This window comes from Haliotis asinina, chromosome 9 (genome assembly GCF_037392515.1).
Source record: "Haliotis asinina isolate JCU_RB_2024 chromosome 9, JCU_Hal_asi_v2, whole genome shotgun sequence".
Lineage (NCBI taxonomy): Eukaryota > Metazoa > Mollusca > Gastropoda > Lepetellida > Haliotidae > Haliotis > Haliotis asinina.
Genome location: NC_090288.1, coordinates 65170925 through 65243013, shown reverse-complemented (window position 1 = coordinate 65243013; position 72089 = coordinate 65170925). Strand labels below are relative to the sequence as shown.

General features: G+C 43.8%; 1 protein-coding gene across 1 annotated transcript; it reads right to left on the bottom strand.

Annotated features, from left to right (window-relative positions):
* Positions 1 to 37893: 37893 nt before the first annotated feature.
* LOC137297047 (dual specificity protein phosphatase 7-like) lies at positions 37894 to 43793 on the bottom strand. Its single transcript, XM_067829000.1, has 3 exons — positions 42491 to 43793; positions 41652 to 42035; positions 37894 to 38787 (listed from the first exon to the last, which is right to left on the bottom strand). Exons 1-3 carry the CDS (start codon positions 42879 to 42881, stop codon positions 38459 to 38461), a joined length of 1104 nt encoding a protein of 367 aa, XP_067685101.1. The 5' UTR covers positions 42882 to 43793; the 3' UTR covers positions 37894 to 38458.
* Between the last annotated feature and the right edge of the window lie 28296 nt (positions 43794 to 72089).

The following is a 72089-nucleotide window of genomic DNA, read 5'->3' as shown; positions in this document are numbered from 1 at the left end:
TGATTCCCCTCAAATGCCTTCTCGGGTACATCATTATTTTGAATGCAGATCGTACAGCCCATGTCTGGTGTTCCCCGCCATGATGTTGCTGGTGTCCCCCGCCATGATGGTGCTGGTGTCCCCCGCCATGATGTTGCTGGTGTCCCCAGCCATGACGTTGCTGGTGTCCCCCGCCATGATGTTGCTGGACGATTGGTAAAAGCGGCGTAAAACTAAACTCAGTCAGGCGAGTGCTCAGATAGTTTGACCCGAAGACTGTAAGTACGACAGCTCATATGTAATACCTCAATCATTTCTCACTTGGTGCCACTGATCGAGCATTTGCCTATATGAAACCTTTGTGGTGTTTCCGAGGCCAGCATGCTCATCTTCCCTCCCACCAGGTACAGCGGGGGCATGGATGTGCGTCACTCGCCCCCCTGAAATTGGCAAATTAAATCTCTCGCTGATGTTTTCATGCCAATCAATACCAATGTTTGTCACGTTATTAGATATTTGCTACAGAGAGCAGCATCGCTGTAATTCTGAGTGAGGGCGAGTGGACGTCAGTGGAATATGAGAGATATGTTTGGGGTTTCAGTTGTATAAGGGTCTATAGTTCATCCCGGTAGTGTGTGAGGGGTGTCAGCGTATGAGGGTCTGCAGTTCATGCTAGTGGTGTGAGGGGATTCAGTGTATATGGGTCTATAGTTCATCCCGGTAGTGTGTGAGGGGTGTCAGCGTATGAGGGTCTGCAGTTCATGCTATTGAAGTGAGGGGATTCATCTGTATAAGGGTCTTCAGCCGATGCTTGTGGTGCGTGGGACATATCATCTGCATAAGGGACTTCATTTAATGCTAATGGTGTGAGGGGTTACAGGTAGGTATTCAAGGTCTTCAACTAACACTGGTGCTGTGTGATGGGTTACAGGTATCCAAAGGTCTTCAGTTGAATACAGTCAAACACCCTTCTCGCACACAGTCAAACACGCTTCTCCTTAAATTGTCACATATTCTTCTCCACAAACAGTCATACACTGTACTCCACAAACAGGCGCACAACGGTCTCCACACACAGACACACATTCTTCTCCACAAACAGACACACACTCGGCTCCACAACCAGTCACGCATGCTTCTCACACAGCGTTCTCCATACACTCACACATCTTTTCCCACAAACAGTCACGTGTACATGCTTCTCACACGGTCACACACCGTTCTCCATGGCAACCCACAGTCACACATCCTTCTCACACACAGTCAGATGATCAGTATGTATACATACTTCGTGAGCCAGGCCCGTGTAGTTTGCAGTCCCGTTACTACTGATTGATTCATGTACTTCGAAACCGATCTGACAGACGTGAACATATGATTAAAATCGTCGGATGCATGTGATGTATCTGAAAACATCTTCACTGATTTCCTATGACCTTGGCCTATGTCAGACTACACTCTGGCGGGCATTGACTCGTGTATAATCGAAGTCCGATAATTGACGTGGTGACGTGTGTGCTCCATCAAGCAGATTGTGTAAACATGGATCACACACACACACAGACACACACACAGACACACACACACACACACACACACACAGACACACACACACACACACACACATTATTCTGAAATGTGTTGAGACAAGCATGCTTTAGGCAGCGCCGTGATATAACTTACTTGGCCAGGTGGTTAAGCGAATGGCTTCCATTAGTCAACATTATAGGGTATGTAAAGTTTGAATAGTTCAACACGCAGTACATGCACGTCGGTAAGTTTTCATGAACGCGATATCAGCATGAACCGAGGGAAGTTTTCATGAGGCTTCAACTGCCACGTATTTCTTGTATTGAATAGTTTTGTATTTAATACTGAAGGACTAGAGTTTCACGAATGGAAGGTGAATACGTAATTCGCCATTCCTTAGACGAATATGTTTGTCAGGAAACACGTCAGTATCAACACGTCAGTATCAGTTGTCTCTGACCTGCAGGGTGTCACGATATGCGAGTGTCACGTACACCACTCACTCACTGATCTGTACAGGTCCGGGTACATACAGGCCAATGCATCCTACTTCCTCGTGACAGGATGAAGCTCTGATACTGTGTGGCAGCAGGCTGACGGGTACTTCCTCGTGACAGGATGAAGCTCTGATACTGTGTGGCAGCAGGCTGACGGGTACTTCCTCGTGACAGGATGAAGATCTGATACTGTGGCAGCAGGCTGACGGGTACTTCCTCGTGACAGGATGAAGCTCTGATACTGTGTGGCAGCAGGCTGACGGGTACTTCCTCGTGACAGGATGAAGCTCTGATACTGTGTGGCAGCAGGCTGACGGGTACTTCCTCGTGACAGGATGAAGCTCTGATACTGTGTGGCAGCAGGCTGACGGGTACTTCCTCGTGACAGGATGAAGCTCTGACACTGTGTGGCAGCAGGCTGACGGGTACTTCCTCGTGACAGGATGAAGCTCTGACACTGTGTGGCAGTAGGCTGACGGGTACTTCCTCGTGACAGGATGAAGCTCTGACACTGTGTGGCAGCAGGCTGACGGGTACTTCCTCGTGACAGGATGAAGCTCTGATACTGTGTGGCAGCAGGCTGACGGGTACTTCCTCGTGACAGGATGAAGCTCTGATACTGTGTGGCAGCAGGCTGACGGGTACTTCCTCGTGACAGGATGAAGCTCTGATACTGTGTGGCAGCAGGCTGACGGGTACTTCCTCGTGACAGGATGAAGCTCTGACACTGTGTGGCAGCAGGCTGACGGGTACTTCCTCGTGACAGGATGAAGCTCTGATACTGTGTGGCAGCAGGCTGACGGGTACTTCCTCGTGACAGGATGAAGCTCTGATACTGTGTGGCAGCAGGCTGGCGGGTACTTCCTCGTGACAGGATGAAGCTCTGATACTGTGTGGCAGTAGGCTGACGGGTGGATTTGTTCGTATCCTTCCTGGAAAACTGGAGTGTGAATTACCGCCTCTGAAATATGATGAAAGATCGCTTTGAGGCAATCAGCTCTGAAATAAGCAACAATGCAGTCATTTGGACGAGTAACCTCCAAAACCTCCACGTGATTCCAACGTATTATGGCTTAACGTGTCTGGATGGTGAAAGAGTGACCATCTGATCGTCACATGTGCATGCAACATGTACAAGGCAGACCCGTGACCACGACTTTCAGAACGCCAACATCTTGCGACCAATAGTTTACTGGAAACAGTTCACCAACTGTCAGCAAATCAAACCTGAGGACACACATATCCTGCACTTGCACGACAATTCTTAACCAAACACGCTGATAACCGGTAACAACTGCAATCATTCTGGTAATAATTCCTATCACACAAATCTTCTACAGAGCAAAAAAATATCCAAACTACTTCCAGGAAGGAATCCATCAATGGCAAGATCCCAGTTTGCTCCTTGGCCTGGATCAGCAGCAGCCGATGCAGGTGTCTACCATGTCGTACGGCAACAACAATCAGTCTCAGCTACCATTCTGATGACGTCAGCACTTTATGTGCTGCCTACTAGAGTAACAGTCGGCAAAGCAACGACTTATTGGATTTATGTCTCCAAATGCATCTCCAGTCACTCGACAACTGACTTAATCAACAGTAGCGGTGACAGCGACTGAATTTTACAATTCTGATTTATCTAACCGCTTCATGTTCAACAGCTAGTTGACATAAAAATATGTACGAAAATACTTCCTGTTGTTGTATATGTTTGGAAAATGACAATCCACGGAATTGCAATGGTAACTATTACGTATTTCAATCTGGCTAAAGAGAAAACAAAACTGAAATTGAAATTTGGTAAGTATTTACTTGCAAAATGACTGGAATTCACACTAACTTGAACCTGACCAACGTGGGAAGTATGGCCCGCCATGACCACGCCACCAAGCTGATTAGTACATCCTTCTCAAAATAATGACCGTTATTAGACTAGTGGTTTCTGACTCGTCAGAGACATGAACCCCAACCAGAGGTATAACAAGCCACAACCTATATTTATATCATGTTACATATCTACCCTTTAGGAAAAGTAAGGTTGTGGTCGCATAAAATAGGTAAGGCCCATGGTAACCAACATGTTGCCATAGCAACACATGAAATTTTCAACAAACACACATTTTCACTATATGTGCCATAACTTCTGAAATATTACATATATTTCAACACAACTGATGGCAAATTAAAGGGCATAGGTTGGCCCTTCTTTCATCATAGATATGTGTTTTGAAAACATTTGTAAAAGTTATATTTTGTTCAGCAAAAACGAAATTTTAGTGAAAATTTCTAATTCCTGACTTTTCAAAACTCACTGAAAGAAGAAAGTGACAAAAAACAAGAGTAAGCTTGTTTTGATTAAACTGCTTAAACCTTTAGCTTCACAAAAATATTACCAAAACTGAGAATTGGTGTAATACACTTGTTAATTTATCTGTTTTGATTGGCACGTTACAGAATAAAGAAACCAAAAAAATTACGGCCACTTCAATTTGGGGTAGGTAGCCAATGCTTCTGTTGCCTGATTACCGCCATATATTTTTGGGCAAGTTATACTATGATGTGTCAAGAGGAGAGTCGCATTTGTATGACAACAGCATTGGGATCTATGTTAACATAACCTAATAGTTTAGGGGCTGTCATCCGTCGAGCACCTGCTTTCATGATGCACTAAGCATGAGGTAAATGTATGCTGATGTTAATATCACATTGTCACTTTCATTAAGATATCTTATAGTTTGTACAAAGTATGTAACTACAGATTTATCTGTTTCTTCACATAGCCATTGAAAGACTTAATCACATCTGAACCTACACTGCAGATGATCCAGACATCACGTTTGCCAACAACAGTCATGTTTGAAACGTCATCATCCGTGATCAATGTTACTCAAATTCTTTATCTACATCACTGTCACAGAATGTAGAAGAAAAGGTGTTCTGACAATCCTGTCCTCCACATTTACAAAATTCTGTGCATTTGAGGCCTGAATGGAGACACTGACACTTCTTCCCAACACGACAGTCCTTGTCTGTGCAATACAAGTGTGTAAGATGTCTCAGTTCAGTTGGAGCTATCTCCTTTGTGAACATCACTGGTTCAAGAGAACCATCCATGTCAACTGCCCACCCATGATCTGTGGCCTCACCAAGGACTGGCATGGGTACGTGGCTTTGGCACCAAATGGCTACTTGGTACCTGGCTCTCCTCACATGCTGGGAGAAGGCATCCTCAGTTGGAGGTAGATCAGCAGCAGACTTGTCAGTCGTTGACGCCATCACATATCGCAGACGATCCAGAGTTGCACAGGGCTGGACTTTTCTCTTGAATATGGACAAAATAAATCTCCTTGCTATTGTAACATCATCCTCAAAATTGCCGAACATACCGAAATGTCCCAAAGATGCATATTCTTCCTTGACATGTTGCAAGAGTTTACTGTAAACAGTGGATTTTCCAACTTTGTAAAAGCTACTAGTTGTGTCACAGCCAGTTAGTGCATGAGCTGCAGGCAAACTCTGACAGACATCATTTCCCACTGTTGCAGCTATGGTGCTGATGGGAATGTACCTCCATCTGTTGGTGGACTGTGTATTGTGTCCAGCTTCCATATATACAGATGATCTAGGCATGGCATTTGTTGTGTAGTACAGGAGAAGTACCATGACATCTGTGTCGTCACTTCGAATAATGATGCGGTCATATCGTTCTGAAAAATGAATTGCATGCAGCACCATCCTTGTATCAGCTTCCTCATGGGAACTGAATAGGTCTGTGACATCAGACACACTGGTTCCACTGATGCATTTTGTCATACAGCCATCAACAAATCCACCAGCAATGATGAGTTCCTGTCCACTGAGTAGAAATTCTTTTCTTAACAGAATATATTCTGAAACAAAAACTGCTAAACCTGCCTTGTTAGTATAATTTTTCAGAAATTTCTTATAGTTTGGAACTGTACGGCTGCCTCTTACATCAAACTTGGCTCCTGACTCCTCTCCACGCCTTTGTCGCTCCAACTGTTTGATGGAATTTGGACTGTCATATCTATCAAACACAATGGCAATGGCCCCAACACCAAGGTTGCCATCAAGAATTACCTTCAATCGTCGAAGAACGCAATGTCCTAAGTCATCAAAGGTTGTGAACTGTGTGTCTTTCAAGCTTTGCAAGAGTGCCATGCCATCAACTACATAAGCTGTACTGGGACCTGTCGTCAAGCTGTGAACTTCACCACATGTAGCTTCAAGTTTTTTTGCTAGATCAGATTTGGTGCATTTCCTCATTGTGCCATCATCGTGGAAAAGGGAAGGAGGGACAGCTGCAAGTTCATGTTTAAGGACAGATTCCAAACTGACATTTCTCTGCTTCGACACAACCAGCAGTCGACGAAAAAGCACCTCAGAATCAACCATAAACCTTTCAGTTTTCATTGTTGGCAAACCTTTGCGCATCTCTGAGAAGGTCAGTACTTTCATACGAGGTTCCGGATCCCAGAAACTCTTGTTCTTAGTTTCTTTAACACGGCGCTTTGCCAGGAAATCCTCATGTTTCTTCTTGCCTTTATCCAAAAAGCCATTCAAACTTTTACTTACCTCAGCTGAGGCAACCTGTCCAGTAGCAATGTTAATCAATTCTGAAGGTACAGTCAGTAGGTCAAATGGATTTTGATATTGAGAAGCAGCTTCCATGATCCGGGTAACGTCCTGTTCATCCCTTACAAGCCTTGCATTTCCAAGTTCCTCATGTGGCTTATCACCCCTGCTTCGATCATTACACAGAGACGTAAAAGATTCAGCATATTCTGCAGTGATATGCCTTGTCTTTAACCACCGGGTAAGAGCACCCTTGCGTAATGTCAGACCAATAACTCCTCCTTTGCTTTTGCCATCCCTGTTTATGGTCTGTTCAAGGGCTTGATCTGTTGCCACACTATTGAAGGTGTGCCTTGAAGATCTTCGTATGACAAACCCACCTCTATCCAAGTGTCTGTAGGCTGGCAGATCCTTGTCTTTCAAGTTGTTCATGTCCGCTACGTACGTTGGAACAAACCTGGCATATGAGTGTCTACCTGCGTCCACAAACGAAAGAATTGCTTCACAAACAGTATTGAGATGAAGACTGAAGTTTGCTTCACGCTCTGCTCTAAGTAAGCGCAGAAGTATATCTCCTCCATCCAAGAAAGTGTCCCAGTAGGAAAATGTTAGAGACATGGTTCGTCCAACCTGTCTGAACTCATCAATAGTTTCTATGAGTGCATCGAGATGATGATACTGAAGTTCATTTGATATCTTGATTGCTGAGTCGCGATCTTTCGTAGCAAATGCATCTTGCAGTTCATTCAACTTTTTGCCAAGAATGGAAGTCTCTAAAGTGCGCCCTTGTTGTTGAAGCCATGACTCCATTGCGACAAACAACATACGGAATAGAGCTTCATGTACCAACTTCAAGCCTCGAAGTCCTCTTGCATATTCCTTCCCCTGTAGCATCTTACGGGCTGTGTTGACTGGAGATGCCTGAATAAAGGGAAGATATCTCACGGATGCAACAGGTGAACTTTCTTCTGATATGAAAGAATTGAACCCAGTCCAGGATGGAATATGCTGAGATTGTCCTCCTTTTCGCAAACGAACTAGCTTCCATAGTATGTCCTTGTTGTGGGCACTTGCACAGACTGGAGAAGTCGAATGGGCCTCAGTAACAGAACCATCAGCCACTGGATTGGGTTCAGGGCGTTGTGCTGGTTTAGTATACCTGAGACAAAGTAAGAAAAGTGATTCAAATTAGATAATGCTAGACATGTATCTTCATCAGTGCAGCAGTCAACTCCTGGGCTCATCTTTGGTTCTACTTAGAACTGAATCCAAACTCCCATGAACCAGTATAGTCAGTTGACAATACTATTCCACACAATGTTTTTTGTTGTTCACATCACATTGTATACATGAAATTGATAGTACATGTAACAGATAGTTATTCCATCAGATTGTGGTAGGTATCATGTACTCTTTTCAATGTATATAACTAAATTTATTCATTTATTTTGGCTTCTATTCGCAAATAATTCATAACATACCTTGCCAAAAGAAGTTCATTGTCATCAAACTGGATGGACTTTTGAGTGACACGTGGAATTGGAGATTCCTCTGATGTTCCCGTTTTCCCCCTCTGAAACACGACTGCAGCCATGGCATGGGTGGTTGACTTTCCATCAAGGGTCTCTTCATTTTGATCAAAGTTATCAATTGCTGCATCGATCTGAAAGTTCTGATCACTTGACAACTGGAGACCTCTAGGCATGTACATAGTTTGATCTTGTTGATCAAGGGCCGCCGAGGTAAGGAATCGTTGAACTTCATCATAGGATACACAGTGACCCAGTGAATGGAGAATATCTATGAGCAACTTCCTCCCAAATTCATGATGTACGTACACACCAATACCCAAGGTCATGGGTGTTCTTACATGCCTAGATTTAGAGATAATGTCATGACAAATTGCAAGTGTTGCAAGATCATTCTTTGAAACATTTGCATCACCACAATGTGATATGTGTTTGTATGATTTTTCATTGGTAACCCACATTACAAAATCATACAGTAAACTGGGAACAAATTTCGCACATGACAGCATATTTAGTTGCGTAGATGGTTCATAATACAAATTTGAGTCACAGATACTTGACATATGGTATCTCAATATCTTTGCTGCAGAATGAAGGATCTGTCTTTCATCAATCTCAGATAGTCCAGATGCTGGCGCAAGATCACAAAGATCTTCAGCATCATCATTGAAATACTGTTCTTGCAATTCAGATGCTTTTCGTAGAGCATCACCCACAGAGACTGTACTTGAGACCAATAAGTCTGAACGTCCACGGCGTTCAATGAAAACAAGTTTTTCACCAAAATATTGACTTAATTTCTCTTTCAGTTTCCATGAATACACCTGAACTTGCATTCCCAAATTTGACAAATTCTTTTCATATTCTACCTTTACTTGAGACAGAGTTTGTACGGATTTACTCCTGGAAAATATTGTTTCTTGAATGTTAGACACAAGTTGTTTGAAGGCCATGTCATACTCTGAGTCTCCCTTGTAATGATCCAACTTTCTCCTTGCTGCTGTAATGTTGCGTTCTGAGATGTATGCAGCGTAACAAGAACGATGGTACTTTGCATCAAAGGCAAACAAGTCAGAATAGGATGTCATACGTAAAACAACTTTTTCGTCATTTCTAGCATTAGCTGCAGCCAACACCCTTTCTTGTGTACCCTGCCCTGTTCCAGTGGCAATCTGTGTTAGTTTCTCACCCTTTTTCCACCCTTTGCTACAAATGAAGCAATGTTGCCGGATATTAAATGATGACGTGTCATTTCTGCTTAAGCGGTTGTTGTATAGGGATTCTTCAGACTTTGTGTTATCAGATAGCTGACTGTTGTCATGTACATGCTTCAAATTGGATTTGCTGGTATAGGATGCTCTGCAAGACTTGTGAAAAGCAACTTTAATAGTCCCTGTCAAAATATCATCTTTGAATGGCAAAAGATCATGATACACTTCATCTAGACGTACTTCAGATGCTGTCCATCTACTGTAGGTTTCCTCACGATATTTGATGCCTCTTTCCCTTTTTCATCAAGCTGTCTATGACAAAGAATGCAGTGTTCTAAATCTGGTGGGACTGGGCAGATTCTTTTGGCTGGTGGTGCCAAATCCATCCTTATTTTGCTTACACAATAATGAGCATCACAATCCAACTTACATGGATCACAGAACCTTCACTGAGTCCAATATTTATGTTGCATCATACAGATCAGCCATTACCCTCCATATTAGATAGCACAAGGGGAAATCACTCTCAACAAACATTTCCAAATTTGATAAAAATGAAGCGCCCATAAAATCTTTGGTGAAACTTGATGAATGCACTGTGTTTTAGAAAATAGTTGTTTGACCTTGTGACAGTTTGTAATGATAATATACCTTCAGATATATTATTGCCCTTTACATGTGCTATCACATGAGACTAAATAGAGCTTTCTGTCTTGTTCTGACAAGTAGTTATGATGAATGAAATCTATCAAAATGTTTTTTTTCATTAACCGATACAATAAATAACTCATTATGTCCATCTGTAGCTTCAGAAGAGTTAATAATTAGTACTTATGGAAATGATGAACATTAGAGATCATTTTAAAAAAAAATGAGAGTTGTACCCCATCCAAAAATGTTTTAGTGGATGGTTAAGTGAATGACCCGTCAAAATCATATTTTGCTCATGTTACCATGGAAACAGAGCTTTATATATATTGCATACCTATTTCATATGACCACAACCATATTTTTCATGAAGATTAGTCATATATCTACAAGAAAAAATAGGTTGTGTCTTGTTATACCTTCGGTTGGGGTTGCTCCTGTTTTTGTAGGCCTTCTGAAGAATGGCCACTGGACTATATGAATGCATGAACCAGCCATGTGTGTCGGACGACAGGCAAGGGACGGTTATCAAAATGTGACACGGCGGAGAGATATCCAGTACGTGTCACTTTTGTCACTCAGCTCAACACGCACCCTACACTGTCAATGGGCGCCAACAAGGACAATCTCCTGGAGCCTCTTTAAGACGCCTTCAGATGCAACAACGACCGCCTCTAGCGTGTAATAGATTGCCTCAGACTATCGTATCAAACTGATGTATTTTACGCCATATCCTGAAGTTGCGGTTTCTCGGAGCCAGCACCAGGCCAGATGAGACACTCCTGCCTTCTGTTCAGGAAGGGACGCATACCCAGACCAGCAATCCGTGGCTTCCTTCTCTCATGGTGGGAGATATTAGACATAGGTTATAGGACTGCGTCTTGCAACCGAATGACCATTGAGGATTCCTCGACCACCACGGCAGTTTTCTTCAGAAGCAATTCCAGTCTTAGCCCACCTTTTAATTTATCGGTCGCCATGGGCTTCCTCACAAGTGGACAGATAGCTGTGTGAGAATGAAGATTTTATGGATATCAACTTCTTTATTATGAGAACACAACGTTTCGGAGTTAATGCTTACTCCTTCATCAGGTGATTGAGAATGGGGTACAGAGCTACCCCAAATATTTATAGGTACAGGTAAAACAATAACAAAGTAACAAGTGGAATGAATTAACAAAAGCTGGGAGCCAGTATAAACAATGTTTGATAGGAGGCCGACAGTTATGATAACAAAGATGGAAGCCAATGGTATTACAGATGATAGGATATGTTTACATAACACAGATAGGGGATAAGGACGATGTACATGATTGGGGATAAAATATGGAAGCCAGTGGTGATACATTACGCATGACTGAATGATGTTTACATAACACATGATTGGAGATTAAGGATGATGTACATGATTTACATGAGGGTTGATGAGCATGTTTACATGAGGGTTGATGATGTACAAACACAAGTTGATAAGGATTTACGCGGGTAGATTGATTGGCTATACATTAATTACATAGAATGTACACAGATAGATGAGATTAATTTATCAATAAGTCCCAGGCACTTGGAAGGTACACGCCTTGGTCACGGTTGATAGCTGGTTTCTGTCTCCGGATGTCGATGGCCTCTTGCAGTTTCTTTTGGCGCCAGTTGTTGTTGTTGGTAGATAGTATCCTAGTGTCCTCCCATCGAATTGAATGTCCAGGGTTCTTGAGAATGTGTTCAGAGATGGCCGATTTCTGGTCGAGTTTGTTGACGGAGGTCTGGTGTTCCTTCATTCTGGTGTTGATTGGTCTCAGCGTTTCTCCAGTGTATAGGTCGCCACAGTTGCAAGGGATCTGGGTCCTTTACCATTGGCTCTTAGGTAGGTCTTGGTGGTCTTACCACTGGAGAAGGTAACATCGATGCCTTTTGGCTTTGGTCTTGATGAGGCGTGATATCTGATGACTGATGGGGCTAAAGTAGGGTATTGTTACTCTGATGGGTGATGGAGAAGGTTTGAGGCGGGGTTCTCGGTCCTTGAGGGTCTTGTTGATAGTGGCTGTGACGAGTTGGGGAGGGTAACCGTTGAGTGTAGTGAATGTCTTTCTGAGGTGGTCCAGTTCATTGTTTAGGGCATCAGGATGGCAGAGGGCTTTGGCACGTCTGTTAAGGGTGGCGATGATAGCTTGCTTGATCTGAGGATGGTGGCAGGAGTTGTAGTGGATGTACTGGTCGGTGTGCGTCGGCTTGCGGTATATTGAGGTTCTAAGTCCATCGTCTGTGGTGTGGAGGGATACATTAAGGAAACGCAGGTGTTGGTTGGTCTCAGTCTCCATGGTGAACTTGATTCTTGGATGTTGGTCGTTGAGGTGGTTGAGGAGCTTTGCCGGGGTCGTTGTCATTGGCGATGGTGAAGGTGTCGTCGACTTTGTGGTACCAACAGAGGAGCTGGGACGGAGCTGTGGAGAGGGCTGCTTCCTCGAAGGAGGTCATGAAGATTTCTGTAATGAGAGGAGAAAGAGGTGAGCCCATGAGGAGACCGTGGATCTGCTTGTATATCTTACCATTAAATGTGAAGTAGGAGGTGTCAAAGCAGCTGCGGGCGAGGTTGATGATGCTGTCTATGGTGAGGTGGGTGTCCAAATCATCTATCCTGTTGGCTAGCTTGCTGCGAAAGATGTCCAGGACTTCTTCTAGTGGGATGTTGGTAAAGAGGTCCACGACGTCGTAGCCATGGTGCCTGTGAGGTTGGATTCTTTCAGCTGGTTGACAAAGGATGAAGAGTCGCTGATGTAGGACTTGCCATCTTTGCCAAGTGGAGCGAGGAGACGTGAGAGGAACTGGGCGGTGTTGTAGAAAACTGAACCTGTTGAGCAGACTAGGACATCCTTCTAGCTCACATGCCAATAACCTTCCATCGTGTATTTCTTGACACAACGAACACCTGGCACAGCATATACCTGTCTCGACGCATACATCACACGGCGTACACCTGGCATAACGTGCACCTGTCACAGCGTACACCTGACACAATGTATACCTGATACAACATATACCTGACTCGCCGCATACCTGACTCGACATACACCTGGCACAACATACACATGACTTGACGCATACCTGACTCGACTTATACCTGACACGGCGTACACCTGACATAGCGTACATCGGACACAATGTATACCCGACTCGACATACACCTGACTCGAAGTACACCTGACACAATGTCCACCTGACTCGACGAAAACATGATTCGACGTACACCTGATACAATGTACATGTAACTCAACGTATACCTGACACAACGTACACCTGTCACAACGTACACCTGTCACAACGTACACCTGTCACAACGTACACCTGTCACAACGTATACCTGTCACAACGTACACCTGACACAACGTACACCTGACACAACGTACACCTGTCACAACGTACACCTGTCACAACGTACACTTGACACAACGTACACCTGTCACAACGTACACCTGTCACAACGTACACTTGACACAACGTACACCTGTCACAACGTACACCTGTCACAACGTACACTTGACACAACGTACACCTGTCACAACGTACACCTGTCACAACGTACACTTGACACAACGTACACCTGTCACAACGTACACCTGACACAACGTACACCTGTCATAACGTATCCCTTACACGACGACACGACTTGACAGGACGATACCTCCCGCTGTAATCAGAGGAACACGAAGCTTGAAACACGATATATCCCATTCATCAGTCGGTAATTCCATACTCGGCTCTCCGGCCCTCAGTTACTGATGCGCTCCCCGACTTTGACCCACTATCTCTGATACAGGTAAAGCTCCCCGACTAAGGCCAGGTGCAGGTGACACTCCATGACATAGACACACAATATTGTTAAATGTTTGCTTAAGCATGATGTTGTACAAGCTGTTCCAAATATTCCATTCTTCAGCCAACAATCCCCAGCCCCTTGTACCCAGTCCCCAAGTCCCAGTAAGTCTAGGACCCCGTTCCTAGCCGCCAGTCCTGGGACTCATCGTCAAGTCTCACCATACGCCAGTTGGCTGCCCATGTGCAGCTGCACTTGTCCCTGTATAACAGAAACAACGTTCAGTAACTATCTCGGTATTTTCACGTCGAGGCCACGGTTTCTGTTGCAATCTAGAAACCTTACGTTGATACTCCGCGGAGAACTATCTTAGTGGTTCTCCAGGGCACACGTCATTATGTCGTAAATACCCCGTGTTGGGCTTATCGAACAAGCATATCTCTCAGTCACGTGGCCACTATATCATTGGGACTAGTCACGCTAATGTTTACAGTACCTACGCATGTCCGTGACCTCTGACCCGGCCAGGATTTATGTCTTTGTCTTCATATCCACTTGTTTGGCAAGTCTCCAACTGTTGGGGTCGAGAGTAACGCGAGATAAAAGAAGACATTAACCCCCAATCTCAGAACGTGTTTGTTTCTGACTTCCCAGAAATATGAATTGCGTCTTTCTGTATACGTATCGGGGTACACGAATTTTTATAAATCGGCTTTGTACCTGTCCCCATGAACATGATGACGTCACAATGCTATGAATTTTAACATCGCTGCACTGCACGTCTGAAGGCAGTACCATGTCCAGAGATGTACATATTTCATTGAAAGCTAATGAAGATTGACATTATGATGAATATATTCTCACTTTCGTGCGTAAAACTTTAACTTTATCAACTCGTACTGATATGTTTGATATCAAAAGACGGTGAGATTCTCCATGTTACTGACTTTGTTACTGTAATCATGTGTGTCCATTACTGTTGCACTACCCTACAGGTTGGTACTATGTTGTGAGCTGGAGACACTGTGCAGTATTTAGTATCGATCTGAAAACGTACTGAATGTCGTTGTTTTGTTGTACAGCATGGTTTTCTTGTTCCTCTCCTTCACAACAAAATATTTTGCGAACGATTTTTGGAATAACTACTTGATTAAACTGGAAACACGTTATGTAGCAATGCCAATAAGACCGACTGGGACAGCAGCAGAAAGAGTCGGACGCTTTAGCAGAACATGCACGCTCCTCCACAATGTGACACCGCAGGATCAGAGGATTCTGGTGGCAAAAATTGTCATTTCCGAAACTACAGTTGCTGTCAGACTGCAAAGAGCTCTTCTGTCAGCAGGGTCTGCATATAATATATGTATTGTTGTGAATAGCATACGGGGAGGTTCCCGCAATTTGACACGCAGAGTTGCGTCCTCATGGCACTGATTCTGTTCGCCGTTGTGAGTGTCACCAGTAAACGCCTGAGACCCGCATTGCTTGGTGTCTTCTCTACACGTTTACCTGACATCGTGTCATATAATGTGAATGTTGTTGAAAGCGGTCTAAACCCAACTCACTCACCAGTTGATACAGACTCCCGTTTCAACATCAGTTTCTCAGAACAGAACAAACCCGTCGCTGTTCTATATCCTGTCTTGTGTGAGGAAGGCAGTATAGGTCTCGTTATACAGACCTCAGAGGCCGCGGCTAGGAACCCAGGCAAAGTACGGCGAGGATTAAGTTTTTATTGCAACCATACAGTTAATACTGGTAACCGGGTCGCCTTACTCATTAGTCTGGGGCTTCCATATGATACAGAATGTCATGGGACATCATATAGTCCATAGACCTTCCTTAAGGAAGGGCTGAACCCAAACGAAATATCAGCACAGTTAACCATCGTAGACATGCCAGTTGTATCAGTTCCATCATGTGAGGACAGTTTATCATGGCGTCATGTACAGTACAGTTATATCATGACGCCATGTAAGTACAGTTGTCTCATGGCGTCATATGTAAGTACAGTTATATGACGGCGTCATGTAAGTACACTTGCATCACTTGTAAGTACTGCAGTATCACGGCATCATGTAAGTACAGTTATGCCATGGCACCGTGTAAGTACAGATGTGTCAATGTGTCACATAAGTACAGTTGTATCACGGCGTCAGGTAAGTACAGTTGTATACTGGCATCTTGTAAGTACAGATGTATCATATTGTATCATGTAAGTTCAGTTATGCCTTATGACATACTTGTACAACTTTGTGACGTTTGACTGTCTCCAGCACTGTCGTCCAATCGATGCAGCCCAGTCTTCCCAAATGATCTCTCCTGGATGAGCAAGCAGACAGTATAATTGCTTATCGAGTATGAAACCCCATCCTCAACACTGGGTTGGAGTCAACAGCCACGTAAAGTCACAACCCATCAACATGTTTACATTCAGGGAAAGAAGGTTCCCGATTCTGACATGAAGGGAACAATAAGAGGCGTTTTTTTTCACTCCATTGGTCTTCACTGTGCAACTGTGAGGGCCGTAACGTCACACTGTGTCGCTACATTCGATATGCTGCCCTCCTTGTGCCGTGTCATTAATTCTCGATGAAGGTCCTGACAGGTTGAGAGTGTGTGAGTTGGAACATAAACCCACAGTTACTATTATGAAACACACCCACTACCTGCAACACAGCACACTCCTCTTGTGGTGTTTATCATGAAACACACACTATCAGCAACATAGCACATTCCTCTTGTAGTGTTTATCATGAAACACAAACATACACACACAGCAACAGAACAGACTCCTCTTGTAGTGTTTATCATGAAACACAAACACACACAAACAGCACCAGAGCAGACTCCTCTTGTAGTGTTCATCATGAAACACACACCCACAAACAGCAACAGAGCAGACTCCTCTTGCAGTGTTTATCATGAAACACATACTCACTACCAGCAACATAGCAGACACCGCTTGTAGTATTTATCATGAAACACACACACAACAAGCAACAGCGCAGACTAATCTTGTAGTGTCTATCATGAAACACACACTATCAGCAACATAGCACATTCCTCTTGTAGTGTTTATCATGAAACACACACCCACAAACAGCAACAGAGCAGACTCCTCTTGTAGTGTTTATCATGAAACACACACAGTACCAGCAGCATAGCAGACACCTCTTGTAGTGTTTATCATGAAACACACACATACAGCAACAGGGCAGACTCCTCTTGTAGTGTTTATCATGAAACAGACACAGTACCAGCAGCATAGGAGACACCTCTTGTAGTGTTTATCATGAAACACTCACACTACCAGGAACATAGCAGACACCTCTTGTAGTGTTTATCATGAAACACACACAGTACCAGCAGCATAGCAGACTCCTCTTGCAGTGTTTATCATGAAACACACACTATCAGCAACATAGCACATTCCTCTTGTAGTGTTTATCATGAAACACACACCCACAAACAGCAACAGAGCAGACTCCTCTTGTAGTGTTTATCATGAAACACACACAGTACCAGCAGCATAGCAGACACCTCTTGCAGTGTTTATCATGAAACACACACAGTACCAGCAGCATAGCAGACACCTCTTGTAGTGTTTATCATGAAACACACACCCACAAACAGCAACAGAGCACATTCCTCTTGTAGTGTTTATCATGAAACACACACAGTACCAGCAGCATAGCAGACACCTCTTGTAGTGTTTATCATGAAACACACGCAGTACCAGCAGCATAGCAGACACCTCTTGTAGTGTTTATCATGAAATACACACAGTACCAGCAACAGAGCAGACTCCTCTTGTAGTGTTTATCATGAAACACACACAGTACCAGCAGCATAGCAGACACCTCTTGTAGTGTTTATCATGACACACACACTATCAGCAACAGGGCAGACTCCTCTTGTAGTGTTTATCATGAAACACACACACCACAAGCAACAGAGCAGACTCCTCTTGTAGTGTTTATCATGAAACACACACCCACCACTAGCAACAGAACAGACTCCTCTTGTAGTGTTTATCATGAAACACACACACACACAAACAGCAACAGAGCAGACTCCTCTTGTAGTGGTTATCATGAAACACTCACACTACCAGGAACATAGCAGACACCTCTTTTAGTGTTTATCATGAAACACACACATACAGCAACAGGGCAGACCCCTCTTGTAGTGTTTATCATAAAACACTCACACTACCAGGAACATAGCAGACACCTCTTGTAGTGTTTATCATGAAACACACACATACAGCAACAGGGCAGACACCTCTTGTAGTGTTTATGATGAAACACAAAAAGACACAATCAGCAACAGAACAGACACCTCTTTTAGTGTTTATGATGAAACACACACACACAAACAGCAACAGAGCAGACTCCTCTTGTAGTGTTTATCATGAAACACTCACTCACAAACAGCAACAGAGCACACTCCTCTTGTAGTGTTTATCATGAAACACATACACACTACCAGCAACAGAGCAGACACCTCTTGTAGTGTTTATCATGAAACACACACACCACTAGCAACAGCGCAGACTCCTCTTGTAGGGTTTGTCATGAAACACACACAAACACTACCAGCAACATAGCCCAGTTGTAGAGAATAGGAACTCGTATACAGTATGCGGCATCCTGTTTGTCGTATGGAGATTCTGCTACAGTAGTTACACATAATAAACTGTTTTACATACAAACATCAATATACTATACATGAAACATGCCTGTTCAACTTGGCTTTTCATCTTTCCTCTTTAAACGTATGTCTGGAATGTGTGGTGCTTCATTCGTTGGGATCGGATATCAGAGTTGGGGAACATTTGGTCAAATTACACCTGATGGTACTAGGGGGCGAAACGCTGGACCATGAGGCAGTTACGAATTTTTTTAAAAAATTTTTGCACCAAACATTTCTTTCTTGCAATGAAGACGTAAACATTAAACCAGTATGCACTACCTATCTTTCAACGATGACGCCAACCTTCAACCAGTAGGTACGATCTTTCTAGAAAAGACTTACACGACAACAATCAAACAATTTTTAACGAGGATGCAATCAATCAACCAGTATAACCTGTGTTCTATATTGTATTATGTGAATAGTACGGATTATTTTCAAATATTTCAATGTTCAATCATATTCAATGAAAACTTCAACCAGTCCTTGTAGGTTTTTCCTTGACTGAGTATATTTGTGTATGTCCTTGTAGGCGTTTCTTTGACTGAGTATATTTGTGTATGTCCTTGTAGGCTTTTCCTTGACTGAGTATATTTGTGTATGTCCTTGTAGGCATTTCCTTGACTGAGTATATTTGTGTATGTCCTTGTAGGCGTTCCCTTGACAGAGTATATGCTGCTATCTGCCAGGTCAATGTCGGCTTGAATGTCACTTTCGCCACACTGCTTGATCTGTTCTGGTTGTTCCGTGCAGGACAATGAAAACTGATCGTCCCTGGATGTGTTGAAGGCGACATTGTAGCTCCAGACGACGTCTACTTTTGTCAGTCCGCCATACACACTGAGCAGATAATGATTGTCTGGTTTCGTCTCACATAACCATAACATGATATATCCAATATCACTTTGTCACACGATGGGGGAAGTCCCAAGGGTCGGTGTTACCGTAGTGATACTAAAAGATTTACCATCACATATACAAGGCGACTGCAACTATAATGATTATTTGAGACGCACCATCAGAGAAGAACCGACACAATGCTCGTTACCGTATTGACTGTGTGTTGTGCTCCGTAGTTTACTGTCACTGTTATCGTAGTGATTTTATGTTATGCATCGAGTACATCACCATCGACTACAGGATGCATCATCATTCCCTGCAGGGTACATCACCATCGACTACAGGGTACATCGTCATCACCTACAGGGTACATCGTCATCACGTACATGGTACATCGTCATCACGTACGTGGTATATCGTCATCACCTACAGGCTACATCGTCATCACCTACAGGCTACATCGTCATCACCTGCAAGTTACATAACCACTGGAGTCTTCACGACAACGCTGTAGACTGAAAGAAGCCCAATGATAAAAATATTTCGAGTTGTTTTGCCGTAGAACTACGGTAATCTCCCCTCGTCCTTCTTACAAGCCGGATGACCTTGGCAGCAGAGGTTGAATTCCTCACTGTATGAGTTAGCAACTTCTTATTATTGATAGCTATAGTACAGTTGCTGACAAGGTATACACCTTTCTGAACTGTCGCTCACTGAATCGGAACACAGCATAACTTGTCCATGAATGTGGGCTGTTTGTTCTGGGAGGTGAACTGGAACAACACAAGTCTTTTGTCCAGAGCTACTGGAGCGATCACTTTATGCTGAAGTAATGTGTCCTGGCAAGCTGCCAAAACACTGTAAAAATAAATTGCTTAGTTTCAAAGGCAGTGTTTTTTCCGTTTGGCAAAATGCCTGCTGAGCGATGAATGGACTCAGACTTTTAACATGGTCCATTTTGTTCAAGTATTTTTTCATTCAAGCGAGTTTCGCGTCCATGAATCGACATACGATAATAAACTTCATTGCTGGCAAGGAAAACAACTAGTCACGCTTGGTGACTAACACTGCGATTGCTATCGCCACAGATTATACTGGAGTGGGTATATATGATTAAACGTCAGATTACCCCCATCTACCCCACAACCCACTAAAGACAACTCTACCTCCCCATCCCAACTACCGGACACCGCGTTAAATTCCGCTTTACCTCCCTCCACTCCACTCCTTGCTATACACCGCTCTACCTCCCTACCCCATCCACACAACACCCAGACCACTCTACCTCCCTACCCCAACCACCGGACACCCGGCTATACATCCCTCTACCTCCCTACCCCATCCACACAACACCCCGCTATAGACCACTCTACCTCCCTACCCCATCCACACAACACCCCGCTATAGACCACTCTACCTTCCTACCCCATCCACACAACACCCCGCTATAGACCACTCTACCTTCCTACCCCATCCACACAACACCCCTCTATAGACCACTCTACCTCCCTAGCCCATCAACACAACACCCCGCTATAGACCACCCTATCTTCCTACCCCAACCACCCAACACCCCTCTATAGACCACTCTCTCTTCCTACCCTATCCACACTGATGCACACCGCCCTAACTCTTTACCCGATGTCCTAACACACCCATGCACACACCCCACACAGCTGTGTACTATAGATGACTCTTTTCCATCCTAACCACCAAAACTCCCACCACCTCAAACACACATGCACACCACTCCACACAACTCTAATCCTCCACCCCAACCACCCTATCCTCTATCACTCTATCATACTACTCCACAGAATTCTGTATCCTATACCCTCCCTGCATCCTTTCATGCAAACGCACCATCTAACTACTTGGAAAGATGGTCTTATAATACAACTGTGAGTGAGTGAGACACTATGGGGCGTTTTATTTCCTTTTTCTTGTCTTTTCCTTTTTTCTTTTTTTTTTCTTCTTTTTTTCTGTATTGGGGCACTGACCCGGGACATAGACATTGACGTCGAGGTGCCTGACCCCCAAGTGTCAACATGCCAGGTTGTATAACCGCCAGCTGCAGGTGGGCTGCTGTTTTCTGGGCCAAGGTGAGTAGAAAACGGTGGGAGAGCCTTCAAATGGTCAGTCCTTTCGCATTACGTCTTCGTTTTCCATATCTTCCACACCTGTGTCATTTGTTGTTCCTTTGAGTGGGTGTTTGCTATCACGTGTTCATGATTCCCCATGATTCTCTGTGATTCAGTAATCAATTACCCGTTTTGTATGAAAATGAGATCATTCAGTAAATAATGATATGTCTGTTAACGGGTGTCGGGGTTTATGCATGTTGACAACGAACCCGGTAACATTCATTTCTATACTGTTCACAAACCTACAAAGGTATCCGTACGTGCAACAATAGTTCAAGTTACACAGCGTCAATATTTTCTCAATATTTATAGCTCACTATAATTTTTAAAGAGCTTGGGATTCATATGGCTATGTTCCTGTTTGTGAATGTATGGTTCAAGACTGTCCCTAAGGTATACAAGAATGTTCCTGTTTGTCACTGCATGGTACAAGACTGTCCTTAAGGTATACAGGAATGTTCCTATTTGTGAATGTATGGTACAAGACTGTCCCTAAGGTATACAAGAATGTTCCTGTCGTGTGCAACACTGTCCCTGAAATACACAACACTGTCCCTGTGGTATATAATATTATCCCTGTAATACACAACACTGTCCCTATGGTAAACAATATTATCCCTCTAATACACAACACTGTCTCTGTGGTATACAATATTATCCCTGCAAAATACAACACTGTCCCCGTGGCATACAATATTATCCCTGTAATATACAACACTGTCCCTGTGGCATACAATATTATCCCTGTAATACACAAGACTGTCCCTGTGGTATACAACATTATCCCTGTAATACACAAGACTGTCCCTATGGTATACAAGATTATCCCTGTAATATACAACACTGTCCCCGTGGCATACAATATTATCCCTGTAATACACAACACTGTCTCTGTAGTATACAATATTATCCCTGCAAAATACAACACTGTCCCCGTGGTATACAATGCTATCCCTGTAATATACAACACTGTCCCCGTGGCATACAATATTATCCCTGTAATATACAACACTGTCCCCGTGGCATACAATATTATCCCTGTAATATACAACACTGTCCACGTGGTATACAATATTATCCCTGTAATATACAACACTGTCCCTGTGGTATACAATATTATCCCTGCAAAATACAACACTGTCCCCGTGGCATACAATATTATCCCTGCAATATACAACACTGTCCCCGTGGCATACAATATTATCCCTGTAATATACAACACTGTCCCCGTGGCATACAATATTATCCCTGTAATATACAACACTGTCCACGTGGTATACAATATTATCCCTGTAATATACAACACTGTCCCTGTGGTATACAATATTATCCCTGCAAAATACAACACTGTCCCCGTGGCATACAATATTATCCCTGCAATATACAACACTGTCCCCGTGGCATACAACATTATCCCTGTAATATACAACACTGTCCCTGTGGTATACAATATTATCCCTGTAATATACAACACTGTCTCTGTTGTATACGATATTATCCCTGTAATACACAACACTGTCCCTATGGCATACAATATTATCCCTGTAATACACAAGAGTGTCCCTATGGTATACAACATTATCCCTGTAATATACAACACTGTCTCTGTGGCATACAATATTATCCCTGTAATATACAACACTGTCCCTGTGGTATACAATATTATCCCTGTAATATACAACACTGTCCCCGTGGCATACAATATTATCCCTGTAATACACAACACTGTCTCTGTAGTATACAATATTATCCCTGCAAAATACAACACTGTCCCCGTGGTATACAATGTTATCCCTGTAATATACAACACTGTCCCCGTGGCATACAATATTATCCCTGTAATATACAACACTGTCCCCGTGGCATACAATATTATCCCTGTAATATACAACACTGTCCACGTGGTATACAATATTATCCCTGCAAAATACAACACTGTCCCCGTGGCATACAATATTATCCCTGCAATATACAACACTGTCCCCGTGGCATACAATATTATCCCTGTAATATACAACACTGTCCCCGTGGCATACAATATTATCCCTGTAATATACAACACTGTCCCTGTGGTATACAATATTATCCCTGCAAAATACAACACTGTCCCCGTGGCATACAATATTATCCCTGCAACATACAACACTGTCCCCGTGGCATACAATATTATCCCTGTAATATACAACACTGTCCCCGTGACATACAATATTATCCCTGTAATATACAACACTGTCCCTGTGGTATACAATATTATCCCTGTAATATACAACACTGTCCCTGTGGTATACAATATTATCCCTGTAATATACAACACTGTCCCCGTGGTATACAATATTATCCCTGTAATATACAACACTGTCCCCGTGGCATACAACATTATCCCTGTAATATACAACACTGTCCCTGTGGTATACAATATTATCCCTGTAATACACAACACTGTCTCTATTGTATACGATATTATCCCTGTAATATACAACACTGTCCCCGTGGCATACAATATTATCCCTGTAATACACAACACTGTCCCCGTGGTATACAATATTATCCCTGTAATATACAACACTGTCCCTGTGGTATACAATATTATCCCTGTAATATACAACACTGTCCCTGTGGTATACAATAGTATCCCTGTAATATACAACACTGTCCCTGTGGTATACAATATTATCCCTGTAATATACAACACTGTCCCTGTGGTATACAATATTATCCCTGTAATACACAACACTGTCTCTATTGTATACGATATTATCCCTGTAATATACAACACTGTCCCTATGGCATACAATATTATCCCTGTAATACACAACACTGTCCCTATGGTATACAATATTAACCCTGTAATATACAACACTGTCCCTATGGTATACAATATTAACCCTGTAATATACAACACTGTCCCCGTGGCATACAATATTATCCCTGTAATACACAACACTGTCCCTATGGCATACAATATTATCCCTGTAATATACAACACTGTCCCCGTGGCATACAATATTATCCCTGTAATACACAACACTGTCCCCGTGGCATACAATATTATCCCTGTAATATACAACACTGTCTCTGTGGTATACAATATTATCCCTGTAATATACAACACTGTCTCTGTGGTATACAATATTATCCCTGTAATATACAACACTGTCCCGGTGGCATACAATATTATCCCTGTAATACACAAGACTGTCCCTGTGGTATACAATATTATCCCTGTAATATACAACACTGTCTCTGTGGTATACAATATTATCCCTGTAATATACAACACTTTTTCTGTGGTATACAATATTATCCCTGTAATATACAACACTGTCCCCGTGGCATACAATATTATCCCTGTAATACACAAGACTGTCCCTGTGGTATACAATATTATCCCTGTAATATACAACACTGTCTCTGTGGTATACAATATTATCCCTGTAATATACAACACTTTTTCTGTGGTATACAATATTATCCCTGTAATATACAACACTGTCTCTGTGGTATACAATATTATCCCTGTAATATACAACACTTTTTCTGTGGTATACAATGTTATCCCTGTAATATACAACACTGTCTCTGTGGTATACAATATTATCCCTGTTATATACAACACTGTCCCCGTGGCATGCAATATTATCCCTGTAATACACAAGACTGTCCCTGTGGTATACAATATTATCCCTGTAATATACAACACTGTCTCTGTGGTATACAATATTATCCCTGCAATATACAACACTTTTTCTGTGGTATACAATATTATCCCTGTAATATACAAAACTGTCTCTGTGGTATACAGTATTATGCCTGTAATATACAACACTGTCTCTGTGGTATACAATATTATCGTTGCAATATACAACACTGTCTCTGTGGTATACAACATTACCCTTGTGGTATACAGTGTTGTCGTGATCGCCGCTCGTCATTGCTTGACATCATCATGATATGTACCAGTGTGTGTGACAAGAATGTGCATCGCGTCCCCCAACCCGATGGTTCCATTCTCGTCCAGCACACAGTATGTTACTAAGGTATTAGCAAAATCACGATATTTTGTATCCAGTAAAGTATTTATAGCGTTTGGCCGTTCATAACGAAGAAAAGAGGCACATGAGATCCTATATATTACTGATGACGTCACGCAGTCACAAGTGGCGATCACGATAACTATATATCGCCGCGAAGCAGAGCAGATATACAAGCAAACAATCTTGATGTCAATAACATTGCATTTTGCCAGTGGATATCAACACTGACTGCATGTAAGTTTCTTGTTGATAGCCGCGCTCAGCAGTAGTCCAGCAATAATCAAGTCTGGGTCAGACAAACGAGTGATTAAAGCCTTGAGCACCAGTCTACTGGGATACGATGTCAAACATGGGTTGCTGGACATATATCGGAACAGGGGTTCCACTGCGTTGTTTACAGTGTCACCGTTGACGACACACAGAAATAATGTTCCTGAATTTAATTAGATCCCTAGAATTATGAGCGTCACTAATTCAACTGCACACGTCGCCGAAACATTCCTGCCGGGGTGATAAATAATGGCGTCGTGACATGTTACCCTAATACCGTTCCTTTCCTATGTAACTGTGAATACATCGACGATCCACGACTCAGGAGGACGTTCCTGGCGCAGCTGATGCTGATGAAAGTCGTCAGTCAATGCACACATTCCTGTTGCTCCGAGGCATTTGTAATCCAGTGAACGTAAAGCTGCTTTATGTTGAATACTGTAGTTGTATTGTGGGTCGGCCTACTGTGGACTTGGGTTGACAATAGGCCAATACTGCAAGTCACGGGTGTGCAATACTAGAGGACTGTGTACCGACGTGTCTCAAGACAGGAAACTGATGTGATTCAGAGTTACTGTTAATTCAAACGAATATGAGGGATTACGCTTGCCAGAGAAATCGAGACGGACTGCTAGTTTCAGTGTATACCACACGACGACAAGGACGGTGTAAACTTTATCTATATTTATGACTGGTGTATTATTCAAATTCATATATTCTGAATATGACGCAGTGACACTGAAACTCCGAACGTTTTGATGTGAAACTATTGTTTTGGGCATGCATGAGACAATACAAATTTATCGACAACAAATTCCTTTATTTGTGATTGCGACGTGTCTGTACAGATTCTTGCGCCATTGTCGTGCATAGAATCTGTACTGAAACGCAGCACTCACAAAATATACAAGTTGCGCTTGGTCGATAAATCTGTCAGTATTTTGCTTCCCAAATTCCAATGTGCCACCAAAGTGGTTTTAGAGTGGGCCTATCTGTGTCCACACCGAAACGTGTATGAAACTTGAATTAAATCTAATAAGTTCTTGTTCATCGAATAAGCAAACGTTTTGATTCAGGTTAGCATAAATAAGTTGGATAAGGTGAGTCTGTTTGATGGGTGGGATGAGTCGGTGTGTTGGGTTGAGTGTGTTGGGTGAGTATGATGGATGAGCTGAGTCTGTGCTTTGGGTGGGTGAGTCTGTGTGTTAAATGGGGTATGTGTGTTGGGTGTGTTTGATGGGCGAGTCTTTGTGTTGGGTGATTCTGTTTGGCGGACAGTAAATGTGGGTGGACAGTGAGTGTGTGTGGGCAGTAAATGTTGGTTGACAGTTGGTGTGGGTGGACAGTGAATGTGAGTTGACAGTGAATGTGAGTGGACAGTGATTCTGGGTGGACAGTGACTGTGGGTGGAGAGTGAGAGTGGGTGGACAGTGACTGTGAGTTGACAGTGAATGTGAGTGGACAGTGATTCTGGGTGGACAGTGACTGTGGGTGGAGAGTGAGAGTGGGTGGACAGTGACTGTGGGTTGACAGTGATTGTGGGTGGAGAGTGACTGTGGGTTGACAATGACTCTGGGTTGACAGGTGACTGTCAATGTTGGAATGTTGACCGGAGTTGGATCTATCAAGACGTTAAGATGTGAAATAGGAATGCATTCACGTTTCATAGCAAAATATAGGAATACATTCATATAGTATATGAATACAATGATGTGGTATAGGAATGCATGTACATTCAAGTGGTATAGTAATACATTCGTGTGGTATAGGAATACATTTACGTGTTACAAGAATACATTCATGTGGTATATAATAACATTTACGTGTTTCAAGAATACATTCAAGTGGTATATAATAACATTTACGTGTTTCAAGAATACATTCAAGTGGTATATGATTACATTTACGTGTTACAAGAATACATTCAAGTGGTATGTGATTACATTTACGTGTTACAAGAATGCATTCATGTGGCGTAGGAATACATTCATGTGATATACATTGTGTTGACCCGCACGACCAGGAAATTGGAATGGGTAAATGGACGAGTTTGAATATAATTCATTTCTTCAAACTTTCCAACCGACAAGCTATACTTTGAATCCAACAGCCAGATAATCTAAGCACGAAGTTTCCCAATTCCAGTTATCTGTTCCAAGTTTTCAGACAGAACAAATTTCATTTGTAACTGAGGTCGGTAAATGAATGAAAAATATCGACTGACTTCATTATGTAGGGACTTAAAAATAGACACGACCTGAAGACCTACATTTGTTCAATAAAGATACTCGTAGTCTAGAAAGCATTTACTGTTCAGGAAACAAACTTCCGTGTCCTATGTGCATTCAAAGGAACAGAAGTGTTATTTTAGAGTGTACACAACACTGGACCGCTATCTCGTTTCCTGAACCAAAACCATTCCTGTATATCAAAATCTGTCGATATTGGCTTAGCCTTTCTTTCCTCTAGAACAACACGTAGAATGAGTATTTAATGTACTCAGTCTACAGCAGGGTAGGCAGTGGTGAATGTGGCGTCTGGACGTTCATCTCTCAGCTACCATTGTCTGCGTATCGTAGGTTCGAACTTGACGTGCTCTCCAGATACTGGAGCCACAATGAACAGTTCTCTGAGCAAACACTAAACTACTGAAGATAGGTATGGTTTTTGCCATGCATGAATCAGTCAGGATGTTGGCAATGTGGAGAATTTCATATCGTTGTCGAAGCAGTGACTTTGGTTCACTTGATTCAAAGTTGTAATAAATGATTATATTACTCCCGGTTGAAGACACTTTCTAATATGGAAAGATAATTAAAGTCTGACATTCCATTACATCAGATCTGCACTGTGAAAATGTAGATGGTTTAAGTCTAACTTAGCAGTTGAAACTGGAAGATACATTAACGTTAACTGTAATGAGAGATTCTGTTTAATTTGCACAATAAGTGACAAAAACAACAGAACTGAAGGTGAAGTTCATGTGCTCCTTACGTGTGAATGTTTTTCCGTACTTAAGGTTAAGATATATTCAGAAATATATGACTGATTTTGATCCAAATGCCAATTTCATTAAAACAAGCAATGACTGTATTATCAAAGATGTCAGTGCTTTCCTGTATTGTATAACCCATCGCATTAGTGATATTCCTTTTAAATAGCAATGTGCGCTAAAATGTCAATACCATATGCAAAATGACTGTATGATGGTCCTGTGGCCTTTTACTGATTAAAGTTGTCTGTTTGGTAACCATCAATCAGCATTCATGTAGGGTTACCTTATTATACATACAGTATACTCTGATTATAATGCCACCGTTTGTCCAATCACGGTGATGTTTCATATTCTTAGCTGGGGTGTGTGCACCTCATTCCAGTGTCAGCCTGTTGTCTGTCTACTGAAGTGGGTCAGTGCCATTTCTGACCGGAGTCGGCACCCTGGAAGTGATTGATTCCTTCTCCCCCGCATCCACCCACGCCTTAATCTCCACACACGGCATCGGGGGACTACTTATGTCAAGCCACACTGTGTTTCCAGCAATCTCCGACATCCTGACTTCAAAAGCCATGATTATTGGGCAACAAAGGACGCCGGATAATGGATTTTCTTGCTTGCAGAACCATCTCCCAGCAACTGGTGAGACGTCGTGCACCTACACAACGTCTCTGCACGATGCTAGAGTCCACATACCTTGTTCACAGATCAGTTGGTGGCACCACCAAACACACACCCACCACGTTACCACCCAACACACTCCCACCATCCAACACCCAACACACTCCCACCACGCCATCACCAAATACACTCCCACCACACCAGCACCCAACACACTTCCACCACACCACCACCACCATACTCCCACCACACCACCACCCAACGCACCATCACCCAACACACACTTACCACACCATCACCCAACACACTCTTACCACGCAATCACCCAACACACTCCCACCACGCCACCACCAAACACGCTCCCACCACACCATCACCCAACGCACCATCACTCAAAACACCCTTACCACACCATCACCCAACAACCCCCCACTACACCATCACCCACCATACTCCCACCGCTCCATCACTTAACACGCTCTTACCACACCATCACCAAACACACTCCCACTACACCATCACAACAGACTCCCACCACACCATCACTTAACACACCATCACCCTACACACTCCCACCACATCATCACCCAACGCGCTTCCACCACATCATCACCCAACACACTCCCACCACACCATCACCCAACACGCTCCCACCACACCATCACCCAACATACTCCCATCACACCATCACGCACCACACCCCCACTACACCATCACCCAACACACTCCCACCACACCATCACCCAACATACTCCCATCACACCATCACGCACCACACCCCCACTACACCATCACCCAACACACTCCAGCCACACCATCTCCCAACATACCCCCAACACACCATCACCAAATACACTCCCGCCACAATATCAGGTCGTCTTGATGGACACGATGTTGATGTGAAGACCTGAAGTCGTCTTATTGGACGCGATGTTGAAGTGATGACCTGAGGTCGTCTTGTTGGAGACGATTTTGATGTGAAGACCCGGGGTCGTCTTGATGGACACGGTGTCTATGATGAAGCCCCGGGTAACCACCCTCCAACCTATTATTTCCTCAGCGTTGTCCATATTCTCAGTGTAATACAGTGTAATCAATATCACAAGCTAAAACTTCTACATCCCTTACATTTTATACATGGAATGAATAAGACTGATTTATCATCCCCATACACCGAATCAATACACGACTTAAATCTACCAACATTAACCTCAGACGTTTTGAAGGCATTTTCTCATTCATCTTTGGTGGAATAACCAACGCAGAGAGTTTTCTTTAAATCAATCAGGGCATGCGGAAGTGTCTCTCACAGATCGGTCTGAACGCCAGTCGTGGGCGGTATACAGAGCCTGCGTCCAGGATCGGGTTTAATAGAAACTAGTCAGTAAATGGGACTTTATTCCCTGAACGGGGTGTAAAGGCAATAGCCGATCAATGTGCCTTGTCTCCCGGAGGCGACGCGGGGACAGATCTCATCGATTGTAGCCAACGCGTAGGTGTGTTAGTGGGTTTCTGGGAAAGCAGCGATTGATCGAAGCTGAAGATCAATGAAAATCGACCGCTTTCTGTTTCAGGCAGGGCGCATGAGATCTACGATGCCTGAAAACCCTTGAACATGGCTACCAAGAGTATTAATGAGTCTTTGTGGCACAACCAAGAGGCGTACATCGTTCTCTCCTACTAGACAGTGGAGCAGTATAGGCGACATTTGCTGGGGATCTTCGATGCCGTGAACAATCTTCAAACACTTTATACGGTTCATAATATATACTGAGTCAAAAAAGAAACTTCACAAAATGTAATTTTAAAAAATAAATTAAATGAATATTTTTTCTCTGATGATACATCTATGTATCCGAAATGGGATACTCATCTTTAGACTCTAGAAAAACTTTAGCAAAACCCACTCAAACCCATCCATTCGTCGTGCAAATGACGTAAGTGCCAAATCGGGTTTTGCACGTGCAGTCCATCACATGATCTTCGCATCGAAGTTTTCTTCATTTGCATGTGTTTACATTGGCCTCAAGAATTGAAAAAAAACCACTTTTAAACCACAGTTCTAACGGTACTTTAAATGCCACGATTGTCAAATGTGCAACGTGGCATGTTGCATGCGGGAAGATCAGTTACTGACGTCGAGAGAGCAATGGGATGCAGCCGTCGTGCTGTGTATGACTTGTGAGGTCGTCTACAACCGACTGACACCACTTCTCATTGCCCAGAGTCGGATCGTCCACGTGTGACGTCACGAGCAGAAGATCGTGAAATCGTCCTATGTCACATACGTGACGCATTTGTGCCGAATACACGAACCAGGGTTGAGATGTTCAGAGGTCGACTGTCCTCACAGGCCATTCGAAATCGGCTGCGGACTGCCACTCTCCATTCGAATGTTTATTCTTGTGACTTGACATTCTGTATACCCATGTTTTGGAACGGCGGTGTAGCCTAATGGAACTGATTGTGGCACTGTTAGTATGTTAGCTCTTTGGTCCGGAAAATACAAAGGTTGGAGCTGCTGAAATATTGATGGAAATACAGTCAGGTTGAAGACATCCATATCTATCTTCATCCTGGCATCGGAGTAAAACGCCTGGCTGGGTGTAATACTGTAGAGAAGGACCGCCACACGTACACGCAGCACTGGCTGGTGGGTAACCGGGACTGCAACGATCTGTGGGCCAAAGACTGAAGGAACACGAGTCAGTAAATACCACCCAAGAAAGACTGTTATACACATTACAGCTGTCAGTTCCCACGTAGCATCCTAATGACATAGCCATGGAAACAATGCCCACTCGTATTGACGGAATACATTTACAATGTGGACCTCTCCAACTACTAAAGCACTCACACTCTTTATCAGTTCCCCGCTTTGAAAACAACTTATACTACTGTCTTACTGGTGAAAAGCTACATAGAGGTTCAGGCAGGACGCTAACAGCATAAACTGTTTGAGAGGCATTCTAGAAGTTGCTGAGATAAAGATGACAAGAATTTTTATGGATGATCAACTTCTTTATTGCAGGGTAGCGACGTTTCGGTATAGATTCTTATACCGTTTTCAAGCGTGGCTTGTCACTAAGGTTGACAACAGTCTTCCTCTGGTAGTCGGCTTTCTGTAGTCTGGTGGTGGTGCAGTCAGCGGGTTTTGGGTTGAGTTGTTGGAGTTTCTTGAGATGGGTAGTTTTGGTTTTGTTGTCAAGGATGTTGTTGGACTTGGTCTGGGCAGCACGGAGAGAGGAGTAGGTTTCTAGTTCGAGTGTAGAGCTGAGGGTGTCAAGGTGGCTGGTGATGCTGTTCAGGGTGGTGGCTTTTACCTTGCGGTGGTGGCTGCAAACGGTATAAGAATCTATACCGAAACGTCGCTACCCTGCAATAAAGAAGTTGATCATCCATAAAAATTCTTGTCATCGCTAACAGCATAATCTAAATCATCAAATATCAAAAGTTTAATAGCGTTCAACATGGCGGTGCCTCATCGTGGAGAAGATGGGATCTTATAAGCAGGATCTTACAACTTTGCAAACGATACATCACATTCCTGAATAAACTAAAGTCAAAGAACAAAACATTGGTGAGCCTTATGAACCCATGAGTGTTCAGTATTATGTATCTCTTAAGTCATGGGGAACAGTCACATGGTCAACAAACAAATAACTGATGACTGTGTGTGTGTGTGCATTTGTATGTGTGTGAGTCTGTGTCTCAGTGTGTGTGTGTGTGTGTGTGTGTGTGTCTGTCTGTCTGTCTGTCTGTGTGTCTGTGTGTGAACGTTTTCAAAACGACAATACAAGTGAGTTGACGGTATACACCGGTATGACGTGCCCGTTAAGAACATCAGAACAGGAAGCGTGGATGGGTAATTACACCGGTAATAACACAGTCCTGCCCGAAACACTGCTTTGATTTTCATTCGTCATTGAAAAAGATCCAACAATTTTGATTTGAATGAAACGACAGTGAAATAAACGGCAGCCGAACAAATCAGAGTCAGTTTGAAGTAACCTCCAGTATATGATAGTAGATAATACAGATCATGAATCAGTGACGAGGGTGAGGTAGATCATGAAGCAGTGACGAGGGTGAGGTAGATCATGAAGCAGTGATGGAGAGGGGCCAGGTTATGAAGCAGTGACGAGGGTGAGGTAGATCATGGAGCAGTGACGAGGGTGAGGTAGATCATGAAGCAGTGACGAGGGTGAGGTAGATCATGAAGCAGTGACGAGGGTGAGGTAGATCATGAAGCAGTGACGAGGGTGAGGTAGATCATGAAGAAGTAACGGAGAGGGGCCAGGTTATGAAGCAGTGACGAGGGTGAGGTAGATCATGAAGCAGTGACGAGGGTGAGGTAGATCATGGAGCAGTGACGAGGGTGAGGTAGATCATGGAGCAGTGACGAGGGTGAGGTAGATCATGAAGCAGTGACGAGGGTGAGGTAGATCATGAAGCAGTGACGAGGGTGAGGTAGATCATGAAGCAGTGACGAGGGTGAGGTAGATCATGAAGAAGTAACGGAGAGGGGCCAGGTTATGAAGCAGTGACGATGGTGAGGCAAGTCGTATAGAATTTTCAGTCAGAGGGAAAACGTCGATCGACGACAGGAGGGACATATTATGATATTGTGTGGGCGTTTGGTATGCATTCACACTTTGCTCTGTTAACCAAATGTTCAACAGAATAGACAGATAGCTGGTGGTTCTGAAAGAGACTAGATCGTTCAGTGAGTGTCTGTTTACAAACTGTTGGCGACAGTGCAGGCCTGGGGCGAGTGACGTGTACACACACTTCAGCAAACAAATCACTGCTGCAGGCTTGAACATAACGTCTTTGAAGCTAAATGAAAGCTATCAACATGAACAGTGCAAAAAGACGCTGGGGTATTGGCGATATAGGTGTGGGTGTATATCACGTTCACCTGTGACGGGAAAATAGCAACGCCTTCAAATGACAAAGATGTGTTTGTCCTGTTATCTAGTCATCTGTACGTTGACTAACATTTGATCTACCGGCGGGGGTTCTCTCTAAATAGTGTTTCGTAAGCCGTGTCAAGAGGTAAGGGGTGATTGGATCTTGGCGTGCCCCCGAATTGGCTGGTTCAAGTCGTGAACATGGAAACCGCCTCACGTGCAGGGCGCCCACGCACTCTTCTGGTGATGTAAGGGTTTGTTGATTGAAACCAAGTCGAAAGTGTATTACAAAGAAGACTATTATAATTTTGTTATATACATGTAAATCAGCTTTTTTCGTTGTGCATACTTGAGCGTGTGTGTTTGTGTGAAAGGGAGGGGTGGAGGAGGGAGGGGGGGTATTGTTGCGTGCCGGTTGGGAGTAGTGAGGGGGGGGGGGTTGCAAGTAGTTGTAAGGGATTCCTCTAATACTTCCATACAGATGCATATAGTGAGCGGGTAACATCATATGCATGCCACACTGTTCACCTCACCGACGCATACAGCATCATGGGTAGCATTATGGTCGTACAGTATGACATGATAACGCATGGAGAATCAGGTATTATCATGACGAACATCATACAGTTCACGTACTCCCTTATAAAGAAATATCGAGACTTATCCATAGTCAGCCGGATGTATAGAATCCCGAATGTCTGCACCTCTACTTGCGATAGCTCTCGAGCCATACCAGTGATGTATTTCAATAACAATACATTTTTGCGGCTACTTTCACTAACACCAGCGTAGCCCCCAGTTCAGGCGCTGCCTGGCCAAACAGCTCCGCTTGTTGGGTGTACGCAGCGACGTACTAACGCACGAAAGGCTCAGCCATGAATGATTTATTCAATGAGAAGTGCCACGAGACTATGAGTAATGTATTCAATTCAGTGAGACCCAGCAATCATTATCAATCATTTGGTGAATTCGTGAGAAATGTTTTGGCAATCTAGTTAATGGAGTAGCACGAAACAGTGCGAGAATGCATCGATTGACAGACTGTTTCCCTCCACCTACCGCAGGTCGTGGTTACCGTCATAACTGATCTACATGTCCCCGCCTATAACTCACAACGAGCTAGCCATGTTCATTGTTCTAATGAAAACAACCACACGTTCTCATTCAGGGGCCAGTCCACTGACCGTAATCCATTTACAGTCTCACTGGCCATACTTTACAATCTCAAGGACTATACTCCACCTACAATCTCACGGACTATACTCCACTTACAATCTAGTGGACCATACTGCACCACCAAACTAATAGATTGTGAGTTTAGTGAGGGATCGTTTCAGAAGGTGTGATCTTCAGTGAAGGATATTCTCAGATGATAACGTTCGGTCAAGGGTAGTCTCACATAATGATGTTCAGTCAAGGATAGTTTCAGAGCATGCCGGTCAGGGAAGGATGGTCTCACATCATAACGTTCAGTCAAAGATAGTCTCAGAGCATGATGGTCAGTTAAGGATAGTCTCACAGCATGACATTCAGTGAAGCATAGAGTCTCACAGCATGACATATAGTAAAGGATAGTCTAACAGCACGGCAGTCATTGAAGGATAGTCTAATATGGTGACGTTCAGTGAAGAATAATAACAGAGAATGACTTTTAGTCAAGGACAGTCTCAGAGCATGGAGGTCAGTGAAGGATAGTGTCAGAGCATGGCGGTCAGTGAAGGGTAGTCTCACATGATGACGTTCAGTGAAGGATAGTCTCAGAGCATGACGTTCCCTGAAGGATAGTCTCCCCACATAACGTTCAGTGAAGGGTAGTCTCTCAGCATGACGGTCAGTAAAGAATGGTCACACATGATGACGTTCAGTCAAGTATAGTCTCACAGTGTGACGGTCAGTGAAGGATAGTCTCAGATGATGATGTTGAGAGGAGTCTCAGATGATGACGTTGAGTGAAGGATAGTCTCAGAGCATGACGTTGAGTGAAGGATAGTCTCAGATGATGATGTTGAGAGAAGGATAGTCTCAGATGATGACGTTGAGTGAAGGATAGTCTCAGATGATGTCGTTCAGTGAAGGACAGTCTCAGATGATGACGTTCAGTGAAGGATAGTCTCAGATGATGATGTTGAGAGAAGGATAGTCTCAGATGATGACGTTGAGTGAAGGATAGTCTCAAATGATGACGTTCAGTGAAGGATAGTCTCAGATGATGACGTTGTTAAGGATAGTCTCAGATGATGACGTTCAGTGAAGGACAGTCTCAGATGATGACGTTGAGTGAAGGATAGTCTCAGATGATGACGTTGAGTGAAGGATAGTCTCAGATGATGACGTTCAGTGAAGGATAGTCTCAGATGATGACGTTCAGTGAAGGATAGTCTCAGATGATGACGTTCAGTGATGCATAGTCTCACATTATGACGTTCTGTCAAGGATAGTTTCACATGGTGACGTTCAGTCAATAATAGTGTAAGAGCATGACGTTTAGTCAAAGATAGTCTCACAGCAGTGTGTGTTTAGTGAGGGGTAGTTTTGCAGTGTGAATTGAGTCCAGGCAACATGTGATCACCGATGGATAAGTTAGGTGTGTGTCCAGTATTGTGGGCTGAGTCAAGGCTAGTTTCTCGCTGGCGGTGAAAGGGGTATAACCTCGCACTGAAGAATATTAAATTTATGACGACATGCATGCGTGTGTATGTGTGGCCGTTTGCACTTGCTCAGACGTAATCTGATTTTGAAGGGCCAGCTCAATGAGATGCTATGCATCTAGGCATGGACACCTGTGCGGACTGCCGAGTTAATTAGTCCTTGTTTTACCTATTAATGCCGAGCGCCGTGCAGGGAACAAGTACCAAATTTTAATGTCCTTTGGTATGAGTAGGCTGGGTATCGGAACTCGTGACATTCGGGTCTCCGCCTGGGCGCTCTCACACTTACACCACGGGGGCGGGGGCGGTTAGTCGTTCAGTATGCACGTCAAATATATATTTGTTGTTAAATGAAACTTTAGTTGTGGTAAATGTTGATTTTTTAAAGTTTGGGCCACAGAACCCTTCTACAGGGAGCCTATATAGAGTTGTAGATTATCCCTGCCCTTAGTGAGTTTTGTCAGCGCTGGTCTGAGACAGCTGAGATGAGCCATTCAGTTAGCTGATGGGAATCGAAAACCGCGACAGGCCCAGCAGTTATTGATATCAACTACCTGCAAATGGTGTACTGTGTTGTATGGCATCATTACCATCCGGAAACCTAGATATGGATATGAAAAGTAAGGTAGTCATCATACATCACAGGAAGTTATCACATATATGCGTCTGTTTTCATGTGTGTATGTATAAGCATGCGTGTGCACGTTCTTTACCAGTAGTAATTACAAATATGAGGATTCTAGATTGACTGGAAATTATAAGACTGATTTGTTCCTGGCATCATGATGGCTATGATGATGACGTCGACGATGATGACGATGATGATGATGATGATGATGATGATGAGGCCTGCTTCTCACTCGCCAACCATCTAGACCAGCAACAGAGAAGAGTCCCCTATGTTTTGAGAATGACAACAAAATCAGAAATTGGAAAACATAGATTTTGGTTTTACTCTGGTGTATAATAAAATATAGTTACAACATTTCTCAAACAACGAGGTATTCGTACGGTGACGATGTGAACAACTTGATGAGACGGGATGAGAGCACTATGTACAATAATGCAACAATGTGGAGCAGCCACAACTGGGCTGCATCCTAAACAATGTCATCATGACCCGGGCTCTCCCGGGATCAATATTATGTCTCGTGCACTACTTCACACGATAGTAATAGCTGCCATATACTTGCACCATACACGTTCAGAAACGTTCATGAAAGACCTTCTTAACCCATTCTGGGATTTTCGAGCACTACACTGCTACTAAGGCTGAGTCCACCATAACGGAACATACTGCCTGATAGGAGCGCCTTACCCCCGCGGCAGAAACCGACTGCTTCCTGAAGTTTCTTTTATCTAGTTTCGGTTGTCTGTTCTTGTGTTGGGTGGGACAGCCCCGTGTTGACATAGGTTTCATCAAACTAGTGTGACCATGGGTTGGAGAAACCACTGACTAAACCACCAGGTTCCTGGGAGCAACTAGTAGGGACATCAGGATTCGACTTTTGCGAGTGGGCTGGTTTCCGGGCTTGACAGACTTACGGCCTCATCAGTACACTCCTTGCAGAACATTCTGTCCTTAGCCTCACATTCAGCACAACCGAATTCTGGCCGCTCTAGGCTTTTCTCAAAGTCCAAAAGTTGCCCCATGAAGGTGAAGTTCGGGGAGATGTTTGGTTTGCACGTCTTCACGTAGTCGTATGCTTCATTTAGACTCATGGCCTGACGGGACATCATGTAGGCGACAGTGACGGTGACTGAACGACTGATGCCGGCCAAACAGTGCACTAGAACACCTTGGTGGTTCCGCCTCGCCTCGTCTGCAAGACACCAAAAATACAACAAACGTGAAAGTCATGATATGTGAGGAAATGCCAGCAGTTGACATCGGGCATTATCAGAAAATGCAAGGAAAATGAGCCATGTAGAGTAGATATTGCCCTACCTAAACTAGCCACCCTAGGCGTACCTAGAGCTGAAAAGTATGTTAACCCGATAGTTCATATTCCCAAACAATTGGTCGCATTTTTGCCGGACATAAATATCAAGTAAGTGTGATGAGAGAGATTGGTCGATATTTCCCCACCACAAAATGAGCGGAAACTGTAATGAATATAAATCGGTAGGAATGAATAAAACCTTTTGCCCTTATCGCAGCGGAAGGAGTTGGCAGGCCAGCCATGGTTTCAATCAACGCGTCCTGAATTTCGTGAGTCGAGGCAGGCACAGATCAGGTTACATTCCCTTGCTGATAAAAGGCCGGAATACTTTATCACCCTGTTTGACCTTGACATTGTGCTATTTATTCATCGAAACTCTTCGAAATATATGAACTGCCCACCCTGATATTTCAAAACATATTTTGATTCCATCGTCCTGTCCGCCTTGCGGAATCTCCACAGCTACACCCCTACCCTACCCTGCTTGCGCTTCTAGATAACACCAAATTCGTCCCTATCTCCTTCAAGTGCTGTACTATTACGTGTAAAATCGTGTGGAAAATCCCGCTAACCGCAAACCTTTGGTGTCTCGGCAGCCTGCCTGTAGCCTATACAAACAGGAAACTGCCAATTACGCGCCACGGACCCCCTCCCATCCTGTCAGTCACTTGGGGAAGCAACGGGTCACGTGACATTCCTCCACGTGGGGAGAGAGTGGAGGGGGTCGTGTACGAAAATAACGCGGTGTAAACTAGGTCGCCACTAACCCTGGGCCTGCTTCATACAGTGACAGCCCGTTACCTTATACCTGCTACAGCCGGAAATACTCATCAAAACCCTGGACGCTCAGTGGGACTTCCTGTGACCTATGCCCCCCAACGGGCCTTTCAACCGACGGATAATGATTACTAGTACTTGGAAATTTATAATCGATGGAAAAAGTGTTTTACATGATATTCAGTCTTATAACTATGCCATGATGAGTTTTGTTACCATAATAAATGGAATGGGGTTCCGAGATGACTGGGTCATTAACACAGCTTTAGTGACAGCTGGGACACAGCTATTTATGACATAAGGAGTAAACTTCACCTCTATCCCCAATCAACCCACGCAACGCCGGCAATACAAGTGCGATGACCCTATCTGTCTGATGCACAAGCTATCACGTGATAAATTGTGGTTTCATAAAACATAATCTGTCTATGTCGCTGCTTAATTGAGGCGCGTTACGTCAGGGAAGCTGTGTACATACAGCGTTTGAGGAGAGACCGCTGAAGGTAATGGCGGTCTGCCGGGCCGGGAATCCATCACACAAGTAATGTATTCATTATCGTGCGCTCAATTCAGAGCACGATCGGACCGCGACTTGCGAGAGATCGACCGTGATTTACTGGTTTTCTCGCCCACTCGCAATGACCAAGAACTTTTCCGAGGCGACAGGATGTACACGTCAATCTCGCAAACTGGCTGTGGGAAAGTCAAGGGAACAGGCGCCGGGGGCCTCGGCCAAATTCAATAGCGGGTTGAGAAAATCCTCCTTAACCTAACCCCTGAGATTGAGAGACGGCGGCATGTAAGAAAAAGTCAGTGTGTTAAACAACGTTTCAAGCAGCGATCGAAACACGATACATCCCTATACACAAACGTTGCAAACTGTGTTTATAGATTATATGTTTGAAAAGGATTCGTTTATATAAAAAACATAAACATGACCCCGTCGCCGGATATGCAATTGCCGATCTGTGCAAATGCCCCGAGAAGTCGTCAACGCGCAAGGTCTACATCAGCCTAACTGTGCAACTCGGGCGAAATAGCTTGAGTTCGGCAAATGGCCGCCACAGTCTAGCCCTAATTCATGGGTCGGAGGATTGTGACAGAGCTTCGCGAGCCGGGGAGGTTGAATCACACGACAATCACAGAGACACAGACATAATCGCTTTCCTTGAATGTCAGTGTGTCACTGAACAGAGGATGGGTTTACAGTTAGCGCGGGAACAAGCCAGCTGTTGAAGCTGATCAATAATTGCTGTCTCATGCTGCCCATTGATGGGACTCAGCACGGGGAAGACGAGCTTCATGTTTTGGTTGTACCTTCACATAATGAGGACATGCACAATATCTGGTATACACTGAGTTTAGTACTGAGACGAGTAGTGACCTACTGGTGACGTGTTGGGAACAGAGCTCAGTAAATCAAAATAAACCATTTCGAAGATGATATGATCGTAAATCAACGAAGCATGACTTGGCGCGAAAAATCTACGGTTGGACGATCTTCAGTGTTTCGACATGTTTAAAGAGCATGCACCGCAGGGGATCGCTTCGCTCTGTGACTCCGTCACATAAAGCCGTCTTTGTGACGTCATAGAGGGAAATATTTCAGTAAATCTTGGTTGTACTTCTATATATATATATTTCCAACACTACTCTGGCATTCTCAAGTCACATACTATATCATGTCTACAGCAGCGACCAAATAATGCGACCGGAAAGAACTTATGAAATAGTTTCAATGATTTCACCGTGCGATTCTGCAACAGCATACGTTGGTCATTTACATATGTTGCTATTTTACCACCATGTTTACCATACTCCACAAATAGTTTTTGCCTCTGATAATCAAAGGGTTAGGATTAGGGCAGGGTGGCGAACCTATTCTACCGTGGCCCCAATTGTACATATCGTTCTCATACAAAACAATTCGCCTGTTCCTTGTATAATTAATTCCAATGTTCACTCACCAATAAATGCAAGAGCTTGTGGGAAGAACGCCGAGAGATTCTGTGACCAGTGATCGCTGATCGGAATCTGCAGGTATTTAAATGAGGTATCGTTCTCAAACATATTTGGCACGTTTGGAGTAACGTTGAGAATGTATGTGATGCCGTACTTCTTCAGCTGGTTTATGTCAGATGAGTTTTTGGCGTTGCCAAGATACAGGTGCGGCAACACCTGCACGGGAAACGGTGACATGTGGGGCGTATTTTCACAGTCACTCTCGCTCGAGGTACCGTATGACGAGTCTTCCGATATGCGCAGATTTCTCAATCCAAGAATGGTGGATTCTGTGTTTTCTTGAGAGTTACAGTATTCGGGAAAGCGCTCTTCAAACGTTGAAAAACCACCTGGAATAAAACACCACAAATAAATAACACATATACCCTCTTGGCCGAAATCGGTGTCGGTATCAACATCTCATAAAGCAGGTGTTGATCCACGGTACCTCTCTTCCACGGATGTCAAAACGCCCTTTCAGAGTATATATCAGAGCATGTCAGTAGAGGGACAAGTTCATTATTTCATTGAGAAGCATACATAAATTCTACATAATGTAAACGTGACCCATTGATGTGTAAACGCACAATGACTACAAATATTTATGTTATGTCATTGTAGTAAACATCACGCGCTGTGTGAAACACAATCACAACCCTATATGCTACGATCAATACTCGGCAAACACGTGCAGTCTGGCTGGCAATTCTGAAGCGTTAATATTGACACCCAAACAATACTACAATATAACGCGGCATCGCTGACTAACCCCCCAAAAATGAGCTGCTGTAAAAATATAACTTACCGAGTAAAAACGAAGCTCGGCAGCCATCTTGACGCAACTTCTTAACCAGTAGGTTGATTGTGCTGGAAGGGTTAGCGTTGAGATCCGTGGAACACTCGTCGTATAACACAATCAAATGAGTCTTACAACACTTATTAAACCGCTCCTTAGCTTCGTTCTTCTGAATGACGGTCGCAATTTGTAGCGTTCCTTTCTTTAGCCGTTTGAACATGAGACTGGGCAAAGTGACATTGATGGAACCAGCTACGTGAGACCTAATGTAGTCGGCTTGACACCGACAATCCAACAGCAACACTTTCTCGCCATTTCTCATCTCATCGCATAGGATCTCTGGACTACAAAAGTCGCCGATATCACTGCTCATGCTGTTGAACACTTCCAAGCAAGGCATTAGAGCTGAGTAGAGTATCAGAATAATCCGCTTCCCCAAGGAAACTAGTTGGCGGCGAGTGACTGAACTCCTAACTTCGCCGTGATTGAGAGAATCACACACAAAACAATGGGTGTAAGTTTATAGTATCCGTCGCGACATATATCCCGTACTACTGTCACCTCGTTTGTGTACAGGTGAAGCGGTCTTTCCTAACGTTAGATTTCTCTTGAGTTCGTTCCACATACAACCTGTCCTCCTTACTGCCAGGCTGCGTTCTCTCGCCAGTCTAGTTGTCTTCAATTTATGCTGAGGTCTCTCGCTCGGAGAGGTAAACAATAATTCATCTCCTTTCAGCTCGACCAATCGCCGTAGAGCATCGTGCTCCAATCAGCACACAAGCCACGCCTCTCTCGGCGCCCGTATATGGCGATCATTATGAATTAGTCCACCGTTGGGCGCTATATTTAGATATCATGCGGTCATTGCACAACGTACTATGTTTAGAGACACCGAATACTCACGTCACTTCCGTTTTGGCACAGCGCCAAATGTGCCGACCTTTGTGAATGATATGGCAAGCATTGAGCGGTGGATTCATTCAGCAAGGCGTTGAGAAACCACACTCTGACCTTCTTTTTCTCTGCCTGTTCGTCTACGTCAAAAAGATAACGTGTTAGGGACGATTCGACTTTTCTGAACAAAAGCTTTTCTAACAGTATCTAGTCTTTTCGTGAACATCTAATCATGAATATGTGATAAGTGTAATCGGAATATTTTTATTCACACTTATATAAATGGAATCTTTGTCATAATCCCTTTTTTCTCAACGAAATTCAGTGTCAGCATAGCAAAATGCCAGAAAATGCGTTTTAGGAACGTGAGACTGGACTTGATGACGGAACTGGTGAGTCGTGAGTTATAATTATATACCACACACATTTACCAGACGTAGTGATCCGTACTATCTGTACTGCTGACACCCCCCCCCTCCACCCCCCCAGCGTGTGTGACTGTGTAACTGTACACCGGATGGACATCGCACAGACACACATTTAGAACAGGAATACTGTATACGTTGTTTCATCTCCTGCGTCACGTCTAATTTAATATCGGTTTTGATGTGAAGAATTGTTATGACACTGGATGTTACACCACCAAACCACACATCTCATTCAATGTAGGTTAAACACTGGATGTTACACCAACCGCACCACACATCTCGATCAATGTAGGTTAAAGACCATGGCATATTACTGCCTATTATGTTGCACAAATCTTACAACACACACCACCCATTGTAGGGTTTTATATCAGGAAGTATTCTTATACATGACATCACAAAACCACTCACCAAACGTACCACTCATCTACAGTGCAATTCAATATCGGTTTTAATATCACGAAATATTATTGCTAATAATATTACACAGAACATACTACCCATCTGACTGAATATCGATTCTCATATCCTATCATATATATATTATTATCACTATATTATACAATAACTTTTGATAACTGAAATAAAAGATTTAAGCTGTTTTAACACAAAGGCTGAGGAAGACACAATATTGTGCCCATATTGTATCCGGCCACATTGGATTGCTCTATGCTCTGTTCTTATAGTTTCGTGTACATGGCACGTTAATTCTAACCCTCGTCACATACAAGACAGGACAGTGGATGTGTTATAGCCCTCGTCATGTACAAGACAGGACAATGGATGTGTTATTACCGTCTCAACGTTCACGACACCGTAGTGAATGTGCTATAACAACCTTCACCTACAAGACACGGTATTGAATGTGTTATTACTGTTTGTACGTACGAGACACTGTACTGAATGTATCACAAGCCTTGCCACGTACACGACACGATTCTAAATGTGTTATAGCAATATTCACGTACAAGCCACGGCAATTAATGTCCTTCAAAAACTTTCACAAACAACACACGGTACTGAACGTGTTATAAGCCTCGTCACGTACAAGACACGATTCTAAAAGTGTCATGACTATCTTCACGCACAACGGTGCTAAATGTGTTATAAACCTCGTCACGTACAAGACACAATACTGAGTGTGTTAGTACGGTCTCCACGTACAAGAAACGGTACTGAATGTCTCATAAGCCTCGTGACTTACAAAACACGGTAGTGAATGTGTTTTAATCCCCTTCACGTACAAGACACGGTACTGAATGTATCATAAGCCTCGTGACTTACAAAACACGGTAGTGAATGTGTTATAAGCCTAGTCACATACAAGACACGATATTGAATGTGTCATAACAGCCTTCACGTAGAAGACACGGTACCGAATGTGTTATAACCCTCGTCAGATACAAGACAGGACAGTAGATAGTGTTATGAGCCTAGTATTTGTAAATTTTGAAAATATGAATAATGATGTATTTATTCACTAACCTACTGATAAAATATCAGTCATATAAATACCAATATCCCTAATCCATTTTTTTCCAGTATATAATTTATGTGTGTTATTTTCATACCTGACGACTTCAAGAAACGTGTCGGATCATGAATTGATTGCTTTCCTACTGGTTGGGTCACAATGAAGCCTCTTCAAGCTGACATTTGAAAAAATATAACTCTGGGTTCGCTCCTTCTACACACAGTGAACCGGCCTTTAGCCGGGTGACTGATAGGTACCCACGTCAAGTCTGGCAGATGCCCACGTCGAGTCTGGCAGAGGTTGCCTGATAGGTGCCCACGTCGAGTCTGGCAGAGGTTGCCTGATAGGTACCCACGTCAAGTCTGGCAGAGGTTGCCTGATAGGTACCCACGTCAAGTCTGGCAGAGGTTGCCTGATAGGTGCCCACGTCAAGTCTGGCAGAGGTTGCCTGATAGGTGCCCACGTCAAGTCTGGCAGAGGTTGCCTGATAGGTACCCACGTCGAGTCTGGCAGAGGTTGCCTGATAGGTACCCACGTCAAGTCTGGCAGAGGTTGCCTGATAGGTATCCACGTCGAGTCTGGCAGAGGTTGCCTGATAGCTACCCACGTCAAGTCTGGCAGAGGTTGCCTGATAGGTGCCCACGTCAAGTCTGGCAGAGGTTGCCTGATAGGTACCCACGTCAAGTCTGGCAGAGGTTGCCTGATAGGTGCCCACGTCAAGTCTGGCAGAGGTTGCCTGATAGGTGCCCACGTCAAGTCTGGCAGAGGTTGCCTGATAGGTACCCACGTCAAGTCTGGCAGAGGTTGCCTGATAGGTGCCCACGTCAAGTCTGGCAGAGGTTGCCTGATACGTACCCACGTCGAGTCTGGCAGAGGTTGCCTGATAGGTGCCCACGTCGAGTCTGGCAGAGGTTGCCTGATAGGTACCCACGTCAAGTCTGGCAGAGGTTGCCTGATAGGTACCCACGTCAAGTCTGGCAGAGGTTGCCTGATAGGTGCCCACGTCAAGTCTGGCAGAGGTTGCCTGATAGGTGCCCACGTCAAGTCTGGCAGAGGTTGCCTGATAGGTGCCCACGTCAAGTCTGGCAGAGGTTGCCTGATAGGTGCCCACGTCAAGTCTGGCAGAGGTTGCCTGATAGGTGCCCACGTCAAGTCTGGCAGAGGTTGCCTGATAGGTACCCACGTCAAGTCTGGCAGAGGTTGCCTGATACGTACCCACGTCGAGTCTGGCAGAGGTTGTCTGATAGCTACCCACGTCAAGTCTGGCAGAGGTTGCCTGATAGGTACCCACGTCAAGTCTGTCAGAGGTTGCCTGATAGGTACCCACGTCAAGTCTGGCAGAGGTTGCCTGATAGGTACCCACGTCAAGTCTGGCAGAGGTTGCCTGATAGGTACCCACGTCAAGTCTGGCAGAGGTTGCCTGATAGGTACCCACGTCAAGTCTGGCAGAGGTTGCCTGATAGGTGCCCACGTCAAGTCTTGCAGAGGTTGCCTGATAGGTGCCCACGTCAAGTCTGGCAGAGGTTGCCTGATAGGTACGCACGTCGAGTCTGGCAGAGGTTGTCTGATAGCTACCCACGTCAAGTCTGTCAGAGGTTGCCTGATAGGTACCCACGTCAAGTTTGTCAGAGGTTGCCTGATAGGTGCCCACGTCAAGTCTGCCAGAGGTTGCCTGATAGGTGCCCACGTCAAGTCTGGCAGAGGTTGCCTGATAGGTGCCCACGTCAAGTCTGGCAGAGGTTGCCTGATAGGTACCCACGTCAAGTCTGGCAGAGGTTGCCTGATAGGTGCCCACGTCAAGTCTGGCAGAGGTTGCCTGATAGGTACCAACGTCAAGTCTGGCAGAGGTTGCCTGATAGGTACCCACGTCGAGTCTGGCAGAGGTTGCCTGATAGGTGCCCACGTCCAGTCTGGCAGAGGTTGCCTGATAGGTACCCACGTCAAGTCTGGCAGAGGTTGCCTGATAGGTACCCACGTCGAGTCTGGAAGAGGTTGCCTGATAGGTACCCACGTCAAGTCTGGCAGAGGTTGCCTGATAGGTGCCCACGTCGAGTCTGGCAGAGGTTGCCTGATAGGTGCCCACGTCAAGTCTGTCAGAGGTTGCCTGATAGGTGCCCACGTCAAGTCTGGCAGAGGTTGCCTGATAGGTGCCCACGTCAAGTCTGGCAGAGGTTGCCTGATAGGTGCCCACGTCAAGTCTGGCAGAGGTTGCCTGATAGGTGCCCACGTCAAGTCTGGCAGAGGTTGCCTGATAGGTACCCACGTCGAGTCTGGCAGAGGTTGCCTGATAGGTACCCACGTCGAGTCTGGCAGAGGTTGCCTGATAGGTACCCACGTCAAGTCTGGCAGAGGTTGCCTGATAGGTACCCACGTCAACTCTAGCAGAGGTTGCCTGATAGGTACCCACGTCAAGTCTGGCAGAGGTTGCCTGATAGGTGCCCACGTCAAGTCTGGCAGAGGTTGCCTGATAGGTACCCACGTCAAGTCTGGCAGAGGTTGCCTGATAGGTACCAACGTCAAGTCTGGCAGAGGTTGCCTGATAGGTACGCACGTCGAGTCTGGCAGAGGTTGCCTGATAGGTGCCCACGTCAAGTCTGGCAGAGGTTGCCTGATAGGTGCCCACGTCAAGTCTGGCAGAGGTTGCCTGATAGGTACCAACGTCAAGTCTGGCAGAGGTTGCCTGATAGGTACGCACGTCGAGTCTGGCAGAGGTTGCCTGATAGGTGCCCACGTCAAGTCTGGCAGAAGTTGCCTGATAGGTGCCCACGTCAAGTCTGGCAGAGGTTGCCTGATAGGTGCCCACGTCAAGTCTGGCAGAGGTTGCCTGATAGGTGCCCACGTCAAGTCTGGCAGAGGTTGCCTGATAGGTACCCACGTCAAGTCTGGCAGAGGTTGCCTGATAGGTACCCACGTCAAGTCTGGCAGAGGTTGCCTGATAGGTACCCACGTCAAATCTGTATAAGGTACCCACGTCAAGTCTGGCAGAGGTTGCCTGATAGGTACCCACGTCAAGTCTGGCAGAGGTTGCCTGATAGGTACCCACGTCAAGTCTGGCAGAGGTTGCCTGATAGGTACCCACGTCAAGTCTGGCAGAGGTTGCCTGATAGGTGCCCACGTCAAATCTGGCAGAGGTTGCCTGATAGGTACCCACGTCAAGTCTGGCAGAGGTTGCCTGATAGGTACCCACGTCGAGTCTGCCAGAGGTTGCCTGATAGGTACCCACGTCGAGTCTGGCAGAGGTTGCCTGATAGGTACCCACGTCAAGTCTGGCAGAGGTTGCCTGATAGGTGCCCACGTCAAGTCTGGCAGAGGTTGCCTGATAGGTACCCACGTCAAGTCTGGAAGAGGTTGCCTGATAGGTTCCCACGTCGAGTCTGGCAGAGGTTGCCTGATAGGTACCCACGTCGAGTCTGGCAGAGGTTGCCTGATAGGTGCCCACGTCGAGTCTGGCAGAGGTTGCCTGATAGGTACCCACGTCAAGTCTGGCAGAGGTTGCCTGATAGGTACGCACGTCGAGTCTGGCAGAGGTTGCCTGATAGGTGCCCACGTCGAGTCTGGCAGAGGTTGCCTGATAGGTACGCACGTCGAGTCTGGCAGAGGTTGCCTGATAGGTACCCACGTCGAGTCTGGCAGAGGTTGCCTGATAGGTACGCACGTCGAGTCTGGCAGAGGTTGCCTGATAGGTGCCCACGTCAAGTCTGGCACAGGTTGCCTGATAGGTACCCACGTCGAGTCTGGCAGAGGTTGCCTGATAGGTGCCCACGTCAAGTCTGGCAGAGGTTGCCTGATAGGTGCCCACGTCGAGTCTGGCAGAGGTTGCCTGATAGGTACCCACGTCAAGTCTGGCAGAGGTTGCCTGATAGGTACCCATGTCGTGTCTGGCAGAGGTTGCCTGATAGGTACCCATGTCGTGTCTGGCAGAGGTTGCCTGATAGGTACCCACGTCAAGTCTGGCAGAGGTTGCCTGATAGGTGCCCACGTCAAGTCTGGCAGAGGTTGCCTGATAGGTACCCACGTCAAGTCTGGCAGAGGTTGCCTGATAGGTGCCCACGTCAAGTCTGGCAGAGGTTGCCTGATAGGTGCCCACGTCGAGTCTGGCAGAGGTTGCCTGATAGGTACCCACGTCAAGTCTGGCAGAGGTTGCCTGATAGGTGCCCACGTCAAGTCTGGCAGAGGTTGCCTGATAGGTGCCCACGTCAAGTCTGGCAGAGGTTGCCTGATAGGTGCCCACGTCGAGTCTGGCAGAGGTTGCCTGATAGGTACCCACGTCAAGTCTGGCAGAGGTTGCCTGATAGGTGCCCACGTCAAGTCTGGCAGAGGTTGCCTGATAGGTGCCCACGTCAAGTCTGGCAGAGGTTGCCTGATAGGTGCCCACGTCAAGTCTGGCAGAGGTTGCCTGATAGGTGCCCACGTCAAGTCTGGCAGAGGTTGCCTGATAGGTACCCACGTCAAGTCTGGCAGAGGTTGCCTGATAGGTGCCCACGTCAAGTCTGGCAGAGGTTGCCTGATAGGTGCCCACGTCAAGTCTGGCAGAGGTTGCCTGATAGGTGCCCACGTCAAGTCTGGCAGAGGTTGCCTGATAGGTACCCACGTCAAGTCTGCCAGAGGTTGCCTGATAGGTGCCCACGTCAAGTCTGGCAGAGGTTGCCTGATAGGTGCCCACGTCAAGTCTGGCAGAGGTTGCCTGATAGGTGCCCACGTCGAGTCTGGCAGAGGTTGCCTGATAGGTGCCCACGTCGAGTCTGGCAGAGGTTGCCTGTTGGCCTGTAGATGCAGCACCCCTTCATGTGTCAGGTCACACGTGGCACACTGAGCCGTATGGGAGTGAGTGAGTGACGTTTTACGTAACTTCTAGCTGCGTTTCACCCATGTTACTCACACAGGCACTCCACACACAAGAACTCCACACACAGGCACTCCACACACAAGAACTCCACACACAGGCACTCCACACACAAGAACTCCACACACAAACGTTAAACGTTAAACAAGAACTTCACGTCGTACCCACGTGGAGAATAGAACCCGAATAATGTTCTAGAACGATGAGCGAGTGGAAGAGTTTGTTAGCAGAAGGTGAAATTGCTTGAGGCAAGCCTTGCCTTAGGAATATCAGGCCTTATATGCATTTGATACGATCCATTTGTACCGAAAATACCAAACCGTCTACAAAGCATCACATTGCCATTTTCGTTTAACTCAGGGGCCGTTATTCGCTTACAAGTTTATATGGCAGTCTGCTTTTAATTTGTATCGAGCCTTATTTAACGAGAGAAGTTTCCTGTGCATGCCTGGGGCGCGTGCCTGTCGCGGGCCAGCTCACATTTCATCACAAATATGCCATTCCACTTTCCCATTTAAAACACTCTATGCATGTGTACAGGTCTCCATATGTAGATCATGTACAACACCACGGGACTCCACATGTGTGTACATCACTGCAAGTCTCCACCGTTGTGTACAACACCACGGGTTTCAACCTTTGTTTACAACACTACGGGTCTCCACCCGACTGGTTGAAACGTGTCATTGCATGCGTAGATCGATGCTCATTATGTTGATCACTGGATTTCATGTACCAGCTTCGATTATTTACATACCTCCGCCATACAGGTGGAATATTGCCCAGCTTGACGTTAAACAACACACAAACAGACGTGAATTCCTTGCAAACTGAGTATTTATGGCAACATACAGGAAATGCTTATGTAAAGTAATGTTTGTTTTCTATGGAAATTAAACAAGAAATGAGCTGTTCTGGTCATCGTACAGTTTACAGTCTGTGTGACAGTTTGTGTTGCTGTATGCTGGTGTCACGAATATTCTCACGTTCTTAGGTGAATGTTTATAAATTTAATTCTTAATTATGCTGAATCTCACTCTGTTGTCCGAATTTATCCGCCAACCGTGCAACATTCATCACCACAGCTCTATCCGCTGAGCCGTGAGTTCCCTGCTTCCTGATTCCGCCTGGATATGGAGGCCTCTGTCCATGAATGAACAGCGTCGACCAGTGGCTCCTCCTCAGCTGAAGCAGTTAATGAAGCCAGCCCACAAACAGGTAAACAGCTGACCGCTGACACTGACCACTCGTCAGACTGAATGAAAGATGCGACTCAGCCGAAACAGCGATTCATCGTTTCAGCCCATTCAAAGCATTCTGCAATGGCGTTTCCTGGTTGCTCTGAAAGCGAGGCTTAGTACATATTAGTGGTGAGTCCAATTTCATACAGCACTGTAGGGAGGTCGTTAATCCTATTCAGTTGTCAGTGGTGGCCATTTTTGAATGGTCTCACAGTGCCTGTCGAAGTCTTTTTGCATTGTCCCCAGGCGTCAACAATCGCCCGTTAACAACTCTAGAAACATTAAGAGATGCATATTGCGTTTATCGTGTCGAGGTGGCTTCCCTGCCAACAACATCGCCGGGGTCAAGGTGGAAACCTAGTTTAACAATGACACTAAGGCGTTGCTCTTTCCTTGCATCAAGTTTCGTTCTCAAGTGTTTCAACTGGCGTGAAGTTGTACGTAGTCCAACTGGGTTGAACCACTGACTCCCAACAAGTACAATAATAGCATTTAAGAATATTTATTCTGATATCATCATTGTGTTGTTGGATGGGTGTAGCGCATACAGATAGATACATGCTGTTATATAGGTGACGCAATATCTGATGAGTGTCCACAGCAACACGCAAGGTCGACTACATTTCTGAAATGTCGGTGTGTCATTTATGTTTAAAAGGATTTTCTTCAAGTTAACAGAACTTTGTTTTAATCTTAACTCCACTTTACCTGAGACTATCAAAAGACATGCCACTACAAAAGATGACAATGTTAATTTAGTCACGCCCCGACGTAAAGGAACCATCCCTGCATTCGCCTTTGCTATTATTTGATCGCCATTCTAAAACTTTGTGGGGCTAAAATGAAGCATACAGCTTTAAGGATGACAACTTTCTGTTTTCTGCACAGCTCGACGACATGTCGATGTAGCGTCTTGCACCGCTGTCAACCTAAAACTGCGCTCTAAGAATCTGCACCAAAGCCTCGCTCAGTGCAAAAATCAAGAAGTTGTTTTCGATCTAGTCGTTGTTATTGCTCCACTTTGACACGCAATAACAACACGTTTATCATCGCCCTTGCCTCAGCTACAAGATAGCGCTGCACATGTCCACTCATGGTTACTCAGCAATCTTCAGTCCCTAGGACAATAACTCATTCCCTAAGCTGCCTGTACCATTGCATGGGAGAATATGTTTTTACAGTTGGATCAAGAATCCGACATTCAATCAGATTGGCCGGTCAAGGGGCCAAGGAACATTCGTGCAATCGGCTTACGATTCCGCCATATTTACTTTAAGTCTCGGCGTCCGGAATAAGCAAATCGGCGAGTGAAGTGAAGAATATTAATTTTGTTTTGTTTCCAGATTGAAGAGGCTAAAGGGACGAGAAACGCCATGTTTCTAGCCGCAGGAGGATCAGGATTCCCTTCGAATGAACAGGAATCTTTAGTGAGCGGGCATTCGCAGGTCGGTGTTCGATCCTCGGCAACAGGCGTTAAAACATAGTAGTTATTGTTACCCTGCATTCCTGGAACACAGCACACACACACACACACACACACACACACACACACACACACACACACACACACACACACACACACACACTTACCGGAGACCGAAGCTGAGGTTCCTACCGTTACTTGACCCTAACGAGTTTAAATTGTGACCTCCTGAGGAAATGAACTCACGACTTCCATGTCACATAGCTCTGTCTCGTGTTTTAGCCAATTCATGTAATAGGCCATTTGACATCAAGTCCACCATGGCCAGATAGTAGATTTTTCAAAGGAAACACAATGTGGAACTTGTTATATTTGGGATTACACTCTCGGTAAAGTATAGATTCCAGTACTTTCTGTACACATCGGAGTGGCGCTCCTTATTGCAGGCACACAAAATCAAATCTCTAACCCACTCAGCCACTCTAAAATGGAAGTCGAACAAATGGTGGTCTAGATCACTTACATTGTGTACCCCTATGAAACCTGGCACGACTCCCGAAGCTGTTGGTGCATAATGCCTCTGGAAGAAAAGTGTACTCTCAAATATAACATATGTGACATTTGACTATGTCCTGGAAGCCAGTGTGTTATCATGGAGTACAATCTGTCTGGGAGGTAAACTATATATCACTTAGAGATTTAGGCTACTGTCTCTTGTCAAGGTTGGGAAATATGGACTTTGGAGTTTCAATTTGTCTTTGAATTTAACAACCCCACCGAGCCACAAAGCTGGAGAAATCGTGTCATAGAATTGTATTGTATTGTTTCTGCGGGTGTATGTGTGAACTGTTGGAGAATTGTTGCTTCTCCTTCCCTGATACAGACAGAGTTTTCTGACTAGGAATCCAATGCAGGTTGACGTACTTCTCTTTCCCTGAACCCAGTACAGGATGACGTACTTCTCTTTCTCTGAACCCAGTACAGGATGACGTACTTCTCTTTCCCTGAACCCAGTACAGGATGACGTACTTCTCTTTCCCTGAACCCAGTACAGGATGACGTACTTCTCTTTCCCTGAACCCAGTACAGGATGACGTACTTCTCTTTCTCTGAACCCAGTACAGGATGACGTACTTCTCTTTCTCTGAACCCAGTACAGGATGACGTACTTCTCTTTCCCTGAACCCAGTACAGGATGACGTACTTCTCTTTCCCTGAACCCAGTACAGGATGACGTACTTCTCTTTCCCTGAACCCAGTACAGGATGACGTACTTCTCTTTCTCTGAACAAGATACGGACTGACATTTCTGAACCCCATACGCACTGGCTTCACTGGCTGACTTCTCTGTATTTAAACCCAATATCGACAGACTGACTTCTCCGTCTGAACCCAATACCGACAGACTGACTTCTCTGTCTGATCCCGATAAAGGCTGAGCTCTCTGTCTCTGTACCCAATACGAGCTCTGAACCCGATACGCACTGGTATCATTGTGTCTGATCCCGATACGGACTGAACCCGATACGGGCTGACTTCTGTATCTTTGACTCCGATTTACGGACTGATTTCTATTTCTCTGTACCTAATACGCACTGACTTCTCTGTCTGAACCCAATACGGGTTGACATCTCTGTCTGAACCGATACGGGCTTTCTCTGTCTGAACCCGATACGGGTTGACTTCTCTCTATCTGAACCCGATACGGACTTTCTCTGTCTGAACCTGATACGGATTGACTTCTCTGTATCTGAACCCTATACGGGCTGACTTCTCTGTCTCTGAATCCGATACGAGTTGACTTCTCTGTCTCTGAACCCGATACGGGTTGACTTCTCTGTCTGAACCCGATAGGGGTTGACTTCTCTGCCTGAACCCGATATGGGCTGCATGAGGTGTCTGAGCCTGACACAGACAGATCACTGTCAAAACTCTCTCCATGGTGTAACGATGAGACAATATTCCTCTCTGATACTGAATCACTGATATTGACGGAAAACAGACGGACTGAATAACGACGAAAACAATATGGTTGTACCGATCCATCACATTCATCACCAATAGGCAGTGAAATCACCAATAGGCAGTGAAATCACCAGTACCCAGTGTGGGTAGTGAAATCCCAGGTGTAGTGAACCCTGCCGTCCTTGTCAGCAGCGTGCTGTCAAGCAGTTAGGTATAACCTCCAGCATACAATTTCGCACTTTTCCAGGCACACCTCTTTTGATGTAACTGTTACGGCCCCGCCATGCTCTCTGTGTTCTTCTAAACATGTGTATTTATGTGCCCAGGTTAGGTCTGAAGAGATATTATACATTGGTATTTTACACACATTTTCCTAAACACTCACTAAATGTGGCTGTGAAATGTATTCTGTTTACTAACATTCATTGTTTCAAATACATATGTTGTGTACTCTCATTTAGAGTATATTTACAAAAAAAACCCAGTTCTAATCTTAAGGTGTGGCGTTTATATCATATCTTTAATGTATCTTGGAAATATTATTTTTTCAAATTATTTCGTTCAATTATTCCGTGTTGTCCCTCAGTTCATACGGGCTTGTGTATAAATGAAACTGTTCAAGTTGTCCTTCTATGGCAAGCTGCACCTCCAGGTCGTTCACAAGCCACGCATGACGAAGATTCACATTTTATTAGAACGCAATGCACGTGAATTAATATACAATTGTGACGTAGTCGCCGTGTTTCAAAACCGCCTTCATTTCGACATAACGCCAAGAAGACAAATAACGTTAATATTCTTTAGTGACGCCTGTTAGTGTGTGGTGCCACCTGTCGTGACCAGTAAAATTGATATATATTTATGCGAAATGTGTAACATGTTTCAAAATGATATATCACATACGGCGGTATAACGAGGTAATGTAAATTCGGGTGAATGGTCACATTTTTGCCTCTCCAAAACAAGTAAATTGTCTTCATCCGTGTCTAGTTATTATGTGAATAGTCAGTTGCTGAAACGTGTAATGTCTAACAGCATGTTCAACATTAACTAGTCGAGGTAGAACAAAGCACACATATGGGACCAACTCATGTTTGTTTAACTGAGGATATTGTTGTTGCCTACCCCAGTACTGTACATTCTCAGGAGTTCATACTGCATTGTAGGTTCTAGCTGGTATTGACAGTACTTTCTCTACAATATGAAACAGTATTGTTTATGTACATTCAGTCCCGACGCTATGCTGTAGTACCACGTAGTACTACAGTGTTGATATCACGAACAGTACTCGTAGCCGTAGACCAGCAGTATTGTAGCAACAGTGCAATGACGACATACGGCATCAACACCCTGTATGTATCTCGGTTAAGGTGTATTTAATTTGTCAGACTAAGTAAGTGAGATGTATTTCAATAACAATGGTGTAATGTTGCTCCGTGTTGACAAAAACACCAGACCCCCAGTCAGTTCTGCCTCGGTGATGATTCCTGGCCTGCCTCTGGCCAGGCGACAAAAGCCCTCTGAACTTGAGTTGGCCGCGGGCCAAACAGCGGTAATGTGTTAATTATAGACACGTAAACTACGCATGTGTTTTGTTGAAAGGCGTTTGTTGAAAGCCGTTGAGGCTTCACAATTGGTACACATAGCCTATGATGACATCGGGGTGTGTTGTCGTAAATAGCTTGTCGATTTCATCCCGACTTCGTTGTCACGTGATGTCAACGAGTGACGTAACGGCATGTCTGCGAGTGTGCATCAGCGCTTTTTATTTTTTATGTTTTTTTAGAGGGTTCGATCTGGTTTCAATACCCCCGATGTGTGAAGCCCATTTCTAGTGTCCCCCGCCCTGATATTGCTGTGATATGGGTAAAAACCCACTCACTCACACAGACACTGTGACTAGAAATAGTGTATTTTTTGCATCAAGTTTATGTTAGAGTTAAAAAATAAAAAAAATAAAGATATGTTCATCTGCATTACATCTGCATAGTATGACGATGCTTCTACAGAAAAGTAAGAATTTGTAAAGATACTACAAACGCAGGTTTCGCAAATTGTATAGTTTTGGAACCTGAATCTCGGAATCGGAAGTCGGAATCGGTCCTCAGTTTATTCTGCGTTTGTGAATAGATTGTTCTACCCGGATATGAGTTCCAGGTCTTCTCAAGGTGTACTACCCGGATGTGAGTGCGAGATCTTCTCCCGGTTGTGGTCCTCTCAGGAAGCTGTCCCTTGAAAGAAAAAAACAAAGAGAAAAATCTATGACAGAAAAGAAAGTGTAGTAGTATCATTATGACGGGACCTGATAACACTCACTCCGCACTACGACCAAGTATTGAGAAATGGATGGTGTTCTCGAAGAAGTAAATAGTATTATGTATGGGCTGACATAGTGCTGTGTTAAAACGGGGTGATATTGCGTTCTGGAAGAGTGGGTGGTGGTGTGTGGAAAGGGAAATGTATTGTGTGGAACCTGGATGATATGTGTGGAAAGTGGATGGTTGTGTGTGAGATGTAGATGTTTGTGTGTGAGAAGTGTGTGTGAGAAGTGGATGGTTGTGTGTGAGATGTGGATGGTTGTGAGTTAGAAGTATGAGTGAGAAGTGGATGGTTGTGGGTGAGAAGTGGATGGTTGTGAGTGAGAAGTGGATGGTTGTGTACGAGAAGTGGATGGTTGTGTGTGAGAAGTGAATGATTGTGAGTGAGAAGTGGATGGTTGTGTGCGGGAAGTGGATGGTTGTGTGTGAGACGTGGATGGTTGTGGGTGAGAAGTGGATGGTTGTGAGTAAGAAGTGGAATGTACGGTGTGATAACATTCAACTTTGCATGTTGAGTTTAATATTGATATAATATCTTTTGCTATGTATATCCAGTTTTCATAATTATGATTATCATTTTCTATTTAAAAAAAACAAACTATTCAAATGACATCGTAGCGTGATGGGCCCCAGTGCCCCGTAGTAAACGTTTATAAAACGTTAAAACAGCACCTGTAAGCCCGGGTGTTCGCTACAACTGCCCTTACCAATCGCTATATTTGCACATCATAGCGAATAGACAGGCATTACATAAGGCCGAGGACAAACAACGTAGTATGCTGACAGATATCGTGTTCCCAATATCGTTATCAAATGTACAAACCAGTTTATCAGATTAACCTGTAGCTTTCAGGCCGCTCCCATGCGGTACTATTTGTGACGTCACAGTCAAAGACTCCGAAACCGGTTTGACACATTCCAGAATCTTGAGTGAGTTCTCTGGTCACTCCTGTGGCAGTATAAAACTTGAGTTTCGAAACAAAAATCCTTGTGAGTTATTGAATGAATCATTCTCCGTTTATAGAAAGTCACAGAATTGATTGTTCACAGTGAACTACGTTGTCTCCTTACAACACGGAGCATGAGCAATAGATTTCTTCAGATTGTTTGTGTCCAACTTGTTTCTTATTCCTTCACGTCCTAGCCATGTCGAACTGTCCGCCTCAGATTCTTAAATAACCCAGAATAACATGTAACGTATTTCATAAAGCTTCAGCTGATTATTTAGGTTAAAGTGTCATCAATATCTTGATGGATGATTCTTTATTATCGTGTATCCTTTCATAAATGTGCCTTAAAAACCTAATGAAAGAGACTTGTGTGAAATATTCGACTCCACTAATCGCGATACTGGGTTGTACACCTATAGTGGTATCTTCTTATAAACTTTGTACTACAACGTAGCACATGAAACCGACTGTGACACAGACATGACGTAGTGAGTGTCCTGTGTATGTATATACATTGTGTTTGAACATTCCTTCGCGGTTACTGACCCGACATGTTGCCCTGACAACGTAGTCCGATGTCTTCACCCGTCACTGTGTGTATCAGAAGATGTTGTGTGCCTTACTCAGCGCGGGTACTTATCATTCGTTCGGGGACTCCTGCTACTGAAAAGTCTGATTTTGTACGCTGTACTTTGAATAAATCGAAGTTGGTTCACTAGAACAATTTGGTGTGTGTTAGGTTTCGGTCACTATGTATGCTTAATGTACATTATTAATGATAATAGTTGTCAATCATAAGATCTTGTCATGTCGCTAGGGAGAGTCGGAAGACCAAAAGTCGGTCAACAAAGAGATTTCGACGGCAGTACAATACAGACGTCTATATACACTGACAACATGGTGGGTTTTTTTGGGTATATTCATGTAGAATTTCACTTTCACTCCTGTGTTATTATCTTTAGTTACCAGGAGACTAGTACTGTCTGTGGTCTGTGTTGTTTGTTGCAGGGTTATTATGTGCTAATTTGTTATTGCTTATTGCTGGTTTAACTAACATTAATTTCGTATTTGTTTTTACTTGGTTGATATGAGTTAACTTATTATTGTTTATTTTTATATATTCCTGTCATGTTCGATACATATACACTCCCATTTCATATTCAACACACGTCTATTTCATGTTCAATATACGTCCATGCCATATCATATACACGTCCATGTCATGTTCGATACATAGACACGTCCATATCATATACACGTCCACGTCATGTTCCATACATAGACACGTCCTTATCATATACACGTCCACGTCATGTTCGATACATAGACACGTTCATATCATATACACGTCCACGTCGTGTTCGATACATAGACACGTTCATATCATATACACGTCCACGTCATGTTCGATACATAGACACGTCCATATCATATACACGTCCATGTCATGTTCGATACATAGACACGTCCTTATCATATACACGTCCACGTCATGTTCGATACATAGACACGTTCATATCATATACACGTCCTCGTCATGTTCGATACATGGACACGTTCATGTCATATACACGTCCATGTCATGTTCGATACATAGACACGTTCATATCATATACACGTCCACGTCATGTTCGATACATAGACACGTCCATATCATATACACGCCCACGTCATGTTCGATACATATACACGTCCATGTCATGTTCGATACATAGACACGTTCATGTCATATACACGTCCACGTCATGTTCGATACATAGACACGTTCATATCATATACACGTCCACGTCATGTTCGATACATAGACACGTCCATATCATATACACGTCCACGTCATGTTCGATACATAGACACGTTCATGTCATATACACGTCCACGTCATGTTCGATACATAGACACGTCCATATAATATACACATCCACGTAACGTTCGATACATAGACACGTCCATATCATATACATGTCCACGTCACGTTCGATACATGGACACGTTCATATCACATACACGTCGATGTCATGTTCGAAACATAGACACGTCCTTATCATATACACGTCCACATCATGTTCGATACATAGACACGTCCATATCATATACACGTCCATGTCATGTGCGATACATAGACACGTCCATGTCATATACACGCCCACGTCATGTTCGATGCATATACACGTCCACATCATATACACGTCCACGTCATGTTCGATACATAGACACGTCCTTATCATATACACGTCCACGTCATGTTCGATACATAGACACGTTCATATCATATACACGTCCACGTCATGTTCGATACATGGACACGTTCATATCATATACACGTCCATGTCATGTTCGATACATAGACACGTCCATATCATATACACGTCCACGTCATGTTCGATACATAGACACGTCCATATCATATACACGTCCACGTCATGTTCGATACATAGACACGTTCATGTCATATACACGTCCACGTCATGTTCGATACATAGACACGTTCATATCATATACACGTCCATGTCATGTTCGTTACATAGATACGTCCATATCATATACACGTCCACGTCATGTTCGATACACATACTCGTCCATATCATATACACGTCCATGTCATGTTCGATACATAGACACGTCCTTATCATATACACGTCCACGTCATGTTCGATACATAGAGACGTCCATATCATATACACGTCCATGTCATGTTCGATAAATAGACACGTCCATATCATATACACGTCCACGTCATGTTCAATACATAGACACGTTCATATCATATACACGTCCTCGTCATTTTCGATACATAGACACGTTCATATCATACACACGTCCATGTCATGTTCGATAAATAAATTCTTCCAAATCATATACACGTCCACGTCATGTTCGATACATAGACACGTCCATATCATATACACGTCCACGTCATGTTCGATACATAGACACGTCCTTATCATATACACGTCCACGTCATGTTCGATACATAGACATGTTCATATCATATACACGTCCACGTCATGTTCGATACATGGACACGTTCATATCATATACACGTCCATGTCATGTTCGATACATAGACACGTCCATATCATATACACGTCCACATCATGTTCGAAACATAGACACGTCCATATCACATACACGTCCATGTCATGTTCGATACATAGACACGTCCATATCATATACACGCCCACGTGATGTTCGATGCATATACACGTCCACGTCATGTTCGATACATAGACACGTCCATATCATATACACGTCCATGTCATGTTCGATACATAGACACGTTCATATCATACACACGTCCATGTCATGTTCGATACATAGATACGTCCAAATCATATACATGTCCACGTCATGTTCGATACATAGACACGTCCATATCATATACACGTCCACGTCATGTTCGATACATAGACACGTCTTTATCATGTACTCGTCCACGTCATGTTCGATACATAGACATGTTTATATCATATACACGTCCACGTCATGTTCGATACATGGACACGTTCATATCATATACACGTCCATGTCATGTTCGATACACAGACACGTCCATATCATAAACACGTCCATGTCATGTTCGATACATAGACACGTTCATATCATATACACGTCCATGTCAAGTTCGATACATAGACACGTCCATATCATATACACGTCCACGTCATGTTCGAAACATAGACACGTCCATATCATATACACGTCCACATCATGTTCGATACATAGACACGTCCATATCATATACACGTCCACGTCATGTTCGATACATAGACATGTTCATATCATATACACGTCCACGTCATGTTCGATACATAGACACGTTCATATCATACACACGTCCATGTCATGTTCGATACATAGATACGTCCATATCATATACACGTCCACGTCATCTTCGATACATAGATACGTCCAAATCATATACACGTCCACGTCATGTTCGATACATAGAAACGTCCATATCATATACACGTCCACGTCATGTTCGATACATGGACATGTTCATATCATATACACGTCCATGTCATGTTTGATACATAGACACGTCCATATCATATACACGTCCACGTCATGTTCGATACATAGACACGTCCATATCATATACACGTCCACGTCATGTTCGATACATAGACACGTCCACGTCATGTTCGATACATAGACACGTCCATATCATATACACGTCCATGTCATGTTCGATACATAGACACGTTCATATCATATACACGTCCACGTCATGTTCGATACATAGACACGTTCATATCATATACATGTCCATGTCACGTTCGATACGTAGACACGTTCATATCATATACACGTCCATGCCATGTTCGATACATAGACACGTCCATATCATATACACGTCCACGTCATGTTCGATACATAGACACGTCCTTATCATATACACGTCCACGTCATGTTCGATACATAGACACGTTCATATCATATACACGTCCACGTCATGTTCGATACATATACACGTCCATATCATATACACGTCCACGTCATGTTCGATACATAGACACGTCGTTATCATATACACGTCCATGTCATGTTCGACACATAGACACGTCCACGTCATGTTCGATACATAGACACGTTCATATCATATACACGTCCACGTTATGTTCGATACATGGACATGTTCATATCATATACACGTCCACGTCTTGTTCAATACATATACACGTGCACGTCATGTTCGATACATAGACACGTCCATGTCATATACACGCCCACGTCATGTTCGATGCATATACACGTCCACGTCATGTTCGACACATAGACACGTTCATATCATATACACGTCCACGTTATGTTCGATACATGGACATGTTCATATCATTTACACGTCCACGTCATGTTCGATACATATACACGTGCACGTCATGTTCGATACATATACACGTCCACGTCATGTTTGATACATAGACACGTCCATGTCATATACACGTCCATGTCATGTTCGATACATAGACACGTTCATATCATATACACGTCCACGTCATGTTCGATACATAGACACGTCCTTATCATATACACGTCCACGTCATGTTCGATACATAGACACGTCCATATCATATACACGTCCACGTCATGTTCGATACATAGACACGTTCATATCATATACACGTCCACGTCATGTTCGATACGTAGACACGTCCATATTATATAGACGGCCACGTCATGTTCGATACATATACACGTCCTTCTCATATACACGTCCACGTCATGTTCGATACATAGACACGTCCATATCATATACACGTCCACGTCATGATCGATACGTAGACACGTCCATATCATATACACGGCCACGTCATGTTCGATACATATACACGTCCTTATCATATACACGTCCACGTCATGTTCGATACATAGATGCGTCCATATCATATACACGTCCACGTCATGTTCGATACATAGACATGTCCATATCATATACACGTCCACGTCATGTTCGATACATGGACATGTTCATATCATATACACGTCCATGTCATGTTCGATACATAGACACGTCCATATCATATACACGTCCACGTCATGTTCGATACATATACACGTCCACGTCATGTTCGATACATAGACACGTCCATATCATATACACGTCCATGTCATCTTCGATACATAGACACGTTCATATCATATACACGTCCACGTCATGTTCGATTCATAGACACGTCCATATCATATACATGTCCATGTCACGTTCGATACGTAGACACGTTCATATCATATACACGTCCATGTCATGTTCGATACATAGACACGTCCATATCATATACACGTCCACGTCATGTTCGATACATAGACACGTCCATATCATATACACGTCCACGTCATGTTCGATAGATAGACACGTTCATATCATATACACGTCCACGTCATGTTCGATACGTAGACACGTCCATATCATATACACGGCCACGTCATGTTCGATACATATACACGTCCTTCTCATATACACGTCCACGTCATGTTCGATACATAGACACGTCCACGTCATGTTCGATACATAGACACGTCCATATCATATACACGTCCATGTCATGTTCGATACATAGACACGTTCATATCATATACACGTCCACGTCATGTTCGATACATAGACACGTTCATATCATATACATGTCCATGTCACGTTCGATACGTAGACACGTTCATATCATATACACGTCCATGCCATGTTCGATACATAGACACGTCCATATCATATACACGTCCACGTCATGTTCGATACATAGACACGTCCTTATCATATACACGTCCACGTCATGTTCGAAACATAGACACGTCCATATCACATACACGTCCATGTCATGTTCGATACATAGACACGTCCATATCATATACACGCCCACGTGATGTTCGATGCATATACACGTCCACGTCATGTTCGATACATAGACACGTCCATATCATATACACGTCCATGTCATGTTCGATACATAGACACGTTCATATCATACACACGTCCATGTCATGTTCGATACATAGATACGTCCAAATCATATACATGTCCACGTCATGTTCGATACATAGACACGTCCATATCATATACACGTCCACGTCATGTTCGATACATAGACACGTCTTTATCATGTACTCGTCCACGTCATGTTCGATACATAGACATGTTTATATCATATACACGTCCACGTCATGTTCGATACATGGACACGTTCATATCATATACACGTCCATGTCATGTTCGATACACAGACACGTCCATATCATAAACACGTCCATGTCATGTTCGATACATAGACACGTTCATATCATATACACGTCCATGTCAAGTTCGATACATAGACACGTCCATATCATATACACGTCCACGTCATGTTCGAAACATAGACACGTCCATATCATATACACGTCCACATCATGTTCGATACATAGACACGTCCATATCATATACACGTCCACGTCATGTTCGATACATAGACATGTTCATATCATATACACGTCCACGTCATGTTCGATACATAGACACGTTCATATCATACACACGTCCATGTCATGTTCGATACATAGATACGTCCATATCATATACACGTCCACGTCATCTTCGATACATAGATACGTCCAAATCATATACACGTCCACGTCATGTTCGATACATAGAAACGTCCATATCATATACACGTCCACGTCATGTTCGATACATGGACATGTTCATATCATATACACGTCCATGTCATGTTTGATACATAGACACGTCCATATCATATACACGTCCACGTCATGTTCGATACATAGACACGTCCATATCATATACACGTCCACGTCATGTTCGATACATAGACACGTCCACGTCATGTTCGATACATAGACACGTCCATATCATATACACGTCCATGTCATGTTCGATACATAGACACGTTCATATCATATACACGTCCACGTCATGTTCGATACATAGACACGTTCATATCATATACATGTCCATGTCACGTTCGATACGTAGACACGTTCATATCATATACACGTCCATGCCATGTTCGATACATAGACACGTCCATATCATATACACGTCCACGTCATGTTCGATACATAGACACGTCCTTATCATATACACGTCCACGTCATGTTCGATACATAGACACGTTCATATCATATACACGTCCACGTCATGTTCGATACATATACACGTCCATATCATATACACGTCCACGTCATGTTCGATACATAGACACGTCGTTATCATATACACGTCCATGTCATGTTCGACACATAGACACGTCCACGTCATGTTCGATACATAGACACGTTCATATCATATACACGTCCACGTTATGTTCGATACATGGACATGTTCATATCATATACACGTCCACGTCTTGTTCAATACATATACACGTGCACGTCATGTTCGATACATAGACACGTCCATGTCATATACACGCCCACGTCATGTTCGATGCATATACACGTCCACGTCATGTTCGACACATAGACACGTTCATATCATATACACGTCCACGTTATGTTCGATACATGGACATGTTCATATCATTTACACGTCCACGTCATGTTCGATACATATACACGTGCACGTCATGTTCGATACATATACACGTCCACGTCATGTTTGATACATAGACACGTCCATGTCATATACACGTCCATGTCATGTTCGATACATAGACACGTTCATATCATATACACGTCCACGTCATGTTCGATACATAGACACGTCCTTATCATATACACGTCCACGTCATGTTCGATACATAGACACGTCCATATCATATACACGTCCACGTCATGTTCGATACATAGACACGTTCATATCATATACACGTCCACGTCATGTTCGATACGTAGACACGTCCATATTATATAGACGGCCACGTCATGTTCGATACATATACACGTCCTTCTCATATACACGTCCACGTCATGTTCGATACATAGACACGTCCATATCATATACACGTCCACGTCATGATCGATACGTAGACACGTCCATATCATATACACGGCCACGTCATGTTCGATACATATACACGTCCTTATCATATACACGTCCACGTCATGTTCGATACATAGATGCGTCCATATCATATACACGTCCACGTCATGTTCGATACATAGACATGTCCATATCATATACACGTCCACGTCATGTTCGATACATGGACATGTTCATATCATATACACGTCCATGTCATGTTCGATACATAGACACGTCCATATCATATACACGTCCACGTCATGTTCGATACATATACACGTCCACGTCATGTTCGATACATAGACACGTCCATATCATATACACGTCCATGTCATCTTCGATACATAGACACGTTCATATCATATACACGTCCACGTCATGTTCGATTCATAGACACGTCCATATCATATACATGTCCATGTCACGTTCGATACGTAGACACGTTCATATCATATACACGTCCATGTCATGTTCGATACATAGACACGTCCATATCATATACACGTCCACGTCATGTTCGATACATAGACACGTCCATATCATATACACGTCCACGTCATGTTCGATAGATAGACACGTTCATATCATATACACGTCCACGTCATGTTCGATACGTAGACACGTCCATATCATATACACGGCCACGTCATGTTCGATACATATACACGTCCTTCTCATATACACGTCCACGTCATGTTCGATACATAGATGCGTCCATATCATATACACGTCCACGTCATGTTCGATACATAGACACGTCCATATCATATACACGTCCACGTCATGTTCGATACATAGACACGTCCATATCATATACACGTCCACGTCATGTTCGATACATAGACACGTCCACGTCATGTTCGATACATAGACACGTTCATATCATATACACGTCCATGTCATGTTCGATACGTAGACACGTCCATATCATATACACGGCCACGTCATGTTCGATACATAGACACGTCCATATCATATACACGTCCACGTCAAGTTCGATACATAGACACGTCCATATCATATACACGTCCACGTCATGTTCGATACATAGACACGTTTATATCATATACACGTCCACGTCAAGTTCGATACATAGACACGTTCATATCATATACACGTCCACGTCATGTTCGATACATAGACACGTCCATATCATATACACGCCCACGTCATGTTCGATACATATACACGTCCACGTCATGTTCGATGCATAGACACGTTCATATCATATACACGTCCACGTCATGTTCGATGCATAGACACGTTCATATCATATACACGTCCACGTCATGTTCGATACATAGACACGTCCTTATCATATACACGTCCACGTCATGTTCGATACATAGACACGTTTATATCATATACACGTCCACGTCAAGTTCGATACATAGACACGTCCATATCATATACACGTCCACGTCATGTTCGATACATAGACACGTCCATATCATATACACGCCCACGTCATGTTCGATACATATACACGTCCACGTCATGTTCGATGCATAGACACGTTCATATCATATACACGTCCACGTCATGTTCGATGCATAGACACGTTCATATCATATACACGTCCACGTCATGTTCGATACATAGACACGTCCACGTCATGTTCGTTACATAGACACGTTCATATCATATACACGTCCACGTCATGTTCGATACGTAGACACGTCCATATCATATACACGGCCACGTCATGTTCGATACATATACACGTCCATATCATATACACGTCCACGTCATGTTCGATACATAGATGCGTCCATATCATATACACGTCCACGTCATGTTCGATACATAGACACGTCCATATCATATACACGTCCACGTCATGTTCGGTACATGGACATGTTCATATCATATACACGTCCATGTCATGTTCGATACATAGACACGTCCATATCATATACACGTCCACGTCATGTTCGATACGTAGACACGTCCATATCATATACACGGCCACGTCATGTTCGATACATATACACGTCCTTATCATATACACGTCCACGTCATGTTCGATACATAGATGCGTCCACATCATATACACGTCCACGTCATGTTCGATACATAGACATGTCCATATCATATACACGTCCACGTCATGTTCGATACATGGACATGTTCATATCATATACACGTCCATGTCATGTTCGATACATAGACACGTCCATATCATATACACGTCCACGTCATGTTCGATACATATACACGTCCACGTCATGTTCGATACATAGACACGTCCATATCATATACACGTCCATGTCATCTTCGATACATAGACACGTTCATATCATATACACGTCCACGTCATGTTCGATTCATAGACACGTCCATATCATATACATGTCCATGTCACGTTCGATACGTAGACACGTTCATATCATATACACGTCCATGTCATGTTCGATACATAGACACGTCCATATCATATACACGTCCACGTCATGTTCGATACATAGACACGTCCTTATCATATACACGTCCACGTCATGTTCGATACATAGACACGTTCATATCATGTACACGTCCACGTCATGTTCGATACATAGACACGTCCATATCATATACACGTCCACGTCATGTTCGATACATAGACACGTTCATATCATATACACGTCCACGTCATGTTCGATACATAGACACGTTCATATCATACACACGTCCATGTCATGTTCGATACATAGATACGTCCATATCATATACACGTCCACGTCATGTTCGATACATAGACACGTCCATATCATATACACGTCCACGTCATGTTCGATACATAGACACGTTCATATCATTACACATACACATCTGGGTCACGTTCAATACACGCCATTGTCAATACAAGATGGAATGCTTGTCTCGATGGTAATACTGTCTGATGCACGCCATGTACACTGCCACAAAAATGCGTTCATCAGACCGTATTACCCGGAGGAGAAGCTTACGACGAACATCTTACCGCAATGAGTGCCCCACGTCAGTGGAACATGAGTTTGACCATCCAGTCTTTGGACGCCTTAATCAATCTCTTTATGACCATCCAGTCTTTTGGCGCCTTCATCAATCTCTTAGCCTGTACAGTTAGAAGTAACTTTCCATGCATACCCTGTTGAGAGCAGGGACCAAGTCTCTCCAGTTTAAGGTCACACAAAATGTGATTATCAAAGGAAAAACTCACTCACTCAGTCACTCACTCACTGGTGATAATGGGTCATTTAAGTCCCCTTTTAAACACGTTAAAGGTCAATTGTCTGGAACGTATATCACCTGACCTGATTCCTGAACACGTACAACAGCCACTGAGCACCATTTGGGGGAAAACACCTACATCCTTTGATCTGAGGCCGACATGACAGACCTCATCAGGCCTAGGGCATTTCATGCTTCACATTCACCGGGTGTTTCACGGCCTTGACCCCTGACCTACATATGTCACCGGAATCATTTGCTGACGAAGAATTCCACTGCGGACAATTCCAGCAACACCGGCGATATTCCACACACTACAAAATTTACAAACAGTTAAAACAGAACACACAGTTGTAAAGGAGGGTTATCGTCATATAACGTTTAAAATAATGAAACTTAATGTAATTTAACGACATTGAGGTTACCGTGAATATACGAACAACTGGTTTGATGTTGTACAGGACGACCCTACATTGGCCAGCCACATGAGAACTCATGGTAACAATGTTTGATTGAGTGGTGTTTGGAAAAGGTGTGTTTCAGGCAATGTGTCAAGGAAAGAACATCTGAAACCTAACAGTCTGAATCTTATACAACAGACAGTTGGATCTTGTGTTTGATTTTCATACTAGTAAACTGACATCACCAAATGATATATACCTGCTTCGTACTTCACAGAGAAGGATCAGTGCAATTTGTTCAGTAGGTCGTGGTGTTGGTGACACCACACAGTAGAGTACTACCCCGCGCTGCTATTTTCGTTGAAGACTTAAGCTCAAGTTACAAACATCGTGCAGTTGCATTAACACATTTAGTTTCCCCGATTGCATAATAACCTCCTTCCCAGGCTGACTACAACTATCAACTGCTGCCTATTTTACATAATGTATTATATTCCGTTTCCATTTTACATGAAAGAAACAAAGCTTGCGATAAAAGAACTATTCCAAATATTCGCAGGAATATTGATTTCAATTTTAAAAATCATTACATAATATTTAGAAATTAGTTTTTTAAGTTGAGGAGTAGTGCTTGAGAATGTTCTGAAAAGGTGATTCCAGACGTTAACCATGTGACACGATACAAGATACTCATTGCGCAAACGTTTTACGTAAAAACAGCGACAGTATTCCATACTCTACACACACGAGATGTATAATACTACTCCAAATGTGTATAATGGCCCAGGACAAACCTGACATCTTCTAGATGTATTTGAAAGTGTATACCTCGTATCAGATTATTTCTGTTCCATCTGGTTCATCGTTTGTAAACAGGATCTTCACTGTCTCTGCAGTGGTAAGGTTTTAAAAGTAATCAATTTGAGAGTAAAAGGAATTGAAACATGAAGTGTCGTACATCTGAATATTTACTCCTTGACATAAAATAGTGTTCTTCATCCTCATGGACTGAGCACAGATCACAGAGATGACCTTCCAAAGCTGTTGGTGGTCTTGTTCTTCTACCCAGTTCAGTTTTGCTCTGTGATCACTATTCTGCAATGTCAATGGTATGGTTCGAGTTTAATTTCTGATTTGAATTATCTGCGTGTTTTAAGTTTGTCCCTTGAATTTAATATGTACATGTGTTTGGTGTATCCTGAGGAGACGAGTGGAATATATAAGTAATTACAAATGGATGTCCTTAAAATTAATACAGAGAACGAAGTTAGATCACATTCCTTGATGTTAAACTTAAATATGAGGCAGCTGTCTTTTATAATACCAACCATATTTGTGATTAGCAATAGTCTGAATCAGTAAAAGCATGTTTTAAAATGGTGTTTGGGGATTGTAAAATATATCCATAAAATTGAACAGTGAATCTAAGTACTCTGAATGAAACAAATCAAGTTCTGTTTTCCATGCCCAGTTGTGTGTTTTCTGAGAAACCCCCGAAGTATGTTTCTCGAAATATGTTTGTAATTTCTACGGAGGAAAAGAATCTGTATGTCTCACCACCAGACGGTGTATGTCTCAACAGGACACGGTGTATGTCTCACCACCAGACGGTGTATGTCTCAACAGAGCACGGTGTATGTCTCACCACCAGACGGTGTATGTCTCAACAGAGCACGGTGTATGTCTCAACACCAGACGGTGTATGTCTCAACAGAGCACGGTGCATGTCTCACCACCAGACGGTGTATGTCTCAACAGAGCACGGTGAATGTCTCACCACCAGACGGTGTATGTCTCAACAGGACACGGTGTATGTCTCACCACCAGACGGTGTATGTCTCAACAGGACACGGTGCATGTCTCAACACCAGACGGTGTATGTCTCAACAGAGCACGGTGCATGTCTCACCACCAGACGGTGTATGTCTCAACAGAGCACGGTGCATGTCTCACCACCAGACGGTGTATGTCTCAACAGAGCACGGTGCATGTCTCAACACCAGACGGTGTATGTCTCAACA

Bases quoted from the DNA above. Each gene is read 5' to 3' on its own strand.
- LOC137297047 (XM_067829000.1), bottom strand. From the start codon at position 42,881: ATGCCTTGCTTGGAAGTGTTCAACAGCATGAGCAGTGATATCGGCGAC. The intron at 42,036-42,490 runs GTAAGTTATATT...GTTTTATTCCAG, and splicing joins CCGAGCTTCGTTTTTACTCG to GTGGTTTTTCAACGTTTGAA. The intron at 38,788-41,651 runs GTGAGTGAACAT...GGTGTCTTGCAG, and splicing joins ACAAGCTCTTGCATTTATTG to ACGAGGCGAGGCGGAACCAC.